Raw genomic sequence first — 71,614 nt, forward strand, 5'->3', positions numbered from 1 at the left:
TTTTGATTTAATTCTGTTTAGTTTCTTTTTATATTCATTGTCTGGACTCTTGACTGCTTCGTTGTCACTCATTTCTTACGAAATAAAAAAAATTAAATATTATTTAAATATAATGGAGTAATAAAATAAATCGGAATTTCTATTAATTTATTGTCAACTTCAACTAATGCATTGCCGTTAATTATCTAACAAATTCAGCTATTGTGTCAAATCTTCGTCTTCTTTTTGTCATTGATTTATCAGTTTTTCCATAATCGAGATGAATTAAAACTTTATTTCCTTGTTTAAAATTCATGAGCCCCGAATTAATTTGTTCACGTTTAAACATCATTTAACCTTTCATTTGCTTTCTAATATATTCCCATTCTTTTGAAATATCATTTTTCATTTCCACCGGTTTCATGTTTATAGTTCTATGCCATGTATTATTGTAATAATATACTAACTGTTGTATGATGGAGTCATGATTTCCATCCCAGTATATCTGACCGTTAACCCCTAACGCATCTCTAAGAGTTCTCATTACCGCATCAACTATTTTATTATGAAACGTATATGGAGAGGATGAAAAGTAAAATTAATTTGTGGGAAATAATGAGCCATAGCTGCCTGAAATCCTTTATCACCATCACCCCTGATATTATCTACTCTTTCATGATCTAGTAAGTATTGTATAGCTCTTCTTGTTTCCTGTTCTGTTTTCCTTTCACCGGAATGCAATATAAATATCTAGTGTTAATGTTAATGGCAAATAAATAAGTAACGTTTCCTTTTGAATATTCCAGATGATCGATTTCGTATGAATATGGATATAGTGCAAATGAAGGGCGACTAAATTTTTCCTTTAACGGTTGAATTTTTGGGTCAATTGGTTTATTTAATATCTTGAAATCCTTTTTAAAATCTTTTTGCTTCTTTAATGTTTGAAATGGATATAATAAAGTGAATGATGAAGGATTAACTGAAGGAGGAGGTACTACTGTCGTTGGAGGTTTTGGTGTTGCAAGTGGTTTAATTTTATCTGCTTTGATTTTGGATTTCATTCCTTCCTTCATTAATTCTGGATGTATTCTATTCATTTGTTTTAAATATGCTGTATATAAAGGTTTGATATACTTTCCCGCTTCGAGTTTATGTTGAAGGATGAATTCCAAAAGTTGATCTTCATTTAAAAGTCGGGCTGAATATGGTTTAACTAATGAATCATAAATTAAAGCTTGTGCATCATTTATGGTCTGAAGGACCTGGGCGTTTTGTACCATTTGTTTTTGTTCCTTTGGCTTTTGCGGCTCGGGATTATATAATTTATATAATTCATCAATATCTTCTTCTGTTAATACTTTATTTTTGAAATCTTTCAACTGTTTAAGCTGTGATTTAGTTTTTCCCTTTGTATATTCATTATTTTTAATTTTGTCTTTAATTTTAGAAATTATTTTATCATGATATTTCAAAATTTCATTTTTATAATATGGATAATAATAATAATCCATATCATCACCCGTTATATTTTTATTATATTTTTGGAGATATGCTTTTAAATCATAATAATCAAGAAAATTTTGATAAAATACTAAATCATCAATTAAAATTTTTAAATCTGTGTTATCCATTTATATAAAAATAAAATAAATGTTTTAAGGGTGCCCACCTCTTTGAATCATAGTATCAAAACCATTATTAACGGTTCCTTTTGTCTCTTCTGTGGCATTTCATTAAATAAATGGCATACAACATCCATTTTCACAACATACAGCCTTAGTGTGTGCTCCTGTTAATGCAGTCTTACCAATTGTTAAGCGAGTCATTGACCCGTTTTTAAGTTGTAAATTAATATTCTGACCATCGAAAATAACTTTATCATTTATTATATCCAAATATTTTTTAGGTGTTAATTGTTTATTTTGTCGTAAACTAACACCTTTCATTTTTTGTGCAATCTTTTTAAAATCACCTCCATCAATTGAACCGTTGAATGAAGTATAACACTTAGGGCATAAAGCAACCATGTTATCACCTTGTTTCTCAATTGCTAAACCCAATAATTTTTTCTCATGTGCTTTTTCTTCAGCTTTATTCTTTAATTTAGGTTTAAATTTCTCATCAAAACAGAAGAAATCAAAAGGTGCGAATTTGAAAATGTTTTTATCATAAAATTGTTTATCGGTTACAATCGCCTGAAATGCTTGAGTGTTAGGAAGACTTGGATCGCCAGCAATAGCCCAATAAGATGAATCAGTATCACCTTCAATGAAATGAAAACGATTAACATCATGCATTTATACATAAAATCATAAATGAAAACCAAATACCAGTATTTGCGTTATCTAAAGTGAAGAATGCCTCTTGTAAACATGTATCACATCTATAAAATCTATCTTTAAGCATCACTTGATATGTATCTTCACCTATTTCTCTTATGTTTTTAAACTTATTTGACATACATGCAACGCGTGCCTTCTGTGCATTCATTATTTTAGTCTTTGCGTAATTTTGTGTATTCATTGCATCGTAACCATATGATCCATTAAGTGAAATCTTGCAAAATAAACTTTTTCCTTTATTTCCTTCTAATTCAGCCTTTTGTCTTTCGTTCATAAATTCGTTCGCAAATTCATTAAAACAAGTATTTTTCGTAAATGTTAAAAATTGATTGAATGTCATCAATGATAAAATGAAATCTGTCTATTAGATACCAAAGATAATAAGAAGAAAATGGTTGATATTGGTTGTGTGTTGATGCTAACTGAGTTAATTTCCTCTGTTTCTGGTCAACTGGTAGATTGTTTGATTTCATGTAATTATACATAAAACTGCCAATTGTTTTTTCATCTGTGATAATATCTAAGTTTCTTATTATCGGTAAAAAGTTTATGTAATCATTAATGTATTTTTCATCAATGTGACCCTTTACTTCAGCCACGAATAAAGTTTTTTCTTCTTAATTATTCCCAGTGCTTTTGCTTTCTTTGTTGCTGTATCACAAATGATAACACCATTCAATCTTCCCGGCAATATACATTTTATGGTCAGTATATTGAATGAAATCATGAGGATTAGATGAAAATGATGAAGGATATAATGAATTAAAATCAACACCAACGAAATGAGTCATAATGTTGGTGTGTCCTCATTTGATACAGTTTTAGTTTCTGGACTATATGAAAGTTTATTAATGTGCGTGATTCCTTTAAGATTTACTCTATGTTGAACATTTGATAGACCACCAGTAATTCCATTACGGAGAATGTGATAAGCTTCAACTGAATCTAAAGTCATTGGTAAATTATTTTTTAATGCATAATTTCTTAAATTGATTCTTAAACGTTGAACATCTTCATCTTTATTTGATTTTACGACATTGCAATAACAACACATTAACTGACAATTTTCTTTGGTATGTGGTTTTTCATTATCGATTCTATCCAATGTTGGTTTATTTGCATATGTAAACGCTTTACCACACATTTTGCATTTAGATGAAAGGATTAAATCGTGATAGTATTGAAAATCATCCATTGAAACATTATTTTTAGTATCCCTTTCTGCTTTTTCATCTTGTTTCTTATATGATTCAATTTTATATTTCCAATACTTTTTCGTTAATTCAAAACTTGATTCCACATTTTCTTCTTCTGGATATGTTTCGTTAGGATTAAAGTCTTTATATGCTAAAGCGTAACGAATCATTGATGCATTCGATGATAAAGAAAGATTATGAAGCATGTCAATTTTATAAACAAATGTTTCTTCAATAATTTTATCAATTGGGTCAATCATAATTTCAACATCTTTATTGCAATAATGAATAAAATATTCTAATCTATTCTTAAAATTTTTAGCATCATTGAGATATATTTGATAATCACTATCTGATATAGTTTCTTGAGTTAATGCTGAATAAAATGAATCTTCGTGAATGGTTCCTCTTTATATAATTCTTCTTCGTAATTTTCCCATGTGATGAATTGATAAGGGAAAAAGGATTTAACACGTGATTTATTGTTTCCGAAATCTTGAGTGAATTGGTCTAATGTCCCACCCGCTATATAATTTCTGATGTCAATAAATCTCAATTCATATGGAACGTTTGTTTTCTTTACAATGATTTGCTTAAATTGAGAAGATGAACCCAGCATTGATTTTATTTTCCATTTTGCAGTGTTTAAATCACGAAGAATTAAATTTAAATCAAACTTTCCCGAATTAAAACCTATGATATTCACTTTATTAAATTCTTCATCTAAAAGCTCTTTCATTGCTTCCTTTTGTTTCTCATTTAATGTTTGCGACTTCATTAATTCTTCATATTGTTCAATATTTGATTTAGCAACTAATGAACAGGTTGAAAATAAAAATTCAATCCAATCAGAGATGAACGAATCACTTGATGTTAAGCAAAAATTCCTCGTAAATGTTTTATCACGGTCTACGACCTCGCCGCTTTGCGGCTTTATTTTGACAGTTGATGATACCATAAATGGTTTTAAGTAAGCGTTTAAAGTTGCACATTCAGAAAGTTGAAGTTCTTCTTTAGTCTCTAATGTTTCGAAGTCAAAAGTAATATAATATCTTGTTGGTTTATAATATTTCTGCAAATTATGTGCTAATAGCCATTGATATATCTTCTGTTTCGTGATATGTGGTGCATATGGTTGTTGTGTGTTTTGCAATTGAACGTCTTGAATTAATCTTCCATTATTTTCTTTACATTTCTCACAATGTTTTAAAAATCTTCTTTGGTTTTTCCTTTCTGGATCATCACGGATAGAATATACTTCTTCTTTGCAAAAGGGGCAAACTTTATATCCTGTGAGTGCTTCAACGTCTGTTATTCTATCAGCGTGAAGTTTTCCACATGGACTCTGTGTTAATAAAATATTTACTGTTTCAAATTCTGGATCTATCATTATTGATTCCACTAATGGAAAGTCTACCTTGTTAATGTCTACGTCTTCTGGTTGAGGGTCACAATAATAAAAATCAATATTAACGTTTAACATTCTTGCTAACCTCTCACTTTCTGATGAAATGTCAAACCCTTCATATGCATCTATTGCTTCATTTAAATAGCTTCTACGAGTTTTAGGATTAACACCATCAGGAATGTTATAGAAGCGTTTAAATAACCTTCTACCTTCTGCTCTTATTTGATTATCATTCATTTTAGCTGTTCCATTTTTTTCATTTATGTAAGAATAAAAATTAAAAAATAAATAAAAATAAAGTTTATTTTTTTAAAGTCCGAGACTCAGAGAGTCCAGGGCTAAAGTCCATAAAATGAATTAAGAACACATAAATTTTTATCATCTGCGACGTGACGAATACATTTTAATTTACTCAAGAATGCGTACCCTGATACATTAAATCTAATTCCTGTCTTATTTAATTTCACAACTTTGAAAAGGAATGTATGAATAGCTATAAAATGATGAGATGATGTTTTATGGGTTGCTTCCATTTTTTCTGAAATAAATGAATAAATATAATGTTTATAAGTTTTCATATCTTTTATGTTCTTAATAACGAATGGTATAGACCTTTCCACTTCGTCTTCCTTCGGTGCTGTTCTTTCATATGAAACATTATTGGTATCTTCAATAATGAAACCACAATCGCATAAAATTTTATAGGTTCCAATGGTTTCTTTTGATATTTTATCTAATAAATCAAAAACTTTATCAACACCTGTACATTTATTTAAATAATAATTTGTGTAAATATCATGGTCTTCTTTCTTAATCGTATTTGTTGCATATGTTACATTTTTCAATGCTTTTTTGAATTTTTCAGAATCAAGAGGAGGTGAAAGTAATATACATGGATAATCTCCATCGTCAATAAACTGAAGCTTATGTTTATGAATAAATTTTGTGCCTTCTTCTGAAAGTGTTTCGTCAATATCACCATCTAATAAATTTTTAGTAGATTCCAAAAAGTAATTTTTATATCTTTCCTCATGTGATTTTTGAACTTCTGATTCTGAAGCTGGGATATTCATTAAACCCTCTACTTCATTCTCATTATATTTTTCAACTTCTCTTAATTCCTTAATTTTTTCATCTATTTCATCTCTTATTTTTTCCAGTCTTTCAATTTCATCATATTCATCATCTTTAATCCGTTCTTCATAATATTCAGGGAAAACATCAGGTTCTTTAGGTTTTTCTTCTTTAGATGTGGGATATAAGAAATTTATAACATCATTTTTATTCATTTTTCCATCATAATCAAACTCATTTAAAAACTCCGCGAATTTTTTACAATTTCTTAAATAATATTTATCAACTTCATAACCCGCCTCCTCTAATATATCCTTTATTTCCTCATTTGTGAATCCCATTTTTTTAACGTTGTTAGTTTTGACGCTCATTTCATACGAATTAAAAAATAAATTATTCAAAAATGTAAGACATGAATTTTCAATTTTGATTTAGCATTTTCATATTCATTAACGTTTAATAATTCACAGTCTTCCTTTTTAAATAAATGTTTTATGTATTCAGGATTTAATACTCTACGTTTATATGCTCCTAACTTAGTTCTAAAGGTTTTTCTACAAAATTTAGGAATTCCATCCTCTTTAATGTCATCAATGATTTCCATTTCATTATTTTCAATTTCTTCTTCTCGTTTATGAGGTCTTTGATTATGACTCCATTGATTCCATGAAATTAAATATTCTTTATCATTATATTTATACCTCATTAGCTTATTTTGGCTTTCATATTCATTTAATAATTCACAATCTTCATTTTTAAATTGAAGTTTAACCCATTCAGGATTTAAACAATGTTTAATTAATCGCGGAATATCTGACATCATCTATATATAGCTTCTTTTATAAAATAAAAAAATAAATTATTTTAAAATTAATGTTAATTTTTTAATAATTTATTTTTTTAAAAAAATTATTTTTTATTTCATTATGGTAGTGAATCTTTTATTCATGAAAATAATTATTTCTAATTTCTTTTACTCTCTCGTATATACTAGATTTAAAGAATTCAGAACATTTCCCATAATCTCCTAAATGTTTCTTATCTTATTGGTTTTCCATTCATTATATGAAACTGAATAAACTTTATCTTTATCTTTACACCTTTCATCACTTCCAATATATTTATATTTCAATTTTGATTTATTGGTTTCATATTCATTAGCGTTTAATAATTCACAGTCTTCCTTTTTAAATAAATGTTTTATGTATTCAGGATTAACAATTCTATAATATTGCTTCCCTTTAAATCTTTGAATATAAACAGGAACACCATCCTCTAAAATTCGATAATCTATTTTATCTGGTTTTACTTGTTGGGTCATTTATGTCAGAATAAAAAAATAAATTATTTTAAAATAACTTTAATTTTTTAATGATTTATAAATATATTTTTAATGCATCGTCTATATATAGATGTAACAAAAAAAGTCACAAAACCCATCCTATCCTACTACTGACGATATCGTAAATTCCTTTAAAATCTGAATCTGAATCTGAAAAATATTTATAAAAGCATTCTTCATTATGATTTCATTAATTTATAGATTGTAGTTTTCAATTATAACGGCGCCTTCAGAATTTTGATATAATCACGTATTTTAAAATTTTTGATGCTTCACCTACTATTTCATCATTCGTCATCGATCGAAGAAAATTATACACGGATACTGCATTCAATAAATCCGTCTCGGGGTATGCATAAACAAAAAATTAAATCAACAAATAAAATGAATGAAGCAAGAGATATCAGACAAATTGATGCTGTATTGCCTCCATATGTATCTGATGATGAATTAACTCTTCAATTTACAAACGATGAAGTAAAAACAATTCAAATTAGGGCTTGGTCTTCATATATAACAATTGCTGTATTCAGAAATGCAAATATGTTTATGCTCGAAAATGGAGAACCTTTGAAGCCTGTTTATTCATTAATAAATGAAAATGAACATGAATATGAAAAATCAATTTTACTTAGAATAAAAGGTCGCCAGCCAAATTTAGTTCTTCAATATAATGGAATTTCAGAACGTTATTCATCTGATATGCATGTAAGTGTAGTTATCAATGTTAAAGATTTTACTTATGAATTGCCACAATTAACAAACTCACATTTAATAATTGCTTATGCAAATAAACCAACACATTATGTAAAAGAATTAGTCAATCAAGTTATGGTTACTATCAAGGAAATCTATATTTTACTGATATCCATGAAAATTATGGGACTTGTGTTCATATTGATATGGAAAAAAGTGTTGAATATGAAATATCAGGAATATTTGATGTTGATGGTTGTCTTCCTGCATTTAAAGATGCTAAAAAAGTTGAAGTCATTTTTTCAGATGAACTAAAAACACTTAAAATTGATTCAACACCGATAAAAGTCATTTGTATGACAAAATGCGAACAGATTGTTGTTATGTCAAATGTTGCAGGAATCAAACGCGAAGATAATTACACAGATGATTCATCGATTCTTTCATCAACAAATGGACCACAAAATATATTAGTTTTCTTCATAAAGAAATCATTTTGGTCTTCCAAATATAATTATTCAGTTAACACAATTTCCGAAATGCAATCAGCATATTATTTTGAGTCTTCTAATACAAATCAATATATCTACTCTTATTCACCGTTTTCAGTGAAAGTAAGATATTATATAGGACCACAAAGTAAGTCTAGGAGTCATATTTATTGTAAAAATAATAACAATGAATTATTACTATCAGAAGATTTAAAGGAATCAGAGATTTATTCATGTAGTCATACAAACTATATTAACATTTTATTAATTGACGGAAGGATCGAACTTTCTGATTTTAAATTTGATGATCCAAAGATATCAAATGAAGGCTATCCTCAGTATGATAATGGAAATTTGAAGCCATTATGGTTACCAAAAACACAAACATCGAATGAAACTTCAGGTACTGATAATCAGAAGAATAGTTCTAGTAATAAAGCTCCAGCTGGTGCAATTTCTGGAATCGTCATTGGTATTATTATTGAAATTGCAATATTTATTATTGCATTTATTGTTATCCGAAAATACAAATCATCAACAACAAATACTGATGTAGGTGAAGAAGTTTAAATTTTCTTATTGAATAAAAATTTACATTTGATTTTTCTATATGAACTTCTATAAAAAATATATTGTCTTACAGAAATCTCCAAATTTAAACCATTTCATATAGTTTGATTGTGCAAAACCTATATTCTTAATATAAATTCACTCCCATTTCACTTTATCAAGAATATTCTATTCAAAAGTTATTGCCCATATTGTAATTCAACTCCGCTGTTTTGCTGATAATATAGAATGATTCAAACATTCAAAATTAGTACTTGAAATTAATTTTAATTTTGAATTATAGGAAGGAAGTTCAATATGGTGTCACCCCCTTTCATTTTTAAAATTTAATTCGGGAGTCTTTTTGGCTCTAAACCAAGTTCAAATTAATTGCTTTTAGAAAACATGTTCATTGTGAAGAAGTTACAAATAGTATTTGGCGTCTTTATTATGAAGGAATTGATCCTCCTTCTTCAGTCATTACAGGTGAAGTTCAACAAGTTCCTACAACATCGAGCAAATGCTTTGCATACATCTGTAAATTTATCAACTTACAAGATAGAGCAGTTAAATTCAAAAATACAAATGATTACTCGATTTTACTTTGCGAAAACGTTTTTTCAAAAGGTCCAGGTACAGTATATATTAAAAATTCTAATAATACTGCCATTATTATTGATAAATTCTGTTCATCTGAAAGTAAATCTACTGTATTTGGCCAATTTCTTCATTTCGACGGCAAAATCAACAGTACAATCCTCCAAGGATCAATTTGTAATGGAGGAAATAGTTCAGTATATTGTATGATTTACCAGCAATATGGTTTTGGATCACTTTCAAAAACAAACATTTCTAACTGTATTTCATATCGATATCCAGGTTTTGCTTATGGTTATGTTAAATCAACAGTAAATGTTTCATTTTGTAATTTTGAGAATTTAAAAGCAACTGACGGATTGATTACTTATTTTTATTGTCCAGGAAGAATTGACCGATGTAATTATATAAATAATTCTCAAAATAATAAAAATTATGGAATTGTTTATGTTTCATCTTATAGACTTGATATTTTCGATTCATCTTTCCAAAACAATCCTCAAATTAACAAAGGAAAATTATTTAAAGCAAGTGGTGGGCAGATTTATATCCATCGATGTAGTATTGATTCTTATTCATCTATTGGATATGTTGATACATCAGAAAAAGGAGAAGTTTCATTTAAGAATATATTAAAATTCATTGATTTAAGTCCATGTGAAGGAAATCTTGAAATAATATTATTTGTACAAAGAAAGAAAATAAAATTTGTTCATTTTTTCATAATTTTCTTTTTGGTAAATATCATATTTCTATTTTGTTATTACTAAACGATAAAAATTAATAATTTTTCATATCTTCTGCATTTTTTAAACAAATAACGAGAAAAATATAGAAATAATAATGATATCAATTCGATCATAGTCAATGGTAACTTCATGTATAATGTTGTAAACCAAATAGAAATATTGTAAAAATTATTAAATTCTGTTTATAGTAGTCTTGGGAATTAATTCTAAATTAAAGGGATGATTTTGAAAGTCTGGCGTAGTTTGTATTTTAGAGATAAATCCAAAAATATCAATTCTTTCATAGGAGAAAAATATCTTCGGGTGTTAAGTTGTAAACTAAGGCAGTGATCTTTTAACACATTATAATAAACTTTAAAATATTAAAAAAAATATTATGTTTTTAATCATACTCATTTTCATATGCACAAAATGATGACATTGGATCAACAATACCTTCATAAACTGTTTGATCGTCAATCATATCAACTTCGAAGTCTTTGCAGAACTTGTTGATCATTTCTGTGCAATCATCCAGATCGGATTTGATTTTATCGATTTCGTCACCGGATTCAAATTCAATCAAAAGTTCGTTCACTGCTCTTCGATGTTGTTTAAGTGCTTTAACAAGACATTCTGAGAACTTAGAAACGTTTTCTTCAAGAAGTTCTGGATACTTTTGTTTGATAAAACTCAAACAGTCACGTGCACAGTTAGGATGTTGCAATGTTGTATAAAGCATTTCTTTGTATCGACAAAGATCTTTTCCGAAAATAACCATTGGTGAATCCTTGAATGCACCAATGGGCATAGAAAGATATGGATCGAAGTCTTTGACAAGTTGATCAAGAGATGTGAATGCTCGGTTCAATGTATTAACACATAATTCTTTAACACGAACTTCCTGGATCTCGATCTTCTTGATAGAAACACCTTGATGATAAAATGGTAATTTTTCTGATGTTTCGATGTAAAGAGTTTTAATAGGATTCTTCAGTTCTTCAGATGATTTCTGTGATTGTTTATTGATAGAAACAACTGATCGGAACTTATCCCATGAATGAGGAGCTTCATCACCTTCGATTTTATCATCCGATGGCTCTAATTGGATCAAACAAATACCATCACCTTTGCATTCCTCATGATGATCGCAATAATCTGTTGGACAAACAATTCCTTCGCGATTCTTCAGTTGTTGAACAAAATGGATTGTTTCCGTCTTCTTGCAGCAGTATATTCGTTGATCTTTCTTGCCGCCTTGTCTTCTTCACCATGAAGAATGACAATGGAACACTGACACCAACTGTGTTTCCTGTAGAAATACTAGACAAATAATTGGACAATTTAGAACAGATTTCTTTAGACCGGCCGTAATCGCGGTTCTGATAAAGAACACGTAATGCCATTGATGACAAACCGCGCAATGTATAATATAACTGTGCTTCTTCGCATAACCAAACAGATGAATTCAAATATTCAATCAAAAGATTTTCATTAAAATCAGACAACAAAATTTCGGCATCGGCATTCCTGCATCAACTTTAACTTTAGTTTCGACTTGAACTGAAGGAATGAAGAAGAATTCTTGATATGTTCTAGATCGGCCGTAATCATAGACATTGTTTGCCGTTCTGATTGGTTGTGTCGTTGATAAATGGAAACCGGGTGGTTTAGGCAATCGTTCGTTCTTCTTTTTATTTTCGAGTTTTTCATGTTTAGAACGATGTTCAACAACCGTAGCAATTAAACATGTACAATGTAATTGTGAAACAAACGCTGAGATATAATCACCGGATTCGATATTGATACGAACTAATTCACTCAACCACTTTAAGCGCATGTTTGGAAAGTCCATGTTTTCATCAGCCAATGACATTAATTGTTGACAACGAATGGACAATGCTTGTTTTGATGATTTCTGTTTTTCAACAATATCTGCAATGGATAAAGCAGAATCCATTCGATCACTAACTTTCTTTTTAAGTGATTTATTGTCTGGTGTAAGTTCTTTAATTATCAAAATATATTCTTTAAACATAGGAATCATTGAAACTTTGTTTTCTAAAAGAATTGTTGCGTATTCATCAATGAATGAAAGTGTGGAAACATTAACTTGTTCATATCGATTGTAATCTTGTTTGAAACTGTTAATAATCAATGCGGTACTCAATGCACGTGATTTTGCTTGTTTGTACATAATTAATTTAGTAGACATGATGATGAAATTACGTTCTAATGGATATGATTCGAATAATGAATCACAAAGTAAATACAAATACTTGTAGTTATCTGTTGGTTGGTATCGACACAACAAAACTTCAATTAACTGGATGACTTCGTTCATGCAAACACCTAATTCGGATTTGACGTCAAACAAAAATTTGATGTAAATATGTGTCAGCAAATCAAGAAGATTCAAGTTAATTTGTGGACATTCATATGTTGGTTTGATGACATCCAATGTGTCAGTGATGATTTTTCCGGTCAATTTAAGGAATGAAATGAAATGACACTTGAATGAGATAGATAATGAATGGAAGAATGATAATAACTGCTTCTGTTCACTGTTCTTGATTAAGAATAAAACAAATGGAATCAATGCAATTTGCATTCGTTTGTTAGACATAAATAATGGGGATTCAAAATGATTAGAACATAAATCAATAAGAGGGAATAAAGCAAATGCGATTCGTTGTCGAATACTATAACAAATCTCATCTAAGTTAGATAACAATCGAGCTAAAAAGCCTGCACAAAGTGCAAATGTGTCGGGATCACGACCGCCAAAACATTGTTGTGTCGACAACAAAAATTGTGATGTAAGTTTCGAATAAGGAGAATACATAGCGTTTGTTGATAATGGTTTCATGTTGTTAGTCATGTTGATCAAGAAGTGCTTAGAAAGAGATAATGGAGATAAGAAAATCCATTGAACTCGTGTAGCAGACATTGGATGTGCAATTATGGGTCTGACCTTAGATATAGTTCGAAGGAATGTGTAAACGAATCGTACGATTTCTTCATTTCCAAGATCTGAAAGATTATGGAAGAAGAAGAGTCCCAATGACTCTGTAATGGAATTGCAATCAATATCCTTAGTCAATAAGAAGCAAATCAAGTCAAGAAGTGAGTTGTTAATTGTAATTAAGTCTTGAGCTGTTGATTGAAGTTTGCCATCGGAGAAAACAATCTGCATAATGTCAAGAATAAGTGGTAAAGATGTTGAAAAGTCTGGAATGATTGTTGTTTCGATCTTTCCTTCAATGATTTCATGACAAAATGCTTTAATCGCTTCCGGATAGAATGTTGGGAAGTCATCACCAATTGTTTGTGGATCGAAATGATTGAACAACCACTTTCGAAGTGATGTTCTACCGCCATCGCCAAATGTGATCAATAATTGAACCAATGTTGGGAGAACTTTAGAATCGCGCTTCTTAATAAGTCGGCAGAAAAGAGGGATGATGTAAAGATCAGCATATGACTCGTCAATTCCAGACAAACTTGGAATATCGAAATTATCAGTCAATGCCGTAGCCATGTTTTGAGGAGGGAAGTAGAATGGAGGGATAGTGATCTGTAATGACAAACCTTCTGATTTCTTTGGTGTTTGCAGAGTTACTTGGCATCTTTAGAAACTTTGCCTGCTTCTGAGAAAAGCTCGACTTCTACAGATGTATTGTTATTACCTGAGATGCAACTTAATGGAATAACTGCTGTATCGATCGCTTTCTCTTTGATCTTAGAATTTTCTTCAACATGATAAAATTGAATCAGGAAATGACACTTTAAGATGTTTCTGTAGGGACGATCGGTATGAAATCAGGGAATGCGTGTTTTGGATTGCCATTGAACATCGGAGAAACATAAAAATCTGTAAGACCTGTGCAATTCTTGTTTATGATTATTTTGAGAGTCTATAATTTTTTGTAGTTTGGTTTCTCACATACGCAAGCTTTGAAGTAAACTTTTCCTGATTTAAGATTCAACGTAGTCCAAATATCGCGAATTGTGATGATTGGATAAAACATTTTGATACATACTTATAAGATTGACCTAGCTGATTTGATTTCATCTCCTATTAAATGTAAGCTCAATTTGATTCGTAAAGATTCACGCCTTATGAACATAAGTATCTTAACATTCTCTCTTTGCTTCGTTAATATAGAATATTTTCATCATCTGAATAATAAAATTATTCCTTATGATCTAAGATAAACTCAATTGTTTTTTTTCTTTGATCCGAATTCCACTTTTACGAGACGATATCGTAAATTCCTTTAAAATCTGAATCTGAATCTGAAAAATATTTATAAAAGCATTCTTCATTATGATTTCATTAATTTATAGATTGTAGTTTTCAATTATAACGGCGCCTTCAGAATTTTGATATAATCACGTATTTTAAAATTTTTGATGCTTCACCTACTATTTCATCATTCGTCATCGATCGAAGAAAATTATACACGGATACTGCATTCAATAAATCCGTCTCGGGGTATGCATAAACAAAAAATTAAATCAACAAATAAAATGAATGAAGCAAGAGATATCAGACAAATTGATGCTGTATTGCCTCCATATGTATCTGATGATGAATTAACTCTTCAATTTACAAACGATGAAGTAAAAACAATTCAAATTAGGGCTTGGTCTTCATATATAACAATTGCTGTATTCAGAAATGCAAATATGTTTATGCTGATGATGCTCGAAAATGGAGAACCTTTGAAGCCTGTTTATTCATTAATAAATGAAAATGAACATGAATATGAAAAATCAATTTTTCTTAGAATAAAAGGTCGCCAGCCAAATTTAGTTCTTCAATATAATGGTATTTCAGAACGTTATTCATCTGATATGCATGTAAGTGTAGTTATCAATGTTAAAGATTTTACTTATGAATTGCCACAATTAACAAACTCACATTTAATAATTGCTTATGCAAATAAACCAACACATTATGTAAAAAGAATTAGTCAATCAAGTTATGGTTACTATCAAGGAAATCTATATTTTACTGATATCCATGAAAATTATGGGACTTGTGTTCATATTGATATGGAAAAAAGTGTTGAATATGAAATATCAGGAATATTTGATGTTGATGGTTGTCTTCCTGCATTTAAAGATGCTAAAAAAGTTGAAGTCATTTTTTCAGATGAACTAAAAACACTTAAAATTGATTCAACACCGATAAAAGTCATTTGTATGACAAAATGCGAACAGATTGTTGTTATGTCAAATGTTGCAGGAATCAAACGCGAAGATAATTACACAGATGATTCATCGATTCTTTCATCAACAAATGGACCACAAAATATATTAGTTTTCTTCATAAAGAAATCATTTTGGTCTTCCAAATATAATTATTCAGTTAACACAATGTCTGGTCAACAATCAGCATATTATTTTGAGTCTTCTAATACAAATCAATATATCTATTCTTATTCACCGTTTTCAGTGAAAGTAAGATATTATATAGGACCACAAAGTAAGTCTAGGAGTCATATTTATTGTAAAAATAATAACAATGAAATATTACTATCAGAAGATTTAAAGGAATCAGAAATTTATTCATGTAGTCATACAAACTATATTAACATTTTATTAATTGACGGAAGGATCGAACTTTCTGATTTTAAATTTGATGATCCAAAGATATCAAATGAAGGCTATCCTCAGTATGATAATGGAAATTTGAAGCCATTATGGTTACCAAAAACACAAACATCGAATGAAACTTCAGGTACTGATAATCAGAAGAATGTTTCTAGTAATAAAGCTCCAGCAGGTGCAATTTCTGGAATCGTTATTGGTATTATTATTGAAATTGCAATATTTATTATTGCATTTATTGTTATCCGAAAATACAAATCATCAACAACAAATACTGATGTAGGTGAAGAAGTTTAAATTTTCTTATTGAATAAAAATTTACATTTGATTTTTCTATATGAACTTCTATAAAAAATATATTGTCTTACAGAAATCTCCAAATTTAAACCATTTCATATAGTTTGATTGTGCAAAACCTATATTCTTAATATAAAATCACTCCCATTTCACTTTATCAAGAGTAGTAGGATAGGATGGGTTTTGTGACTTTTTTGTAAACGTAAGAATTCATACAATATCGAGCGATTTTGTATCATTTTTTTTAACATATGAAGTAAAAAATGTATGATTCTTACGGTTTTTATTCTTACGTTTTTGAATAAATCAAGATTTAAAAAATTTTCAAAATTGTAAGACATTTACACTCAGCCCATACATAATGAAATAAAAAATAAAATTTTTTAAAAAATAAACTTTAAAAATTCATGTCTTACGAAAAATTAAAACTTAGTTATGTTTATTATTTTATTTTTTTATTTTGTATGAAATGGGCGTCAAAACTAACAACGTTAAAAAATTAGGATTCACAAACGGGGAAATAAAGGATATATTAGAGGAGGTGGGTTATGAAGTTGATAAATATTATTTAAGAAATTGTCAAAAATTTGCCGAGTTATTAAATGATTTAGATTATGATGGAAAAATGAATAAAGATGATGTTATAAATTTCTTATATCCCACATCTGAAGAAGAAAAACCTAAAGAACCTGATGTTTTCCCTGAATATTATGAAGAACGGATTAAAGATGATGAATACAATGAAATTGAAAGACTGAAAAAAATAAGAGATGAAATAGATGAAAAAATTAAGGAATTAAGAGAAGTTGAAAAATATAATGAAAATGAAGTAGATGGTTTAATGAATATCCCAGCTTCAGAATCAGAAGTTCAGAAATCTCATGAAGAAAGATATAAAAATTATGTCTCAGAATCAACACAAAATTTATTAGATGGTGAAATAGACGAAACACTTTCAGAAGAAGGTACTAAATTTATTCGTAAACATAAGTTACAATTTATTGATAATGAAGAATACCCCTGTATCCTACTTTCACCACCTTTAGATTCCAAAAAATTCAAAAAAGCACTAAAAAACGTGACATATGCAACTAATACGATTAAGAAAGAAGATCATGATATTTACACAAATTATTATTTAAATAAATGCACGGGTGTTGATAAAGTTTTTGATTTATTAGATAAAATATCAAAAGAAACCATTGGAACCTATAAAATTTTGTGTGATTGTGGTTTCATTATTGAAGATACTAATAATGTTTCATATGAAAGAACAGCACCGAAGGAAGACGAAGTTGAAAGGTCTATACCATTCGTTATTAAGAACATAAAAGATATGAAAACTTATAAGCATTATATTTATTCATTTATTTCAGAAAAAATGGAAGCAACCCATAAAACATCTTCTCATCATTTTATAGCTATTCATACATTCCTTTTCAAAGTTGTGAAATTAAATAAGACAGGAATTAGATTTAATGTATCAGGGTACACATTCTTGAGTAAATTAAAATGTATTCGTCACATCGCGGATGATAAAAATTTATGTGTTCTTAATTCATTTTATGGGCTTTAAAAAATAAAGTTTATTTTTATTTATTTTTTAATTTTTTATTCTTACATAAATGAACAAAAACGGAACAGCTAAAATGAATGATAATCAAATTAGAGCAGAAGGTAGAAGGTTATTTAAACGCTTCTATAACATTCCTGATGGTGTTAATCCTAAAACTCGTAGAAGCTATTTAAACGAAGCAATAGATGCATATGAAGGGTTTGACATTTCATCAGAAAGTGAGAGATTAGCGAGAATGTTAAATGTTAATATTGATTTCTATTATTGTGATCCTCAACCAGAAGACGTGGACATAAATAAGGTAGACTTTCCATTAGTGGATTCAATAATGATAGATCCAGAATTTGAAACAGTAAATATTTTATTAACACAGAGTCCATGTGGAAAACTTCACGCTGACAGAATAACAGACGTTGAAGCACTCACCGGCTATAAAGTTTGTCCATATTGTAAAGAAGAAGTTTATTCTATCCGCGATGATCCAGAAAGGAAAAACCAAAGAAGATTTTTAAAGCATTGTGAGAAATGTAAAGAAAATAATGGGAGATTAATTCAATACGTTCAGTTGCAAAAGACACAGCAACCATATGCACCACATATTACGAAACAGAAGATATATCAGTGGTTATTAGCTCACAATTTGCAGAAATATTATAAACCGACAAGATATTATATTACTTTTGACTTTGAAACATTAGAGACTAAAGAAGAATTACAACTTTCTGAGTGTGCAACTTTGAATGCTTACTTAAAACCATTCATGGTGTCATCAACGGTTAAATTAAATGATAAAACATATACGAGGAATTTTTGCTTAACTTCGAGTGATTCTTTTATTTCTGATTGGATTGAGTTTTATTTTCAACCTGTTCATTAGTTGCTAAATCAAATATTGAACAATATGAAGAATTATTGAAGCCGCAAACGGTGGGGACTTTGTCTCATACATTAAATGAAAAACAGAAGGAAGCATTTAAAGAACTTCTAGATGAGGAATTCAATAAAGTGAATATCATAGGTTTTAATTCGGGAAAGTTTGATTTAAATTTAATTCTTCATGATTTAAACACTGCAAAATGGAAAATAAAATCAATGCTGGGTTCATCTTCACAATTTAAGCAAATCATTGTAAAGAAAACAAACGTTCCATATGAATTGAGATTTATTGACATCAGAAATTATATAGCGGGTGGGACATTAGACCAATTCACTCAAGATTTCGGAAACAATAAATCACGTGTTAAATCCTTTTTCCCTTATCAATTTATCACGTGGGAAAATTACGAAGAAGAATTATATAAAGTGGAACCATTCACGAAAGATTCATTTTATTCAGCATTAACTCAAGAAACTATATCAGATAGTGATTATCAAATATATCTCAATGATGCTAAAAATTTTAAGAATAGATTAGAATATTTTATTCATTATTGCAATAAAGATGTTGAAATTATGATTGACCCAATTAATAAAATTATTGAAGAAACATTTGTTTATAAAATTGACACACTTCATAATCTTTCTTTATCATCGAATGCTTCAATGATTCGTTACGCTTTAGCATATAAAGACTTTAATCCTAATGAAAAATATCCTGAGGAAGAGATAGAATCAAGTTTTGAATTAACGAAAAAGTATTGGAAATATAAAATTGAATCATATAAGAAACAAGATGAAAAAGCAGAAAGAGATACTAAAAATAATGTTTCAATGGATGATTTTCAATACTATCACGATTTAATCCTTTCATCTAAATGCAAAATGTGTGGTAAAGCGTTTACATATGCAAATAAACCAACATTGGATAGAATCGATAATGAAAAACCACATACCAAAGAAAATTGTCAGTTAATGTGTTGTTATTGCAATGTCGTAAAATCAAATAAAGATGAAGATGTTCAACGTTTAAGAATCAATTTAAGAAATTATGCATTAAAAAATAATTTACCAATGACTTTAGATTCAGTTGAAGCTTATCACATTCTCCGTAATGGAATTACTGGTGGTCTATCAAATGTTCAACATAGAGTAAATCTTAAAGGAATCACGCACATTAATAAATTTTCATATAGTCCAGAAACTAAAACTGTATCAAATGAGGACACCACCAACATTATGACTCATTTCGTTGGAGTTGACTTTAATTCATTATATCCTTCATCATTTTCATCTAATCCTCATGATTTCATTCAATATACTGACCATAAAATGTATATGCCGGGAAGATTGAATGGTGTTATCATTTGTGATACAGCAACAAAGAAAGCAAAAGCACTGGGAATTATTAAGAAGAAAAATACTTTATTCGTGGCTGAAGTAAAGGGTCACATTGATGAAAAATACATTAATGATTACATAAACTTTTTACCGATAATAAGAAACTTAGATATTATCACAGATGAAAAAACAATTGGCAGTTTTATGTATAATTACATGAAATCAAACAATCTACCAGTTGACCAGAAACAGAGGAAATTAACTCAGTTAGCATCAACACACAACCAATATCAACCATTTTCTTCTTATTATCTTTGGTATCTAATAGACAGATTTCATTTTATCATTGATGACATTCAATCAATTTTAACATTTACTAAAAACACTTGTTTTAATGAATTTGCGAACGAATTTATGAACGAAAGACAAAAGGCTGAATTAGAAGGAAATAAAGGAAAAAGTTTATTTTGCAAGATTTCGCTTAATGGATCATATGGTTACGATGCAATGAATACACAAAATTACGCAAAGACTAAAATAATGAATGCACAGAAGGCACGCGTTGCATGTATGTCAAATAAGTTTAAAAACATAAGAGAAATAGGAGAGGATACGTATCAAGTGATGCTCAAATATAGATTTTATAGATGTGATACATGTTTACAAGAGGCATTCTTCACTTTAGATAACGCAAAATACTGGTATTTGGTTTTCATTTATGATTTTATGTATAAATGCATGAATCTTAATCGTTTTCATTTCATTGAAGGTGATACTGATTCATCTTATTGGGCAATCGCTGGCGATCCAAATCTTCCTAACACTCAAGCATTTCAAGCAATTGTTACCGATAAACAATTTTATGATAAAAACATTTTCAAATTCGCACCTTTTGATTTCTTCTGTTTTGATGAGAAATTTAAACCTAAATTAAAGAATAAAGCTGAAGAAAAAGCACATGAGAAGAAGTTATTGGGTTTAGCAATTGAGAAACAAGGTGATAACATGGTTGCTTTATGCCCCAAGTGTTATACATCATTCAATGGTTCAATTGATGGAAGTGATTTTAAAAAGATTGCACAAAAAATGAAAGGTGTTAGTTTACGACAAAATAAACAATTAACACCTAAAAATTATTTGGATATAATAAATGATAAAGTGATATTTGATGGTCAGAATATTAATTTACAACTTAAAAACGGGTCAATGACTCGCTTAACAATCGGTAAGACTGCATTAACAGGAGCACACACTAAGGCTGTATGTTGTGAAATGGATGTTGTATGCCATTTATTTAATACAATTTAAAAACGTAGGGGTTGAGTCATGAATTTAAAATTTTATTTTTAATAAAATACCACAGAAGAGACAAAAGGAACCGTTAATGATGTGATTCAATATGTAAATAATGGTTTTGATACTATGATTCAAAGAGGTGGGCACCCTTAAAACATTTATTTTATTTTTATATAAATGGATAACGTAGATTTAGAAATTTTAATTGATGATTTAGTATTTAATCAAAATTTTCTTAATTATTATGATTTAAAAGCATATCTCCAAAAACATAATAACAATATAACGGGTGATGATATGGGTTATTATTATCAGTATTATAAAAATGAAATTTTGAAATATCATGATAAAATAATTTCTAAAATTAAAGACAAAATTAAAAATAATGAATATACAAAGGGAAAAACTAAATCACAACTTAAACAATTGAAAGATTTCAAAAATAAAATATTAACAGAAGAAGATATTGATGAATTATATAAATTATATAATCCTGAGCCGCAAAAGCCAAAGGAACAAAAGCCAAAGAAGAAAAAGCCGAAAACAACACCAAAAGAGAAAGTAGCAAATGTTCAACAGCTAAAGGTGCAAAACGCCCAGGTCCTTCAGACCATAAATGATGCACAAGCTTTAATTTATGATTCATTAGTTAAACCATATTCAGCCCAACTTTTAAATGAAGATCAACTTTTGGAATTCATCCTTCAACATAAACTCGAAGTGGGAAAGTATATCAAACCTTTATATACAACATATTTAAAACAAATGAATAGAATACATCCAGAATTAATGAAAGGAGGAATGAAATCCAAAACTTCATCATCCAAAATCAAAGCAGATAAAATTAAACCACTTGCAACACCAAAACCTCCAACGGTAGTACCTCCTCCTTCAGTTAATCCTTCATCATTCACTTTATTATATCCATTTCAAACATTAAAGAAGCAAAAAGATTTTAAAAAGGATTTCAAAATATTAAATAAACCAACTGACCCAAAAATTCAACCGTTAAAGGAAAAATTTAGTCGCCCTTCATTTGCACCATATCCATATTCATACGAAATCGATCATTTAGAATATTCAAAAGGAAAAGTTACTTATTTATTTACCATTAACATTAACACCAGATATTTATATTGCATTCCGGTGAAAGGGAAAACAGAACAGGAAACAAGAAGAGCTATTCAATACTTACTAGATCATGAAAGAGTAGATAATATAAGGGGTGATGGTGATAAAGGATTTCAGGCAGCTATGGCTCATTATTTCCCACAAATTAATTTTTACTTTTCATCCTCTCCATATACGTTTCATAATAAAATAGTTGATGCGGTAATGAGAACTCTTAGAGATGCGTTAGGGGTTAACGGTCAGATATACTGGGATGGAAATCATGACTCCATCATACAACAGTTAGTATATTATTACAATAATACATGGCATAGAACTATAAACATGAAACCAGTGGAAATGAAAAATGATATTTCAAAAGAATGGGAATATATTAGAAAGCAAATGGAAAGGTTAAATGATGTTAAACGTGAACAAATTAATTCGGGGCTCATGAATTTTAAACAAGGGGATAAAGTTTTGATTCATCTCGATTATGGAAAAACTAATAAATCAATGACAAAAAGAAGACGAAGATTTGACACAATAGCTGAATTTGTTAGATATATTAACGGTAATGTATTAGTTGAAGTTGACAATAAATTAATAGAAATTCCGATTTATTTTATTACTCCATTATATTTAAATAATATTTAATTTTTTTATTTCGTAAGAAATGAGTGACAACAAAGCATCCAAGAGTCCTGATTCAATTAAGATTCAGAGTCCAGACGATGAATATAAAAAGAAACTAAACAGAATTAAATCAAAAATATGCTATTACAAAAAGAAGCCGCAATGTGGTGGGGCTGAAAACGATAAAGAGAGGAAAGAAATAATCGAAAAATTAGAAACTTACCGTTCAATCCTTAAACTGAGTGAAGCAAAAATAAAAGAATTTAATAGAATAAATAAATTGATTGGAAGAGATGAATTTAATAAAGATGAATTTTTAAACTCAATCCAAATTTAATTTTTTCAGTGCTACCATGTTACCATGTGCTACCATGTCAATTAACTTCTCTTAAAAATGATGACAACATGACATTTTGACAACAACACAGGAAATAAATGTTATCGTTTATGTTTTCATTAATGATTTTAGGTTATTCAATAATTAATTATTTTTGAATAACTGAAGGTGTCACTACGTCACCATGTGTCACCAGGTTAATTAACTTCTCTTAAAAATGATGACAACATGATATTTAGACAACACAGCAGGATTAATGCAAAAATAAATTCAAACTTCATCGTATATGCTTTGTGAATGTCTTACAAACACGTATGAATATCTTATGCGGTGGGAAGCCAGATGGAAATAAATTTACGTCAAATATGCAATTTATAAAATCTTATGTCGACAGGCTACGTAGCACAGTGGTCTAAGGTGGTGTTATGGAGGGGTCAGGGTCTGTGGTTCGAACCGCGACAGCGCCGTATTTTCTTATTTTCTTTGTTTGTCTTGTTTGTTGTGAATAAAAAGTGTCATAAAAGTGCTCTATCTTCCACGGGAATAAATAAAAAATTTACTTTATTTCTTCTTTATTTCTTTGTTCCCGTGGAAGAAGGGTTTTGCTGTTTTTTCTCAGCCGAAATCAATGATTTTTTCATTTTTGGAATCCTTAGCGAATGAGGAATCTTTTCTCTCGTGGAAGCTTTGACCAAAAATATAATTGAGGTGAAGAGGTGAGATCTCACCTGTTTTTTCACCTGTTTTTTCACAAGCTTTTTACATGAATTGTACGATGTATATTTGAAATCCTAAACAATTTCGTAGCTTCTATTTCTTCGCTGAGGATATCAAAAGTTTTAACAATGCCGAAAGTTTCTTTATACTTCTTCTTGACGTCAGATAAAAGGAAATCTTCTGCTGTTGGATAGTTTTTATTAAGAAATGTCAACATATCCATTTTATCTTCTGCTGGCTTTTCTGCTTCTTTCTTTAAGTCTGCATAGTCGTTTCGCATGCTTTCTATCTCTTTGACTGAGTAGTTATATTTTCTTATTGCTGCTTTACATTTTGAACATTGCGGCATCGTTTTTGCGTTATACATTGAAATAAAACCAGCTAGAACAACTAAGGCGTCAATGGTTTTCTTTAACTCAAAAGCTGCTGGTTTTATCTGTTCATTCCATACTTTACCTCTTCTATCTTTATCTCTTATCTGCCATACACATTTTGCAACTAATGAAACAAAGTTATCGTATGTCTTAAATTCTTCGGATTTGTAAAGGTCAGAAATATTTTTATAAACCATGTCGCAATCTTTGTCCATAACTTTATGGTTGCAATGAAAACCAAGGAATTCATAATTTACTTTACGTATGAATTTCTTAATTTCTACTGAGTCAGTTGCTTTGACTTCAATTTCGTCGAATTCAGGAATAGTTAGTTTTTGCTGCTGAATTTCAGGTAGTTTAGGCAAATGGTCGATGAGGTCCTCCATTTCATAAAGATACTGTTCATTTGTTTCATCTTTCGCACTACAGTCTAAATTACTTGTTAAAAGTTCTTGCTTTATCTTCTGGATTTCTGTTTCAAAAGTATATGAAGAAGGAATAAAGCTTTTCATCTCTACCAACATTGACGTAGGATTCATGACTAGCGAGTTTGGTGCTGTAGTTGTGGCTTGAATTGTTGTTGTGCCGATTGTTGAAATCATATCTTTTATACAAAATAAAAATAATTTTAAAACTAATTTTAAAACTAACTTTATTTTTTCTATCTTAAGGAAATTCATGAAAATTCACGAGAAAGCTAAAGCAATCTGAGCCGCTAAGCGGTGAGGGTGAAAAAACGGGTGAGATCTCACCTCTTCACCTCAATTATATTTTTGGAATTTTGTGAAAACTCAACGGTTTGACACATGCCATATGCTATTTTACTCAGAATTTTGTGCTGAATTCAATAAAAATAAATGGTTCATTTACTCACAATATTTTTGTACAAAACGACCCCAAACTTTTAACTTCTTTTCTGCAGTTTCTAATGCTATCTTAGCGAGTTCATATTCTCTAAATTCTCTCTTTAAATCTTCTTGTTCCCATTGGTCTAGTTCGTATGGAGAATCTCTATAACCATAACATATCTCACGTTCATGTTCTAATTGTTTTTCGCACATTTTTCTAACTTCTTCTTCAAACAAATGTTTAGCATTTTCTACTGTATCTTCGAGTTCTTCTTCATCTAACTTCTCATGAACTTTCTTGTCTATGGAGTCCATAATTTTTCCAACTGCTATGCAATATTTTGGAGAAGCCCACATTGCTATATAGTTTATAAGTCTTGGGTCTACATACGTTCCTCTAACCTGTTTGATTTCATCAGGAATTCCGCATGAATTTTGTATAAAAACCAACAGTCGAATTCCGGCGGTTGCTATATTCTTCAAAAAGCCTTATAATACTCTTCCCAGGACTTATTTTCCAACAACTTTCTAAAGTCTTTCCTAAACTGCTGACACATCTTTGTTGCATTAATGTAACCATCCTTGTCTCTACGTAAGACTTCAATACCGTTATAAGTGCCTTTTGTGAATGTTTCGCCATTAGATTTGTTCGTGAACGTCTGTACTTCGACTGACATTTCTGTTCTTACATACAAAATAAAAAAAAAATAAAAATAATTCATAAATGCCTTCCTCCTGAACTGTTGTCAAAATGTCATGTTGTCATCATTTTTAAGAGAAGTTAATTAACCTGGTAGCACATGGTAACATGGTAGCAGTGAAATAAAATTTTGTTATCAGTTATTTTATCATCATTTTATTAAGTTCATCTTTAGTTAATAATTTGAATGGATTCGCTAATGTTCCACCTTGAGTCACAACACTTGCCCCGGCTAATTGTGAAGAACCTGGGATAAGTACTCCATGAAATGATTTCATTGGTATCATTAATTTAGAAATAGTTGGCTTAATTAATTTTGTCATTTATGATAAAAATAAAATTGCATAATTTAAATTTTTTTCTTTCTCATTTTCTCATTTTCTCATTTTCTCATTTTCTCATTTTTCATCCTGTTTTGGTTTCAGCAACTTTTCAAGTTGTTGTCTTGTCAGTAACTTTAATTTTAACTTTGGATCAAATATTGGGTTTCCATCTTTATCTCTTTCAATAACACCATATGGTAGAATCTTCATTTATACTAAAATAAAAATTTAAATTATGCCGTTCGCTCTTTTGGAGCTCAGGACTTTCAGTCCGTTCTAAAGTTTGTTTCACAAACATTGAGCGTTCATTGAACTCTATACCATGTGAATACAGTCATAAATGGTGGCATATAATCTTCACCCGAGCCTGTTGGATGTGTTGTGAAAGTGTGTGAATGATTTCCTGTGGTTCCACAGAAAATACCTGCGCTTGAATCTACTGGGTCGCTTGAAATATCATATCTATCCATTCCCTGTCTATCCGAACCTGCTGCAAGATTTCTATAACCTCTTTTTGTTATTGAATGTGAATGATTACCTGTTGTGTTTGTAGTTCCTGTATGAGTGTGCGGTGGAAGGTTTGCTTCTTTAATTTTCTTCGAACCTCCCGTTTGCTTTGAATATCTAGCACAGTATAAGAATTTATCTACAATCTGTTCCCAAGTACCAAAACCTAAAACTGTTGCTGGATTTGTTGAATAATTCATTGACGTATAAATAGAACCAATGGGGTAAATCATCTCAAGAATTGTATTTAATCCATTATGAATATTGAATTTATTATATAATATTGAATTTGGGTGAGTATTTAAAACTGGTCTTGTTATCAATATTAACGTATTATTTTTGAAAATTGCTTTTCTAACATCTTGAAATTTTTGATTTCAGACCAGTTTCTTCCATCACTACTGATGTTTACTAAATCACCACATCCTAAAGCAATGAAATACCCATCAATATAAAATAAATTTGTAAATCTATAATTTCGAGTAAGTTTTGGAGTGAATGAATAAACCAATTCCTAATTTGATAAATCTTGTGATAAATAAATATGTCTGTTATAACTTACAGGATATGAATAGACCATTTCACCTGAAACGAGAACATAAACATTTGATCCATAACATAAAGCTTCAATGTCTCCATCAGCTTGAAAAATTTGTTCAAATTGACCTTGTGGTATTGAAGATGATCTATAAATTTTATCATTTTGTAGGATAAAATACATGTTGTTAATGTAATACCACTTACTTGTATAATCAATTTCCAAATCTGATGACATCATACTAAACATTTAATAATTTATCCCATCCTCACTAATGAAAATTTGATTGACTTCATAATTAGTACCATTTATTATTAACACATCTAATAGGATTATTTGGATATTTAAATTTAGCATCTTGATTTAAATTACATTTGAACCATTGGATACAATCGAATGAATAACAAGGGTAAAATCATCTCCAACCGTTATCATTCCCATAAATTTACCGTTATTATATTCAACATATAAAATTCTTGGATTAATGATTGACTTTCGTGTATCAGGATTCCAAACAGATGGAGTAAATGATTCATAGTTTTTAAAATCATTTGTTTTAAAATAATAAAGCACTCCAGCTGTATAAAATAAATACATGGTCACTCCATCGAAACATATCCATTCAAAAGAATCTATATCAAAGGTTTTATCTGATGATTTCATAAAATTTAAAAATGGTGGAGTAAAATAGACCTCTGATTGTTTTATTTCTTCATTAACAAATGATATATCAGCTTTCTTTGCTAACTCAGTATTAATGAATGAAATAACTTTTTCCTTATCCGCCTTCTTCTCTAACTCATCATTAACATAAGTTTTATCTGCTTTAAGGTCTAAACATCCCGAAACCCATGCTGTATCAGCTTTAACTTTAAAAGTCTCAAATGTCCATTCATGATACCATTCAACCTTTTCTTTAATTTCATTATCTTTTTCATCAACATAAACCAAATTTGCCTTCTTATTTAACTCACTATCCACATATTCCTTATCTGCCTTCTTATTTAACTCACTATCCACATATTCCTTATCTGCTTTCTTCATTATGTCGTTTAGGAAACCTTCTATGAATTCCTCATTTAAATTAAATCTTCCAATCTTCAAAACTTTAGGAAATGCATTTAATGCGTAATATCTCTGTTCTTCTGGTGGAATTGATGTTATATCATCCGTTATTCCTTTAATTTTTGAATTCATAAATAAAATTTCTTTTATATTTGATATCATTGCACCACCTTTGCAAACGAATTCGAAATGGTCATTTTTCAATACTATCTCCAAATCTCCATATTTCAACCTTTGCGTTTGTTCTGCCGTCTTTGAATTATATGCATATGTGGCGTATGTAATGGTCTGAAGGACCTGGGCGCTTTGCGCCTTAAGTTGCTGTGGTTGCTGTTGTTTAATCATTTATTATGATTTAAAAATAAATATTTAATCCGTTATCTCATCAGCTATTTTCTCTATTTGAAATTGCCATAATATTTCATTCATAAATTCTAAATCACAATCAAATAGGTCAGTTATTCTAAATTTAATATTTGATAAATCTTTTGAATGAAGAATAAATGAATTCCCGGATAATTGAAACGGATATGATAAAGAAAATGTGTTTAAGTTGATGGATAAAATGTTTTGTATTGATGGGTAAGAGTTAGGGTCTAATGTTTGATGTGAAAATCTCATTGGGGTATTAACTTTATCACATTTGATTAAAATGAAATTGGAACCAGTGTCAGAATACAAAACATCCCCAACATCTTTTTCAAAATTTAATATCCCCAACAATGAACGAAGATGAGGAGTACAAAATTTAATTTTCAGCGGAAATTTAATAAGGTTATTTATTTCATCAAGTTCAAAAAGTTTATCAGGTTTTGATTTAAAATTTTCTTCATACCATACGATAAATGATTCATTTAAATAACTTAAAATCATGTTAATATCCCATTTCGCTATCACATTATTTATATACATATCATACGTTTTTTCATGGTCATCTTTAATAAATGATATATAATCTGAAGGGTCTAAAAGAATGGGATTAAATTTACCACTCACAGAAACGAGAGTAACATTATAAATTCCGCTAACTGTTAAATTTAATTCACAGTTATTATTCGAAATAATATTGATAATTGACATTTTTATTACGATTAAAAATATGGTAAAGCGTTATTTTCCAGTGATAAATAAAACTAGAATAAGATTACCTCAAGAATTCATAAATTCAACGAATAAGAAATTCATTCATGTTATAAATTTTAGTGTTTTCAGAAAATATGAGTCAGTGTCATATTCATCAACAGGTTATATTTCACTTCATTCAAATTTAGTTCAATCAAACCCATATAATGACCATTTCATAAGATTTTCAGATGGTATTAAAAATGTAATTGATAGATTAAAATATGAACAGATTGACAATATCGAATTTTTGGAATTTTGGTTTAAATATCCCGATGGAAAAAAGATTGAAGTTAAAGATAAAGCGGATACTATAACAAAAACAATTACAATGACCGATCCGGATAGTGGGGAACAAAAAGAAATAAAACAAACGATAGAAACTGGTGAAAGGTCAATTATTATTGATTATGATTCAAAGGATTATTATTCGATAATGTTAATGCTTGAATATTAAATAGCCTTAACAAAGAATTTTTCAAGTGATATTTTATATTCATCAACTATTTTATTATAAATATCATTATATGTTAAATGAAGTTCAGTTGTTGTTCCGTTCTTTGTTATCTTAATTGTGCTAATATCCTTTATAGGATTTATTTTTGCAACTGTTCCGCAGCATGAAACCTCATCATCTATGAAAAATTGAATCTTAACGTCTGAATCTTGAACATCACAAAGAATGGCGATAATGTGAATTAATGATTCATAAGGTAAAATAATTAAACCTGATTGGTCAATTAAATTTATTATTGAATCATAATTATTAATTATTATATCACGGTAAATTTTCATTAATTCAGAATTAATGTCTATTTTATATGGGTTCTCGATGTTTGATGAAAGAGGTGGGGGGTATGTTGGATAAGTGGGAATTTCAACAGGTTCTTTACCGGGTTCAGATAAAATGATTGGGTCTCCATTCTCATGGTTTTCTTCATTCTCCTCATTCTTCGGTAAGTCACGAGTTAATAAATTTGGTTGAGTTGCTGACCTTGTTAATTCGGGGCTAACATTAACTTTAACATTTTGAATAATTCGTGATTTATCATCATTTACGTTATAACCAACCGTAATCTCTGCTTTTGCGTTAGTGTTCTTTTGACTAGTGAAACGTCTTCTCATTTATATTCGAATAAAAAAATATATTTAAACTTTTATTTTGCTGGAACTTTTGAATCTATTATTCCCTGTATTTGTTCATGAAGTTGATTTTTAGCTGTTTCATCGTAATTAATAGACCGAATATATTCATTAATTGCATTCTTATAATCATCTGATTTCTCAAATTTTCTTTTATCCGATTCCTTAACTAAATCATAAGTTAAACCTCGTTGCTGATATAATGGTTTCTTAATTAAATCTTTGAATGCTTGAGATAAAGCACCCGATGCAATTCTTGCTACTATAATTGGTTGGAATTGCTGTTTAAGTTCATCTTTAACATTTGCGAAAACTGGATCGAATAAAGCAACTTTAAAGAATTTCTTAGCTGAAATTTCAGGTCTAATATTTGCATATTGACCATCAAACTGGTTAGAATATTGTGGTAATCCATCCGGTCCCTCTTCAATAGCATTTAATTCTTCATTGAAATAAGAATATGGATTATGACGGTATGAATTAATTGGACCATTTTCACCTTCTCCAATGTATTGTTTAACAGCTTTTCCATTTTCATCAAATTGCATAGGATAACGTTCATTATATGCTTTACGTTTAGGATAATCAGATATAGTTAATTTATAACCATTTATGACTTTAATATTACCTTGACCATCAGTAACGAAAACTTCATTTATACCATCGGGTTTTCCATTTGGACCGTGACGTTTGGCATATGCTTGAGCTTCTGGTAATGTTAAAACGTTTCTCATTTGTTTAACATCTTTTTGAAGACCAGCAACAATATGAACTAATTCTTTCATTCCATCAGGAACTTTCATAGTTCTATTATATGCACCCTTTTTGTTTGTCCCTTGTTTTAATGGAACCTGTAGAAGATTTGCTATTTCTGTCATGTTTAATTATAAATAAAAAATAAAAATTAATTATAAAAAGTTAATCAAATTTAACACTTCCTTTATTTAAATCAACTATTATTTTTCCATGTTCTCCTAATTGCTGATATTGTGTGTAAAGTTCATTAATGCTCATTGGTAAATTCACTTGATAAAGCATAACGTTCAACTGTTGACGACTAAACCCACTGAAAATGAAAAGTGTTGATAGATTTGATTTAATGTTTGTGCTTAATGCTTTGAAGTATTGAACAGCCATGAAGAATGAATGTGTCGACATTGAGTTAATAACTGATTAAAATATGATTTCTCATTTGTTATTAGTTTTGATTTCACTGCATCATCTAGAAAAATGAGTGAATGCAAAAATTCTCTATCAAAATTTGAAATAGAAAGTGTTTCAAATAATTCATCCCGTTGTTTATCAATAATTTTATCCTCTAATCCTTGCTTCTTGATTGTATTATATAATTCTTTATACATTAAAAAGTTTTTTAAATAATCTTCTGCTTCTTCTTGTGATAAATAAATAATTGGAATTTTGATTAAATGCTTTAAAGATTCAAATGTATCATCTGAAGGTGAACCTGAACGGTTGATATAAATTAACACATGTGAATGGGGGGAAGTGTTAGCAATAATGATAATTTGTTTTAATATCGTTAATGTTTTACCTTTATTTTGTTTACCAATTGCTGCAGTGGTTGAATTTAAGTAACATTCAGAATATGGAATTTTCATTAATTTTTCCTTAGATAGAGCATTTCTATTATCACTCAATGCTTCATTAATCATATCATCTACGTATGTATTATATGCTCCTGCTAATTCTTCATAAGGGGTGGATGAATTTAAATCCATTTAATCAAAAATAAATTTATAATTTTAAACATTTCTATTCATCAATATTTCATCATATGAACTTCTATACTGCGGTGGTGTACCTGTTGGATGATATTTCAAACCTTCGTCCGGTGTCCATGTCCAATATGTAGTCCTAGTAAACCAAACCTGAGGAGGATTTGTCACCTTTGAACAGTAAGTGTCATTTTCACCCTGAATGATTGGATAAGCTTTCACTTGTACTGTAACTTGTGAGTTGAAAGTTTCTAATCCATCAAAGAATATACCCGCTCCATCACGTTGAACTGGAATAGTGCATAAGAATGAAGTTTGGTCTTTCCATGTTCTAGCTAATGGTGTGTCATCATCTGCATTCAGTGGTCTAGTTAATGAGTCCTCGTATTCTTCTGTGCATTCATTCACTCCATCTAAATCAGAAGCTTGAAGCATACGTGTAAAGAATATGTCGCCCACTGTGGTCATCGCTTGATCGGGGAAGTTTCTGGAATCTATAGTGACCTGAAGACCTCGAAGCATTGGATTTTCTAAAACTGTTCTTTGCATTGCATTCTTCGGAAATGTTAACACAACATCTGTAACATTATGAAGAGCGTATGAGAAATCTGAGCTAATACCTTCAGGAGTGATGCAACCTCCATTTAGTGAACGAACGTCAATATGTTGAGCTGGAATCATGAATGGATCTTCCTTACTGAATAAACGTGGTATTGCTTTAACTGATTCTTCAATTAAACCGTATCCTGGTGTAATGCATTTATCCTCTAAAACTTCCATCTTTGTGCATGAAATAATAACGTCATCAACTGTTGCGTCAGCAGATGTAGCGGCTAAGCTTGTAATTAATTTGGCAGGAAGTCCGATTTGTTGGAATTTGCGATCATATTTATAAACATGATTCATAATCTTTTCATAATTTTCATCAGTTATCTTTTCATAAACGTAATTTTGTAAATCAGCAACTCTTAACGGGTCAACCTGACAAAATACTAAAGTATCCCTGAAAACATAATATTTAAGAATGATATCACCAAATGATTTAGGATAATCATCGAACGCCTGAAATGCTAACAAATCATTTACCGGAATAATCATATCAAAAGTGACATCAACTTCTTCATTTGCTTTCTTGAAAACTTCTGAAGGGTCAATATATTTACCACATACTGAGTTATCATATTTTTGAACATTATTATATAACGAATGAACAAACTTTTTAACTTTCCTTTCTGATTTTGGTTTATATGTTGCAAATGCGAAAGATTCACGGGCGCAATCCATCTGAAGATAACCGGCATCACCTCTTTCGGTTTCTACTTCTAATTGTTTAAAGCTTTGATTTGATGATTTGTAACCAACGAATAAACGCATGCATTTAAAAGCGGCATCACATGTGAAAGCTTTATTTGAAACTAGAGTTGCTTTAACTTTGCGTTTAATATATGTGTCACCTAATTGGTTCACATCATGAGCTGGATTTGTAATTCTTAAATGAGTTTGTTTATCATCAAAATATGGAGCATCAGAGTCATAGCATGAACTTTCAAGTTCTCTATAATATCTTCTACCATCATTCTTTGCGAATATTTCATTTATCTTTTCGAATGAATGAAATACATTTCCATTAATCGGTTTGGTGTTTGGTACTAAATAGTTAGTCGTCATTTATTAATAAATAAAAAATCAAAATTAAAAGATGAAAATGAATTTTTAATTTTAATGAAATAATCAACTATGGCTGCGGGTATATTTAAGAAACTGTGGGATAGAGTAAAAAGAGGGGCGAGTAAAGTTTGGGAAACATTGAAGAAGGGAGCAAATTGGATATTTAAGAATAAAGAAGCAATTAGTGACGTTGCTGAATCAATAACACCAAAAGCTGCCCCAATAAGAGAAATTTTAAATAAAGGAGAAAAAGTTTATCAAAGACTACAACCGATACTAAGATAAAAATAATTTTAAAATAATTTATTTTTTTATCTCACTATCTACCTCCTATTTTATTAAGTATTCCTTCAGCAATTCCACCAACTGCGTTACCTGCTTGTGCTCCCATCGCCGGATTACCTGCTTTAGTACCTAATACCCCACCTATGATAGTTCCTGCCGTTTTCGCTACTGGTGCCAAAAAGTTTGCAACGGGTTTAATAATCTTTTTATAAACCCAACCCGCAGCTTTCTTAATTCCATCCCATAATTTTTTAAAGAATCCTGCCGCCATTTCTGATTTAATATTAATTAAAAAAATATATTTCATCACTTATATTCTAATTTTTATTTAATGATAAATGAAACCGATTTTAAAAATAAATGAAACAGAGGAGGAAGAAATAAATGAAAGTGAAAATGTTCAACAAAAAATAAACGTTGTTAAACCAATTACTGAAATAAAAATTTTTTCATCTGTTGAAGAATTTAATGACTATTATGCTAATAATAAAAAATTATTTGAAGAATTGACAACGTGTAAATTGAATAAAATGTTTAAAGTTGATGGATTCAAAACTTCAAAAATAAAAGGGGTGGTTAGTTTGAAATCTATTCCTCAATCAAGAATCACCTCATTAATGAAAATTGATGATTTAACAAAAAGAATAGAAGAGATTGAAGAAAGAATGAATCAAATAATTGATTTCATAAATTCAAATAATCATTAGTTTCTTAAAGTTCAATGTTGAACTCATCAAATTCATCTTCATCATTACCATTACCTTTAGCGAGTTTATTTACTCTTTCAACTTTATCTTTTGATAGTCTTTCGTTTAATTTTTTCTGAAGTTTTTCGTTACCAAGTTCTAAAATTTTACATGGATGATATTTAAACCTGTTAAATTCTTTTTCCTCAGTTTTAATCATTAATCTACAAAGAACTTTAGTGAGGTGGTTTTGTTGTTTAAACCATTTATCCTTAATATTTGTTATAAATTCAATATCCGGAATTAATTCCCAAATTTTTGAATTTTCGATTAATTTACCATCAAATGCAAAAGCAATAGGTTTAATATTAAACTTACCTTTATAAAATAAACTTTGTACGCAATCATCAAAATAAACGTCTACTTGTTTAACCTGGGTGAGAATTGGTGAAAGTTTATCCATTAATTGATTCACAGTCACGAATTTTGAGCTGTTCATTTCATACAAAATAAAAAAATAAATTATTCAAAAAATGTAAGACATGAATTTTTAAAGTTTATTTTTTAAAAAAATTTTATTTTTTATTTCATTATGTATGGGCTGAGTGTAAATGTCTTACAATTTTGAAAATTTTTTAAATCTTGATTTATTCAAAAACGTAAGAATAAAAACCGTAAGAATCATACATTTTTTACTTCATATGTTAAAAAAATGATACAAAATCGCTCGATATTGTATGAATTCTTACGTTTACAAAAAAAGTCACAAAACCCATCCTATCCTACTACTATCAAGAATATTCTATTCAAAAGTTATTGCCCATATTGTAATTCAACTCCGCTGTTTTGCTGATAATATAGAATGATTCAAACATTCAAAATTAGTACTTGAAATTAATTTTAATTTTGAATTATAGGAAGGAAGTTCAATATGGTGTTACCCCCTTTCATTTTTAAAATTTAATTCGGGAGTCTTTTTGGCTCTAAACCAAGTTCAAATTAATTGCTTTTAGAAAACATGTTCATTGTGAAGAAGTTACAAATAGTATTTGGCGTCTTTATTATGAAGGAATTGATCCTCCTTCTTCAGTCATTACAGGTGAAAACCAACAAGTTCCTACAACATCGAGCAAATGCTTTGCATACATCTGTAAATTTATCAACTTACAAGATAGAGCAGTTAAATTCGAAAATACAAAAGATTACTCGATTTTACTTTGCGAAAACGTTTTTTCAAAAGGTCCAGGTACAGTATATATTGAAAATTCTAATAATACTGCCATTATTATTGATAAATTCTGTTCATTTGAAAGTAAATCTACTGTATATGGCCAATTTCTTCATTTCAAAGGTAAAATCAACAGTACAATCCTCCAAGGATCAATTTGTAATGGAGGATATAGTTCAGTAGTATGTATGATTTACCAAAATCAAGGTTTTGGATCACTTTCAAAAACAAACATTTCTAATTGTATTTCATATCAAAAAACAGGTTTTGAATATGACGAAGTTGAATCAACAGTAAATGTTTCATTTTGTAATTTTGAGAATTTAAAAGCAACTGACGGATTGATTACTTGGTTTGATGAATGTCCAGGAAGAATTGACCGATGTAATTATATAAATAATTCTCAAAATCATAAAGATTGGGGAATTGTTTGTGTTTTTGGTTATAGACTTGATATTTTCGATTCATCTTTCCAAAACAATCCTCAGATTAACAGAGGAAAATTATTTGAAACAAATTGGGATGGGCATATTTATATACATCAATGTAGTATTGATGATTTATCAACTGATGGAACAGTTGATACATCAGAAAGAGGAGAAGTTTCATTTAAGAATAATTTGACATTCATTGGATTACGTCCATGTGAAGGAAATCTTGAAATAGTATTATTATTTGTTCCAAAGAAAGAAAATAAAATTTGTTCATTTTGTCCATCAATGAATTTTCTTTTTGGTAAATATCATATTTCTATTTTGTTTATTAGTACTTCATAAAAATTAATAATTTTCCATATCTTCTGCATTTTTTAAACAAATAACGAGAAAAATATAGAAATAATAATGATATCAATTCGATCATAGTCAATGGTAACTTCATGTATAATGTTGTAAACCAAATAGAAATATTGTAAAAATTATTAAATTCTGTTTATAGTAGTCTTGGGAATTAATTCTAAATTAAAGGGATGATTTTGAAAGTCTGGCGTAGTTTGTATTTTAGAGATAAATCCAAAAATATCAATTCTTTCATAGGAGAAAAATATCTTCGGGTGTTAAGTTGTAAACTAAGGCAGTGATCTTTTAACACATTATAATAAACTTTAAAATATTAAAAAAAATATTATGTTTTTAATCATACTCATTTTCATATGCACAAAATGATGACATTGGATCAACAATACCTTCATAAACTGTTTGATTGTCAATCATATCAACTTCGAAGTCTTTGCAGAACTTGTTGATCATTTCTGTGCAATCATCCAGATCGGATTTGATTTTATCGATTTCGTCACCGGATTCAAATTCAATCAAAAGTTCGTTCACTGCTCTTCGATGTTGTTTAAGTGCTTTAACAAGACATTCGGAGAACTTAGAAACGTTTTCTTCAAGAAGTTCTGGATACTTTTGTTTGATAAAACTCAAACAGTCACGTGCACAGTTAGGATGTTGCAATGTTGTATAAAGCATTTCTTTGTATCGACAAAGATCTTTTCCGAAAATAACCATTGGTGAATCCTTGAATGCACCAATGGGCATAGAAAGATATGGATCGAAGTCTTTCACAAGTTGATCAAGAGATGTGAATGCTCGGTTCAATGTATTAACACATAATTCTTTAACACGAACTTCCTGGATCTCGATCTTCTTGATAGAAACACCTTGATGATAAAATGGTAATTTTTCTGATGTTTCGATGTAAAGAGTTTTAATAGGATTCTTCAGTTCTTCAGATGATTTCTGTGATTGTTTATTGATAGAAACAACTGATCGGAACTTATCCCATGAATGAGGAGCTTCATCACCTTCGATTTTATCATCCGATGGCTCTAATTGGATCAAACAAATACCATCACCTTTGCATTCCTCATGATGATCGCAATAATCTGTTGGACAAACAATTCCTTCGCGATTCTTCAGTTGTTGAACAAAATGGATTGTTTCCGTCTTCTTGCAGCAGTATATTCGTTGATCTTTCTTGCCGCCTTGTCTTCGTTCACCATGAAGAATGACAATGGAACACTGACACCAACTGTGTTTCCTGTAGAAATACTAGACAAATAATTGGACAATTTAGAACAGATTTCTTTAGACCGGCCGTAATCGCGGTTCTGATAAAGAACACGTAATGCCATTGATGACAAACCGCGCAATGTATAATATAACTGTGCTTCTTCGCATAACCAAACAGATGAATTCAAATATTCAATCAAAAGATTTTCATTAAAATCAGACAACAAAATTTCGGCATCGGCATTCCTGCATCAACTTTAACTTTAGTTTCGACTTGAACTGAAGGAATGAAGAAGAATTCTTGATATGTTCTAGATCGGCCGTAATCATAGACATTGTTTGCCGTTCTGATTGGTTGTGTCGTTGATAAATGGAAACCGGGTGGTTTAGGCAATCGTTCGTTCTTCTTTTTATTTTCGAGTTTTTCATGTTTAGAACGATGTTCAACAACCGTAGCAATTAAACATGTACAATGTAATTGTGAAACAAACGCTGAGATATAATCACCGGATTCGATATTGATACGAACTAATTCACTCAACCACTTTAAGCGCATGTTTGGAAAGTCCATGTTTTCATCAGCCAATGACATTAATTGTTGACAACGAATGGACAATGCTTGTTTTGATGATTTCTGTTTTTCAACAATATCTGCAATGGATAAAGCAGAATCCATTCGATCACTAACTTTCTTTTTAAGTGATTTATTGTCTGGTGTAAGTTCTTTAATTATCAAAATATATTCTTTAAACATAGGAATCATTGAAACTTTGTTTTCTAAAAGAATTGTTGCGTATTCATCAATGAATGAAAGTGTGGAAACATTAACTTGTTCATATCGATTGTAATCTTGTTTGAAACTGTTAATAATCAATGCGGTACTCAATGCACGTGATTTTGCTTGTTTGTACATAATTAATTTAGTAGACATGATGATGAAATTACGTTCTAATGGATATGATTCGAATAATGAATCACAAAGTAAATACAAATACTTGTAGTTATCTGTTGGTTGGTATCGACACAACAAAACTTCAATTAACTGGATGACTTCGTTCATGCAAACACCTAATTCTGATTTGACGTCAAACAAAAATTTGATGTAAATATGTGTCAGCAAATCAAGAAGATTCAAGTTAATTTGTGGACATTCATATGTTGGTTTGATGACATCCAATGTGTCAATGATGATTTTTCCGGTCAATTTAAGGAATGAAATGAAATGACACTTGAATGAGATAGATAATGAATGGAAGAATGATAATAACTGCTTCTGTTCACTGTTTTGATTAAGAATAAAACAAATGGAATCAATGCAATTTGCATTCGTTTGTTAGACATAAATAATGGGGATTCAAAATGATTAGAACATAAATCAATAAAAGGGAATAATACAAATGCGATTCGTTGTCGAATACTATAACAAATCTCATCTAAGTTAGATAACAATCGAGCTAAAAAGCCTGCACAAAGTGCAAATGTGTCGGGATCACGACCGCCAAAACATTGTTGTGTCGACAACAAAAATTGTGATGTAAGTTTAGAATAAGGAGAATACATAGCGTTCGTTGATAATGGTTTCATGTTGTTAGTCATGTTGATCAAGAAGTGCTTAGAAAGAGATAATGGAGATAAGAAAATCCATTGAACTCGTGTAGCAGACATTGGATGTGCAATTATGGGTCTGACCTTAGATATAGTTCGAAGGAATGTGTAAACGAATCGTACGATTTCTTCATTTCCAAGATCTGAAAGATTATGGAAGAAGAAGAGTCCCAATGACTCTGTAATGGAATTGCAATCAATATCCTTAGTCAATAAGAAGCAAATCAAGTCAAGAAGTGAGTTGTTAATTGTAATTAAGTCTTGAGCTGTTGATTGAAGTTTGCCATCGGAGAAAACAATCTGCATAATGTCAAGAATAAGTGGTAAAGATGTTGAAAAGTCTGGAATGATTGTTGTTTCGATCTTTCCTTCAATGATTTCATGACAAAATGCTTTAATCGCTTCCGGATAGAATGTTGGGAAGTCATCACCAATTGTTTGTGGATCGAAATGATTGAACAACCACTTTCGAAGTGATGTTCTACCGCCATCGCCAAATGTGATCAATAATTGAACCAATGTTGGGAGAACTTTAGAATCGCGCTTCTTAATAATTCGGCAGAAAAGAGGGATGATGTAAAGATCAGCATATGACTCGTCAATTCCAGACAAACTTGGAATATCGAAATTATCAGTCAATGCGGTAGCCGTGTTTTGAGGAGGGAAGTAGAATGGAGGGATAGTGATCTGTAATGACAAACCTTCTGATTTCTTTGGAGTTTGCAGAGTTACGTTGGCATCTTTAGAAACTTTGCCTGCTTCTGAGAAAAGCTCGACTTCTACAGATGTATTGTTATTACCTGAGATGCAACTTAATGGAATAACTGCTGTATCGATCGCTTTCTCTTTGATCTTAGAATTTTCTTCAACATGATAAAATTGAATCAGGAAATGACACTTTAAGATGTTCTCTGTAGGGACGATCGGTATGAAATCTGGGAATGCGTGTTTTGGATTGCCATTGAACATCGGAGAAACATAAAAATCTGTAAGACCTGTGCAATTCTTGTTTATGATTATTTTGAGAGTCTATAATTTTTTGTAGTTTGGTTTCTCACATACGCAAGCTTTGAAGTAAACTTTTCCTGATTTAAGATTCAACGTAGTCCAAATATCGCGAATTGTGATGATTGGATAAAACATTTTGATACATACTTATAAGATTGAGTTAGCTGATTTGATATAATCTCCTATTAAATGTAAGCTCAATTTGATTCGTAAAGATTCACGCCTTATGAACATAAGTATCTTAACATTCTCTCTTTGCTTCGTTAATATAGATATTTTCATCATCTGAATAATAAAATTATTCCTTATGATCTAAGATAAACTCAATTTTTTTTTTTTCTTTGATCCGAATTCCACTTTTACGAGACGATATCGTAAATTCCTTTAAAATCTGAATCTGAATCTGAAAAATATTTATAAAAGCATTCTTCATTATGATTTCATTAATTTATAGATTGTAGTTTTCAATTATAACGGCGCCTTCAGAATTTTGATATAATCACGTATTTTAAATTTTTTGATGCTTCACCTACTATTTCATCATTCGTCATCGATCGAAGAAAATTATACACGGATACTGCATTCAATAAATCCGTCTCGGGGTATGCATAAACAAAAAATTAAATCAACAAATAAAATGAATGAAGCAAGAGATATCAGACAAATTGATGCTGTATTGCCTCCATATGTATCTGATGATGAATTAACTCTTCAATTTACAAACGATGAAGTAAAAACAATTCAAATTAGGGCTTGGTCTTCATATATAACAATTGCTGTATTCAGAAATGCAAATATGTTTATGCTCGAAAATGGAGAACCTTTGAAGCCTGTTTATTCATTAATAAATGAAAATGAACATGAATATGAAAAATCAATTTTTCTTAGAATAAAAGGTCGCCAGCCAAATTTAGTTCTTCAATATAATGGTATTTCAGAACGTTATTCATCTGATATGCATGTAAGTGTAGTTATCAATGTTAAAGATTTTACTTATGAATTGCCACAATTAACAAACTCACATTTAATAATTGCTTATGCAAATAAACCAACACATTATGTAAAAAGAATTAGTCAATCAAGTTATGGTTACTATCAAGGAAATCTATATTTTACTGATATCCATGAAAATTATGGGACTTGTGTTCATATTGATATGGAAAAAAGTGTTGAATATGAAATATCAGGAATATTTGATGTTGATGGTTGTCTTCCTGCATTTAAAGATGCTAAAAAAGTTGAAGTCATTTTTTCAGATGAACTAAAAACTTAAAATTGATTCAACACCGATAAAAGTCATTTGTATGACAAAATGCGAACAGATTGTTGTTATGTCAAATGTTGCAGGAATCAAACGCGAAGATAATTACACAGATGATTCATCGATTCTTTCATCAACAAATGGACCACAAAATATATTAGTTTTCTTCATAAAGAAATCATTTTGGTCTTCCAAATATAATTATTCAGTTAACACAATGTCTGGTCAACAATCAGCATATTATTTTGAGTCTTCTAATACAAATCAATATATTCTCTTCTTATTCACCGTTTTCAGTGAAAGTAAGATATTATATAGGACCACAAAGTAAGTCTAGGAGTCATATTTATTGTAAAAATAATAACAATGAATTATTACTATCAGAAGATTTAAAGGAATCAGAGATTTATTCATGTAGTCATACAAACTATATTAACATTTTATTAATTGACGGAAGGATCGAACTTTCTGATTTTAAATTTGATGATCCAAAGATATCAAATGAAGGCTATCCTCAGTATGATAATGGAAATTTGAAGCCATTATGGTTACCAAAAACACAAACATCGAATGAAACTTCAGGTACTGATAATCAGAAGAATGTTTCTAGTAATAAAGCTCCAGCAGGTGCAATTTCTGGAATCGTTATTGGTATTATTATTGAAATTGCAATATTTATTATTGCATTTATTGTTATCCGAAAATACAAATCATCAACAACAAATACTGATGTAGGTGAAGAAGTTTAAATTTTCTTATTGAATAAAAATTTACATTTGATTTTTCTATATGAACTTCTATAAAAAATATATTGTCTTACAGAAATCTCCAAATTTAAACCATTTACTATAGTTTGATCGTGCAAAACCTATATTCTTAATATAAATTCACTCCCATTTCACTTTATCAAGAATATTCTATTCAAAAGTTATTGCCATATTGTAATTCAACTCCGCTGTTTTGCTGATAATATAGAATGATTCAAACATTCAAAATTAGTACTTGAAATTAATTTTAATTTTGAATTATAGGAAGGAAGTTCAATATGGTGTTACCCCCTTTCATTTTTAAAATTTAATTCGGGAGTCTTTTTGCTCTAAACCAAGTTCAAATTAATTGCTTTTAGAAAACATGTTCATTGTGAAGAAGTTACAAATAGTATTTGGCGTCTTTATTATGAAGGAATTGATCCTCCTTCTTCAGTCATTACAGGTGAAGTTCAACAAGTCACTGCAACAGAAGACAAATGCTTTGCATACATCTGTAAATTTATCAACTTACAAGATAGAGCAGTTAAATTCGAAAATACAAATGATTACTCGATTTTACTTTGCGAAAACGTTTTTTCAAAAGGTCCAGGTACAGTATATATTGAAAATTCTAATAATACTGCCATTATTATTGATAAATTCTGTTCATTTGAAAGTAAATCTACTGTATATGGCCAATTTCTTCTTTTCAAAGGTAAAATCAACAGTACAATCCTCCAAGGATCAATTTGTAATGGAGGAAATAGTTTAGGAGCATGTATGATTTCCCAGCAATATGGTTTTGGATCACTTTCAAAAACAAACATTTCTAACTGTATTTCATATCAAAATGCAGGTTTTGAATATTGGCAAATTAAATCAACAGTAAATGTTTCATTTTGTAATTTTGAGAATTTAAACGCAACTGACGGATTGATTACTATGTTTTATAAATGTCCAGGAAGAATTGACCGATGTAATTATATAAATAATTCTCAAAATAATAAAAATTGTGGAATTGTTTATGTTTCATATAATAGACTTGATATTTTCGATTCATCTTTCCAAAACAATCCTCAGATTAACAAAGGAAAATTATTTGAAGCATTTGGTGGACAGATTTATATCTATCGATGTAGTATTGATTCTTATTCATCTTATGGATTTGTTGATACATCAGAAAAAGGAGAAGTTTCATTTAAGAATATATTAAAGTTCATTGATTTAAGTCCATGCGAAGGAAATCTTGAAATATTATTATTTGAACAAAAGAAAGAAAATAAAATTATTTCATTATGTCCATCAATGAATTTTCTTTTTGGTAAGTATCATATTTCTATTTTGTTCATTACTAAACGATAAAAATTAATAATTTTTCATATCTTCTGCATTTTTTAAACAAATAACGAGAAAAATATAGAAATAATAATGATATCAATTCGATCATAGTCAATGGTAACTTCATGTATAATGTTGTAAACCAAATAGAAATATTGTAAAAATTATTAAATTCTGTTTATAGTAGTCTTGGGAATTAATTCTAAATTAAAGGGATGATTTTGAAAGTCTGGCGTAGTTTGTATTTTAGAGATAAATCCAAAAATATCAATTCTTTCATAGGAGAAAAATATCTTCGGGTGTTAAGTTGTAAACTAAGGCAGTGATCTTTTAACACATTATAATAAACTTTAAAATATTAAAAAAAATATTATGTTTTTAATCATACTCATTTTCATATGCACAAAATGATGACATTGGATCAACAATACCTTCATAAACTGTTTGATCGTCAATCATATCAACTTCGAAGTCTTTGCAGAACTTGTTGATCATTTCTGTGCAATCATCCAGATCGGATTTGATTTTATCGATTTCGTCACCGGATTCAAATTCAATCAAAAGTTCGTTCACTGCTCTTCGATGTTGTTTAAGTGCTTTAACAAGACATTCGGAGAACTTAGAAACGTTTTCTTCAAGAAGTTCTGGATACTTTTGTTTGATAAAACTCAAACAGTCACGTGCACAGTTAGGATGTTGCAATGTTGTATAAAGCATTTCTTTGTATCGACAAAGATCTTTTCCGAAAATAACCATTGGTGAATCCTTGAATGCACCAATGGGCATAGAAAGATATGGATCGAAGTCTTTCACAAGTTGATCAAGAGATGTGAATGCTCGGTTCAATGTATTAACACATAATTCTTTAACACGAACTTCCTGGATCTCGATCTTCTTGATAGAAACACCTTGATGATAAAATGGTAATTTTTCTGATGTTTCGATGTAAAGAGTTTTAATAGGATTCTTCAGTTCTTCAGATGATTTCTGTGATTGTTTATTGATAGAAACAACTGATCGGAACTTATCCCATGAATGAGGAGCTTCATCACCTTCGATTTTATCATCCGATGGCTCTAATTGGATCAAACAAATACCATCACCTTTGCATTCCTCATGATGATCGCAATAATCTGTTGGACAAACAATTCCTTCGCGATTCTTCAGTTGTTGAACAAAATGGATTGTTTCCGTCTTCTTGCAGCAGTATATTCGTTGATCTTTCTTGCCGCCTTGTCTTCTTTCTACCATGAAGAATGACAATGGAATACTGACACCAACTGTGTTTCCTGTAGAAATACTAGACAAATAATTGGACAATTTAGAACAGATTTCTTTAGACCGGCCGTAATCGCGGTTCTGATAAAGAACACGTAATGCCATTGATGACAAACCACGTAATGTATAATATAACTGTGCTTCTTCGCATAACCAAACAGATGAATTCAAATATTCAATCAAAAGATTTTCATTAAAATCAGACAACAAAATTTCGGCATCGGCATTCCTGCATCAACTTTAACTTTAGTTTCGACTTGAACTGAAGGAATGAAGAAGAATTCTTGATATGTTCTAGATCGGCCGTAATCATAGACATTGTTTGCCGTTCCGATTGGTTGTGTCGTTGATAAATGGAAACCGGGTGGTTTAGGCAATCGTTCGTTCTTCTTTTTATTTTCGAGTTTTTCATGTTTAGAACGATGTTCAACAACCGTAGCAATTAAACATGTACAATGTAATTGTGAAACAAACGCTGAGATATAATCACCGGATTCGATATTGATACGAACTAATTCACTCAACCACTTTAAGCGCATGTTTGGAAAGTCCATGTTTTCATCAGCCAATGACATTAATTGTTGACAACGAACGGACAATGCTTGTTTTGATGATTTCTGTTTTTCAACAATATCTGCAATGGATAAAGCAGAATCCATTCGATCACTAACTTTCTTTTTAAGTGATTTATTGTCTGGTGTAAGTTCTTTAATTATCAAAATATATTCTTTAAACATAGGAATCATTGAAACTTTGTTTTCTAAAAGAATTGTTGCGTATTCATCAATGAATGAAAGTGTGGAAACATTAACTTGTTCATATCGATTGTAATCTTGTTTGAAACTGTTAATAATCAATGCGGTACTCAATGCACGTGATTTTGCTTGTTTGTACATAATTAATTTAGTAGACATGATGATGAAATTACGTTCTAATGGATATGATTCGAATAATGAATCACAAAGTAAATACAAATACTTGTAGTTATCTGTTGGTTGGTATCGACACAACAAAACTTCAATTAACTGGATGACTTCGTTCATGCAAACACCTAATTCTGATTTGACGTCAAACAAAAATTTGATGTAAATATGTGTCAGCAAATCAAGAAGATTCAAGTTAATTTGTGGACATTCATATGTTGGTTTGATGACATCCAATGTGTCAATGATGATTTTTCCGGTCAATTTAAGGAATGAAATGAAATGACACTTGAATGAGATAGATAATGAATGGAAGAATGATAATAACTGCTTCTGTTCACTGTTCTTGATTAAGAATAAAACAAATGGAATCAATGCAATTTGCATTCGTTTGTTAGACATAAATAATGGAGATTCAAAATGATTAGAACATAAATCAATAAAAGGGAATAATACAAATGCGATTCGTTGTCGAATACTATAACAAATCTCATCTAAGTTAGATAACAATCGAGCTAAAAAGCCTGCACAAAGTGCAAATGTGTCGGGATCACGACCGCCAAAACATTGTTGTGTCGACAACAAAAATTGTGATGTAAGTTTCGAATAAGGAGAATACATAGCGTTCGTTGATAATGGTTTCATGTTGTTAGTCATGTTGATCAAGAAGTGCTTAGAAAGAGATAATGGAGATAAGAAAATCCATTGAACTCGTGTAGCTGACATTGGATGTGCAATTATGGGTCTGACCTTAGATATAGTTCGAAGGAATGTGTAAACGAATCGTACGATTTCTTCATTTCCAAGATCTGAAAGATTATGGAAGAAGAAGAGTCCCAATGACTCTGTAATGGAATTGCAATCAATATCCTAGTCAATAAGAAGCAAATCAAGTCAAGAAGTGAGTTGTTAATTGTAATTAAGTCTTGAGCTGTTGATTGAAGTTTGCCATCGGAGAAAACAATCTGCATAATGTCAAGAATAAGTGGTAAAGATGTTGAAAAGTCTGGAATGATTGTTGTTTCGATCTTTCCTTCAATGATTTCATGACAAAATGCTTTAATCGCTTCCGGATAGAATGTTGGGAAGTCATCACCAATTGTTTGTGGATCGAAATGATTGAACAACCACTTTCGAAGTGATGTTCTACCGCCATCGCCAAATGTGATCAATAATTGAACCAATGTTGGGAGAACTTTAGAATCGCGCTTCTTAATAATCGGCAGAAAAGAGGGATGATGTAAAGATCAGCATATGACTCGTCAATTCCAGACAAACTTGGAATATCGAAATTATCAGTCAATGCGTAGCCATGTTTTGAGGAGGGAAGTAGAATGGAGGGATAGTGATCTGTAATGACAAACCTTCTGATTTCTTTGGAGTTTGCAGAGTTACGTTGGCATCTTTAGAAACTTTGCCTGCTTCTGAGAAAAGCTCGACTTCTACAGATGTATTGTTATTACCTGAGATGCAACTTAATGGAATAACTGCTGTATCGATCGCTTTCTCTTTGATCTTAGAATTTTCTTCAACATGATAAAATTGAATCAGGAAATGACACTTTAAGATGTTCTCTGTAGGGACGATCGGTATGAAATCTGGGAATGCGTGTTTTGGATTGCCATTGAACATCGGAGAAACATAAAAATCTGTAAGACCTGTGCAATTCTTGTTTATGATTATTTTGAGAGTCTATAATTTTTTGTAGTTTGGTTTCTCACATACGCAAGCTTTGAAGTAAACTTTTCCTGATTTAAGATTCAACGTAGTCCAAATATCGCGAATTGTGATGATTGGATAAAACATTTTGATACATACTTATAAGATTGAGTTAGCTGATTTGATATAATCTCCTATTAAATGTAAGCTCAATTTGATTCGTAAAGATTCACGCCTTATGAACATAAGTATCTTAACATTCTCTCTTTGCTTCGTTAATATAGATATTTTCATCATCTGAATAATAAAATTATTCCTTATGATCTAAGATAAACTCAATTGTTTTTTTTTTTTCTTTGATCCGAATTCCACTTTTACGAGACGATATCGTAAATTCCTTTAAAATCTGAATCTGAAAAATATTTATAAAAGCATTCTTCATTATAATTTCATTAATTTATAGATTGTAGTTTTCAATTATAACGGCGCCTTCAGAATTTTGATATAATCACGTATTTTAAATTTTTTGATGCTTCACCTACTATTTCATCATTCGTCATCGATCGAAGAAAATTATACACGGATACTGCATTCAATAAATCCGTCTCGGGGTATGCATAAACAAAAAATTAAATCAACAAATAAAATGAATGAAGCAAGAGATATCAGACAAATTGATGCTGTATTGCCTCCATGTGTATCTGATGATGAATTAACTCTTCAATTTACAAATGATGAAGTAAAAACAATTCAAATTAGGGCTTGATGTTCATATATAACAATTGCTGTATTCAGAAATGCAAATATGTTTATGCTCGAAAATGGAGAACCTTTGAAGCCTGTTTATTCATTAATAAATGAAAATGAACATGAATATGAAAAATCAATTTTACTTAGAATAAAAGGTCGCCAGCCAAATTTAGTTCTTCAATATAATGGAATTTCAGAACGTTATTCATCTGATATGCATGTAAGTGTAGTTATCAATGTTAAAGATTTTACTTATGAATTGCCACAATTAACAAACTCACATTTAATAATTGCTTATGCAAATAAACCAACACATTATGTAAAAAGAATTAGTCAATCAAGTTATGGTTACTATCAAGGAAATCTATATTTTACTGATATCCATGAAAATTATGGGACTTGTGTTCATATTGATATGGAAAAAAGTGTTGAATATGAAATATCAGGAATATTTGATGTTGATGGTTGTCTTCCTGCATTTAAAGATGCTAAAAAAGTTGAAGTCATTTTTTCAGATGAACTAAAAACACTTAAAATTGATTCAACACCGATAAAAGTCATTTGTATGACAAAATGCGAACAGATTGTTGTTATGTCAAATGTTGCAGGAATCAAACGCGAAGATAATTATACAGATGATTCATCGATTCTTTCATCAACAAATGGACCACAAAATATATTAGTTTTCTTCATAAAGAAATCATTTTGGTCTTCCAAATATAATTATTCAGTTAACACAATGTCTGGTCAACAATCAGCATATTATTTTGAGTCTTCTAATACAAATCAATATATCTACTCTTATTCACCGTTTTCAGTGAATGTGAGATACCCTACGTTTCCAACTTCTGGAAAACGGTTTTTCACCCTTATGATCAGTTTCAGACACTTTGGGAGTCTCCCAAACTTTGATATTTTGCATTATGATAGAGAAACGTGTCTAGTTTAACGCACAGTTGTTTTAAAGGCAAATGATGATATCACATGAAATTATCAAATTATCAAATTTTGAAGTACCAGTCCAAAGGGTTAATTAGATCCTACACAGATGTGCGATAGTGAAACATATGTGTTCTTGATTTGAGAAGTCCTACTGATAGAGGTATGAATCTCACAGCTTTGTGTGAGTGTGTCTGACACTTGTATAGAGTGGAATATGCGCCGACATATATTATATAATAAGATGTAGTTGATAATTATGAAAAAATAGAATTCGATGCGAATGATATTGAAAGTTGTTTTTTAATTTGATATTTTTCTTATATGTGTTAATTAGTAAATGGCTTGTTTGTTGTGATAGTACTGTGAAAAATGAAAGGTATTTTAAATTAAAAAATTGAGATTTTGAGATATCTCTAGAATTAAGAATTTATTATGTATTTGACTTTTATATAACTATGTGTAAAGGATCTCGTTGTCTATATGCTTTAAATAAAATTAAATAAAATGAGATAAAAAATTAAAATGGACAAGAAGATATATGGAAATGTAATTTGTATTGTGTTGGTGGTTGGCAAAATGATTTTAATACAGATTTAAGGATTTGGAATGGATTTGAAATTAAATGATTTTAATTCAAGGAGTAATAAGATTTTGAACTGGTTTTTATTTTGTGAATGTAAACTCCTTCCATAGGATATGTATTAGAAAGATCAATGTCAAACTTTTTGAAAGAATTGTTTTTTTGTTGAGCGATTTTCTCATATTTAATAATATATTTAAGTTGGCATATCTTACGCCCTTCCAAAAATATGTATTAGAAAGATGACTTATAATTTCATAAATTATTTTGTCCCGACGGTTTGAGCGGTTATCAGAATGGTTGCTTACACAATGCGTCAGCAAAATGTCGGTTGGGGTGCCATTCTTGGCCTCCTGAGTACTCACCAAGATACCCCCAGCTCCCGCAAAACACCACCCTTAGGTGCGCATTACCTGACGGCATTATTTTGCAATTATTTCAAATTTTTTAGATGTCTTTTGTTAAAGTTTGTTAACTAAAGACTTGAAAACAGCTTACCGCTTCAAGCTGCTCTCTTCCCGGTTCCTCTGCCGCAATCTTATGTCTGATTGTGCGCAAAGCTCTCCTCCTTGTGAACCATGGCTGATAGAAAGAACTGAAAGACAGGATAGGAGGAACATGCCGGTTCAAGTTAACTTGCAATATGCTTCTGATTAGTGATTTTAGATGAAAGATTAGCGAAATCGCATTTAATTTGGATAGAAGGATTCAATTTTATGAAGCAGGCTCGTAGACAATATGCAGGAATAGCACAATCTTTTGCAATCACAACGCGATTGCAAAACTTCGACCGACAAGAGTGTATTGTGCACTCTTGTCGGTCTGCATGTCTCATTCTGGGAGACATTGTCACTGCATGTCTCCCAAAATGAGACACTCTTCCGCATTCATAACTTGAATGCGGAAGTTTGACCGACAAGAGTGTATTATGCACTCTTGTCGATCTAAATGTATCTTACAATCAAAGACACTTTCATACAATCTTTTCGAAGTTAAAAAAAAATTTAATTATTTCTTTCTTTTGTTTATTAAATCCCCTTACTCACGTACTAATCTCTTTTAGAGACTCTATCGAGCTATCCCCAGATATAAACCTGTGACAATAATACGTATTTACTCTCTTCATATTCTGATCTCATGACACATTATCGCAAAAACTATAATTATACAACACATCTCATAAAGTCTCATTTTAGCCCTATCTAAGCGTTCAAAACATATTTTCCACACGTAATCTGATTCTTCTGGCTCCGCTGATTCGATTTCTGCTGTCAGATCGTGAAAATATGCATCACATAAAGAGATAAACACAACTCAAAATTATTGCTTTTTTTTCAAATTGTCTATTCATCCATCTTTACATATTTATTATCTCCTCCGTTTCCCCTCGCAAATTCTTTTAATTTTCTGAATAATACGTATAATAAAATGAATATCTCAAAAACTAAAACACAAAATTAATGTTGGAAAATGACTAGATATAATCTGAACTTTTGAATTCATACATTTTTGGAAAAAAATTGAATTTTCAAAAAAAGAGCTTATTTAGGTATGAACCTGAAGAGAAATTTTAAGGAAAATATTAAGTTGTGCAATTTGCATTTATCTCTTTATGTGATGCATATTTTCACGATCTGACAGCAGAAATCGAATCAGCGGAGCCAGAAGAATCAGATTACGTGTGGAAAATATGTTTTGAACGCTTAGATAGGGCTAAAATGAGACTTTATGAGATGTGTTGTATAATTATAGTTTTTGCGATAATGTGTCATGAGATCAGAATATGAAGAGAGTAAATACGTATTATTGTCACAGGTTTATATCTGGGGATAGCTCGATAGAGTCTCTAAAAGAGATTAGTACGTGAGTAAGGGGATTTAATAAACAAAAGAAAGAAATAATTAAATTTTTTTTTAACTTCGAAAAGATTGTATGAAAGTGTCTTTGATTGTAAGATACATTTAGATCGACAAGAGTGCATAATACACTCTTGTCGGTCAAACTTCCGCATTCAAGTTATGAATGCGGAAGAGTGTCTCATTTTGGGAGACATGCAGTGACAATGTCTCCCAGAATGAGACATGCAGACCGACAAGAGTGCACAATACACTCTTGTCGGTCAAAGTTTTGCAACCACATTCTGATTGCAGAATATTGTCTCATTCTGGGAGACATGCAGTGACAATGTCTCCCGGAATGAGACATGCAGACCGACAAGAGTGCACAATACACTCTTGTCGGTCAAAGTTTTGCAACCACATTCTGATTGCAGAATATTGTCTCATTCTGGGAGACATGCAGTGACAATGTCTCCCGGAATGAGACATGCAGACCGACAAGAGTGCACAATACACTCTTGTCGGTCAAAGTTTTGCAACCACATTCTGATTGCAGAATATTGTCTCATTCTGGGAGACATGCAGTGACAATGTCTCCCGGAATGAGACATGCAGACCGACAAGAGTGCACCATACACGTTTGTCGGTCAAACTTCCGCATTCAAGTTATGAATGCGGAAGAATGTCTCATTCTGGGAGACATGCAGTGACAATGTCTCCCGGAATGAGACATGCAGACCGACAAGAGTGCACCATACACGTTTGTCGGTCAAACTTCCGCATTCAAGTTATGAATGCGGAAGAGTGTCTCATTTTGGGAGACATGCAGTGACAATGTCTCCCAGAATGAGACATGCAGACCGACAAGAGTGCACAATACACTCTTGTCGGTCAAACTTCCTAATACAAAATTTGATTCCCTTATTATCTTCTTAACAAAACTTAAGATTTCAATAATACATCATGAAAACATTCATTTACTACATTCACACTGTTATTCCTTTCTATAAATTAACTCATTTAATAGAATCTTGTTTTTATATCTTATTATTTTCTCATAATACTTCTAATTCCTCTATTTCCTCTTCCACATAAAATTTAATTTTGTAATGCTATCATATACACTTAATGTTTTCAAATTTTCAGATTTAAATTTAATCTTTATTTTCATCATCATTTATAATCTTGTTCCTATATAAAGTTATAATAAATTATCGTCAGATTCTAATATTTATGATTCTTACTACTCAATTCAATATAATTATGTTAGTCACTATATTCAGGAGAATAATTTAAAAATCTATAGCTCATATTTTGATAGTTATATATTTAGATGATATATATTGCAATTCCGGTTTCAACACGATCAAATGCCAAACCAAGACAAAATATATATGAATTTTCAAAATATCGATTTACATTAGAATCTATATCTAATTTTATCAATACACAAGTAGGGAATGTTCAATACATCTTTGAGCAACGTGAATAGCACAATTTTAAGGATTATTTGTTGATTATATAAAATATAAGCCAAATCGAATCTGCTGTATAGTACTTTAGTTTATCATTGAATGTTAAATGTGTTCAGATAAATATTTGAGTCAGATATCGCATTTTCTAATTTCAAAATTTATCTCATGAAGTTAGAATTTATTTGATCATACAACATCATGTTAGTCAAACTAGAGTTCAATGGCGATTCTAAAATGGAACAAATGCTTGTTTTATCAAAATGTTAAAATATTAATCTAAAAAACTTAATATCTAACCAAACCATTCTAGAATTATTATATACAGGTATAGGCAATCTAAATGCACACGGAATTCGGAAAATTAAAAAGAATATTTATGAGATTATTCAATCTTATGTAATTCAATGAAAAGTAGATAATATGAATATCTATAGGCTATATATCAACATATGAGTTTTTGGTTTGACCAATACTATACTAATGTGATCAAATTAATCTGATTTCTTAGATTTTCATTTGAAGCATTTGCAGTAGTAGGGGTACCTTTATATATTAACATATTAAAAAATTGCGCTCCGATTTGCAGTTTCTTCATGATTTTGAGATTGCATTAGATTTCGCGATGCAGAAAAAAATCACTTTAGATTCCCGTCAAACTCTAAGTATAAGCATATCTCTATATGTAGAAACTGTCTGCGCTATTTATTTCCCGGCTCAAAAAACCACGGTGTCTGTGTGAGGAAAATACCCATTTTAGGACCCTGGGTAGGGGGTCATGAAAATTTTCCAAGAGTTGGAAATATATGGTATTATATAGGACCACAAAGTAAGTCTAGGAGTCATATTTATTGTAAAAATAATAACAATGAATTATTACTATCAGAAGATTTAAAGGAATCAGAGATTTATTCATGTAGTCATACAAACTATATTAACATTTTATTAATTGACGGAAGGATCGAACTTTCTGATTTTAAATTTGATGATCCAAAGATATCAAATGAAGGCTATCCTCAGTATGATAATGGAAATTTGAAGCCATTATGGTTACCAAAAACACAAACATCGAATGAAACTTCAGGTACTGATAATCAGAAGAATAGTTCTAGTAATAAAGCTCCAGCTGGTGCAATTTCTGGAATCGTCATTGGTATTATTATTGAAATTGCAATATTTATTATTGCATTTATTGTTATCCGAAAATACAAATCATCAACAACAAATACTGATGTAGGTGAAGAAGTTTAAATTTTCTTATTGAATAAAAATTTACATTTGATTTTTCTATATGAACTTCTATTAAAAAATATATTGTCTTACAGAAATCTCCAAATTTAAACCATTTCATATAGTTTGATTGTGCAAAACCTATATTCTTAATATAAATTCACTCCCATTTCACTTTATCAAGAATATTCTATTCAAAAGTTATTGCCCATATTGTAATTCAACTCCGCTGTTTTGCTGATAATATAGAATGATTCAAACATTCAAAATTAGTACTTGAAATTAATTTTAATTTTGAATTATAGGAAGGAAGTTCAATATGGTGTTACCCCCTTTCATTTTTAAAATTTAATTCGGGAGTCTTTTTGGCTCTAAACCAAGTTCAAATTAATTGCTTTTAGAAAACATGTTCATTGTGAAGAAGTTACAAATAGTATTTGGCGTCTTTATTATGAAGGAATTGATCCTCCTTCTTCAGTCATTACAGGTGAAGTTCAACAAGTCACAACAGCAGATAAAAAATGCTTTGCATACATCTGTAAATTTATCAACTTACAAGATAGAGCAGTTAAATTCAAAAATACAAATGATTACTCGATTTTACTTTGCGAAAACGTTTTTTCAAAAGGTCCAGGTACAGTATATATTAAAAATTCTAGTAATACTGCCATTATTATTGATAAATTCTGTTCATTTGAAAGCCAAACTTCTTCAAGTGGTCAATTTCTTCATTTCAAAGGAAAAATCAACAGTACAATCCTCCAAGGATCAATTTGTAATGGAGGAAATAGTTCAGTAGCATGTATGATTTACCAAAAACAATGTTTTGGATCACTTTCAAAAACAAACATTTCTAACTGTATTTCAAAACAAAAAACAGGTTTTGATTATACTCATGTTGAATCAACAGTAAATGTTTCATTTTGTAATTTTGACAATTTAAACGCAACTGGCGGAATGATTACTATGTTTTTTGAATGTCCAGGAAGAATTGACCGATGTAATTATATAAATAATTCTCAAAATTATGAAGATTGGGGAATTGTTTATGTTTCATCTTATAGACTTGATATTTTCGATTCATCTTTCCAAAACAATTCTCAGATTAACAAAGGAAAATTATTTGAAGCATTTGGTGGACAGATTTATATCTATCGATGTAGTATTGATTCTTATTCATCTTATGGATTTGTTGATACATCAGAAAAAGGAGAAGTTTCATTTAAGAATATATTAAAATTCATTGATTTAAGTCCATGTGAAGGAAATCTTGAAATAATATTATTTGAACAAAAGAAAGAAAATAAAATTTGTTCATTTTGTCCATCAATGAATTTTCTTTTTGGTAAGTATCATATTTCTATTTTGTTCATTACTAAACGATAAAAATTAATAATTTTTCATATCTTCTGCATTTTTCAAACAAATAACGAGAAAAATATAGAAATAATAATGATATCAATTCGATCATAGTCAATGGTAACTTCATGTATAATGTTGTAAACCAAATAGAAATATTGTAAAAATTATTAAATTCTGTTTATAGTAGTCTTGGGAATTAATTCTAAATTAAAGGGATGATTTTGAAAGTCTGGCGTAGTTTGTATTTTAGAGATAAATCCAAAAATATCAATTCTTTCATAGGAGAAAAATATCTTCGGGTGTTAAGTTGTAAACTAAGCAGTGATCTTTTAACACATTATAATAAACTTTAAAATATTAAAAAAAATATTATGTTTTTAATCATACTCATTTTCATATGCACAAAATGATGACATTGGATCAACAATACCTTCATAAACTGTTTGATCGTCAATCATATCAACATCGAAGTCTTTGCAGAACTTGTTGATCATTTCTGTGCAATCATCCAGATCGGATTTGATTTTATCGATTTCGTCACCGGATTCAAATTCAATCAAAAGTTCGTTCACTGCTCTTCGATGTTGTTTAAGTGCTTTAACAAGACATTCGGAGAACTTAGAAACGTTTTCTTCAAGAAGTTCTGGATACTTTTGTTTGATAAAACTCAAACAGTCACGTGCACAGTTAGGATGTTGCAATGTTGTATAAAGCATTTCTTTGTATCGACAAAGATCTTTTCCGAAAATAACCATTGGTGAATCCTTGAATGCACCAATGGGCATAGAAAGATATGGATCGAAGTCTTTGACAAGTTGATCAAGAGATGTGAATGCTCGGTTCAATGTATTAACACATAATTCTTTAACACGAACTTCCTGGATCTCGATCTTCTTGATAGAAACACCTTGATGATAAAATGGTAATTTTTCTGATGTTTCGATGTAAAGAGTTTTAATAGGATTCTTCAGTTCTTCAGATGATTTCTGTGATTGTTTATTGATAGAAACAACTGATCGGAACTTATCCCATGAATGAGGAGCTTCATCACCTTCGATTTTATCATCCGATGGCTCTAATTGGATCAAACAAATACCATCACCTTTGCATTCCTCATGATGATCGCAATAATCTGTTGGACAAACAATTCCTTCCCGATTCTTCAGTTGTTGAACAAAATGGATTGTTTCCGTCTTCTTGCAGCAGTATATTCGTTGATCTTTCTTGCCACCTTGTCTTCGTTCAACCATGAAGAATGACAATGGAACACTGACACCAACTGTGTTTCCTGTAGAAATACTAGACAAATAATTGGACAATTTAGAACAGATTTCTTTAGACCGGCCGTAATCGCGGTTCTGATAAAGAACACGTAATGCCATTGATGACAAACCGCGCAATGTATAATATAACTGTGCTTCTTCGCATAACCAAACAGATGAATTCAAATATTCAATCAAAAGATTTTCATTAAAATCAGACAACAAAATTTCGGCATCGGCATTCCCTGCATCAACTTTAACTTTAGTTTCGACTTGAACTGAAGGAATGAAGAAGAATTCTTGATATGTTCTAGATCGGCCGTAATCATAGACATTGTTTGCCGTTCTGATTGGTTGTGTCGTTGATAAATGGAAACCGGGTGGTTTAGGCAATCGTTCGTTCTTCTTTTTATTTTCGAGTTTTTCATGTTTAGAACGATGTTCAACAACCGTAGCAATTAAACATGTACAATGTAATTGTGAAACAAACGCTGAGATATAATCACCGGATTCGATATTGATACGAACTAATTCACTCAACCACTTTAAGCGCATGTTTGGAAAGTCCATGTTTTCATCAGCCAATGACATTAATTGTTGACAACGAATGGACAATGCTTGTTTTGATGATTTCTGTTTTTCAACAATATCTGCAATGGATAAAGCAGAATCCATTCGATCACTAACTTTCTTTTTAAGTGATTTATTGTCTGGTGTAAGTTCTTTAATTATCAAAATATATTCTTTAAACATAGGAATCATTGAAACTTTGTTTTCTAAAAGAATTGTTGCGTATTCATCAATGAATGAAAGTGTGGAAACATTAACTTGTTCATATCGATTGTAATCTTGTTTGAAACTGTTAATAATCAATGCGGTACTCAATGCACGTGATTTTGCTTGTTTGTACATAATTAATTTAGTAGACATGATGATGAAATTACGTTCTAATGGATATGATTCGAATAATGAATCACAAAGTAAATACAAATACTTGTAGTTATCTGTTGGTTGGTATCGACACAACAAAACTTCAATTAACTGGATGACTTCGTTCATGCAAAACCTAATTCTGATTTGACGTCAAACAAAAATTTGATGTAAATATGTGTCAGCAAATCAAGAAGATTCAAGTTAATTTGTGGACATTCATATGTTGGTTTGATGACATCCAATGTGTCAATGATGATTTTTCCGGTCAATTTAAGGAATGAAATGAAATGACACTTGAATGAGATAGATAATGAATGGAAGAATGATAATAACTGCTTCTGTTCACTGTTCTTGATTAAGAATAAAACAAATGGAATCAATGCAATTTGCATTCGTTTGTTAGACATAAATAATGGGGATTCAAAATGATTAGAACATAAATCAATAAGAGGGAATAAAGCAAATGCGATTCGTTGTCGAATACTATAACAAATCTCATCTAAGTTAGATAACAATCGAGCTAAAAAGCCTGCACAAAGTGCAAATGTGTCGGGATCACGACCGCCAAAACATTGTTGTGTCGACAACAAAAATTGTGATGTAAGTTTAGAATAAGGTGAATACATAGCGTTCGTTGATAATGGTTTCATGTTGTTAGTCATGTTGATCAAGAAGTGCTTAGAAAGAGATAATGGAGATAAGAAAATCCATTGAACTCGTGTAGCAGACATTGGATGTGCAATTATGGGTCTGACCTTAGATATAGTTCGAAGGAATATGTAAACGAATCGTACGATTTCTTCATTTCCAAGATCTGAAAGATTATGGAAGAAGAAGAGTCCCAATGACTCTGTAATGGAATTGCAATCAATATCCTCAGTCAATAAGAAACAAATCAAGTCAAGAAGTGAGTTGTTAATTGTAATTAAGTCTTGAGCTGTTGATTGAAGTTTGCCATCGGAGAAAACAATCTGCATAATGTCAAGAATAAGTGGTAAAGATGTTGAAAAGTCTGGAATGATTGTTGTTTCGATTTTTCTTTCAATGATTTCATGACAAAATGCTTTAATCGCTTCTGGATAGAATGTTGGGAAGTCATCACCAATTGTTTGTGGATCAAAATGATTGAACAACCACTTTCGAAGTGATGTTCTACCGCCATCGCCAAATGTGATCAATAATTGAACCAATGTTGGGAGAACTTTAGAATCGCGCTTCTTAATAAGTCGGCAGAAAAGAGGGATGATGTAAAGATCAGCATATGACTCGTCAATTCCAGACAAACTTGGAATATCGAAATTATCAGTCAATGCCGTAGCCATGTTTTGAGGAGGGAAGTAGAATGGAGGGATAGTGATCTGTAATGACAAACCTTCTGATTTCTTTGGTGTTTGCAGAGTTACATTGGCATCTTTAGAAACTTTGCCTGCTTCTGAGAAAAGCTCGACTTCTACAGATGTGTTGTTATTACCTGAGATGCAACTTAATGGAATAACTGCTGTATCGATCGCTTTCTCTTTGATCTTAGAATTTTCTTCAAAATGATAAAATTGAATCAGCAAATGACACTTTAAGATGTTTTCTGTAGGGACGATCGGTATGAAATCAGGGAATGCGTGTTTTGAATTGCCATTGAACATCGGAGAAACATAAAAATCTGTAAGACCAGATCCGCTTTTGTTTATGATTATTTTGAGGGGCTCTGGTTTCTTGTAGTTTGGTTTCTCGCATACACAAGCTTTGAAGTAAACTTTTCCTGATTTAAGATTCAACGTAGTCCAAATATCGCGAATTGTGATGATTGGATAAGGAGAATAGCTTGGTATTGGGAATAATGGTACGCAGAGTGGTTTTGTGTTGTTCTCTTCCCATTGGTAAGAGAAAGATTGTTTTGATTTCGAATGATAATGAATTGAAGTAGTGCAATCGATAGATTCTGTAGCTTGGTCCGAGTCGTGAATGGCTAATTCGAGTGCATCTGTAATATAAGGCTTCGTTATTGTAAACATCGCTGCAGGAAGATATCTGTGCTCTGGAATTGGTTTTCCTTGGTCGTCGAATAACTTAATTAACGATAAGGAGTGTGGCTCTTCCTTGCCGTCTTCCAAAATATTGACAACATAAAGTAAACGAATATTTGTGTTTTTAGGTGGTAACTCGAAGAAACAGACCTTGTTGCTGCCTTGTGAGAAGAGCATTGTTTGACCATCTATATGGAAATAGGCCGGCTGCGAAGCGTAATCGGCTTTTGTAACATCATAAAGTTGGAAATAACCGTTAACTTTGCGGTTTTTGAGTTTAAGTGTTGATGGTATAAAGTTCTTCGCTTCAATTGATATATAACTTGTAGTTGGTTTGTATAAGGGCTCTGGTTTTGTGTATTGATAGTTATATACGACAACAGGACGCGCGACGTCAGTAACTTTTTGCGCCTTGAGATTCGAGAGGTCCTCCTTGAGATCGAGGAACTCTTGGACTTTCTCTCTCGGTATTGTTCCGTCGATTTTTTCTCCGATTTCTGTTGGTTCTGGAGATATATCTGTATATTTTGGAACAGGGTTAGGTCTTGATATTTCTTTTGGTGGAATGATAATAATCTCTCTTTCATTTTGTTGGAAGGCTGATGCGACCCAACCATTATTATATTGTTGGAACTTTTCAGTAAATTTTGTATTATTATCTATGTTCTTACGCTTGTCGCTGATGACACGTTTCTCTTTCGCCAAATCAGCGAGGAACTGTGCCTCTTCGGACATTGTAATAATTAGTTTTTCTGTATGCTATCGTTTTCAATCCAACTTTCATGTATTTTTGCTTGTGTTATGGAATCAATAATATAACATTCATACGTTAAGCAGTTCTCAAAATCCTCAAGTCAATTCAAACAGATTCAAAATGCTGTCAAAAATTTGGCTATTCGAAACTCCTATTGATAGCTAGTTAACTGAAATTATTCATTAAAATAAATTTATTGTAAACTTCTCAAAAATTAAAATATTTTCCATTTAGATTCTTATTAAGGGTTTCGTTTTGCGAAAAAAACGTACAATACGCAATTTCGCTAAAAAAAATTTAGCTAGCAATTTCGACCTTTGACTCCACTCAAGACATCACTTTTTTAATTTTGCGGTATCATATTTTTGGAAAATCTTTATGAATATTATATAAAAAGTCTCTTTAATATCTATATTTCATATTTTTATCGATTTTTAAAGTTTTTGCGAAAAGTATTCAATTATTTTTGCTATTTGGCCGGGTAAATGTCAGATTTGCGACATTTTCTGATATGATATTCAGATTCTACGTTGATAATAATGCTTATAGTGTTGCATGCTAAGTTCGGTCAAAATGTAAACCTCTCAATTTTATCGTCGGGGGAAGTAACTCAATTCCTTCAAAATTATTCTTTAAATATTGAATTTAAAGTTATTTAATTTGGATTATAAATAAATAGGCTAATACAATATTTAAAAATGAGAAAAAATAACTTTTCAAAGAACTTTTCATAATCTCAAAGAAAATTTTTTATTCAATAATTATATAAATTAATTAACATTCATAATGAAATTGGATTTTTTTTATAAAAAATTGGTCCTACTTAACTTTTTGAGAGAATTTGGCTTTCTCGTAAACGAAAAAGGGGATTTGACGGAGTCAAATCCCCGCTCACAAAAAGTGGACTTACATGTCAAATTTTATATGCATGTAATGTCCACTTTTATGAGTTTTAGGAAGGAATTGGAAGCCATGAGTTACTGACATTGCATCAGTATCTCATAGCCTCCAATTCCTTCAAAAAATGGGAGAAACTTTGTCCGAATAGTTTAACATTCGGACAAAGTTTCTCCCATTTTAAGAAGGAATTGGAGGGTAAGAGATATACCATATGAACGTATATCTCTTACCCTCCAATTCCTTCTAGAAAGTGTCCAAACTTTGGGTTAATTGCAAAGTATTAACCCAAAGTTTGGACACTTTCAAGTGGAGATGGAAGGCTTTGGGTATATATTAATACAATATACCTCAAAGCCTTCCATCTCCACTACAAATGTGAGAAACTTTGTCCGAATAGTTTAACATTCGGACAAAGTTTCTCCCATCTTTCAATGTAATTGCTACCTGTGAGGTACTGACTTGAAGTCAGTGCTTCACAGGTAGCAATATCCAAAAATTTAAAAACATTTTATCAGTTCGTTAGAGAACTAGAGCCTCCTAGGTACTGAACCAGAATCAGTGCCTAGGGGACTCTAGTGATCTATATAAATCTGAGAAACTTTGAGGAAATTGTTCGACATTTCCTCAAAGTTTCTCAGCAATTTAGCGAGGAATGTTCGTTATCGTGTAGATATTTATAATATATACATGATAACAAACATTCCCCGCTAAAAGATGTAAAATCTTATAAGAAATAATTGCAAAAGAATAACAAATTGCAACAAATTTTATATGAAACTGAACCTTATGAGGTAGTGATTCAAGATCACCGCCTCATAAGATTCAGTTTCAATCTCAAGTATCTCAAAAGTAAGGCTCTATTTTTTGCCATGTAAAGTGTCACTTTTTCTGTCCAAATGATAAGTTATTCAGAGAAAGTTTCCCAGCTATCAAGAGGGAATTGTTCCTTATGAGTTATATATTCATACTGTATACCTCATAAGGAACAATTCCCTCCTTAAAACGAGAAAACTTGTTCGAAATTGTTTATCATTTCGAACAAGTTTTCTCGTTTTTAATAAGAAACTAAAGGCTATGAGGCACTGATTATATATTAGTGCCTCACAGCCTTTAGTTTCTAATAGATAGCTGGGAAACTTTCTCCAAATGATAAGTTATTCAGAGAAAGTTTCCCAGCTATCAAGAGGGAATTGTTCCTTATGAGGTATATAGTTATAATGTATACCTCATAAGGAACAATTCCCTCATTAAAATCGTAGATATTTTTTACTTATTACTCATGCTTTCAAAATCACAATCCTCTGAAAAGTTATTTTTTATTAAGAATTTAGAATTTTGATAAATACCTTTTTTCAATTTGATATAATACTTATATATTTTCAAAAAGACATTTTGAAAAGATATCTCAAAAGTTCTCTGAAAACCTATTTTTGATTAATTTTGAGAAATATCCGTATTAAATTAATCAATAAATTCATTCAACACTACTTTAATTTTTAAATTCAAAAAATTATATGTGCTTCTTAAAATGTCTCACAAAAATTTTATTATAAAATTATATACAATATTAAAAATCCCACAACATTTTTTACTTTACATAATCGTACTTCCTCGACGATTAATTTCCCCTCAATTCCTATCGTTGACCGAACTTAGCATGCAACAATAGAACCTTCTTGCTATTGTGTCAAAATTGCGAAACCGATAGCAAAAATATCTCGCAATATCAAAATTGAGATATTGAGTGAATTATGCATTATAGAGATTAAAAATCTGATTTGTGAAAACATCTCATCAGTTTCTAGCTAATTCAAAAATCTTTACTATCTTATTCGATTAAAATGAAAAGGGAATAGTTTCATTATGCTTTAAATGACAGCCTTATAATATAATCATAGTTTTCGCTCAATATGCAGCATTTTTTTTCGAAATCTATGGTCAATATCCTAAATACTGATTGCTTTGCATTCATATCTCTTACATTTTCTATACCCACATCACTATTCATTGCTATTCCTATCTTTTTCATTTTTGTTTGTTTCTCATAATTTCTCAAAAAACATGATAACTTGATATTTGTAAATATCATACTTTATAACGTAAATAAGAACTTGACCTATTAAGAAAAGCAGTAATGAAAAGAAAATCTGAAATTCATAAAAATTACAAGTTTCTGATGACAATTAGCTTAATTAAACCAGGTACAAGATTATATAATTGTATTTTCTATCCAATTATCCATATAATATCTTATCCAGAAAAAATAACTTGATCAATACCAAATGATTTTTTAACTAGTAAATAAAGTATTTTCTTTACACACACATTGTATATCATAGTTTTTTTTTTGGTTTCGCAAAACATCCAAAAACAAATATGCTATAAAAGTGACAATTTTAGCAAAACGAAACCCTTATTCTTATTTAACTATATGTTAGAAAAATATCAAAATTGCCAAAATAATTTGATATGTTTCAAAATGGCGTAATACTTTTTTATTTCATTTCATGGTCTTAGAAGATGTTGTGTATGAGGTCTTTTAGTTATATTTTCAACCTTTCGATCAAAAAATACTTCCAAAATAAGCGATTGAAATTTCGTATCAAATCTAGCGATCACTGTAAGTAGTGCATATGTTTTATCTTGTTTGTGAAATATTTACATGCTTAATTTTTGATTTTAAGCATGAACAAGCATGATTTCGTTTAACCTTTTGATACCACAGTTGAATTTTCATTGAGAGAAAGAAAAGAGTATCAAGTTATGACAAAACAAATTTAATTATAAATATAACAGAACAAAAAATATAATAAAAATAACAAAATATTACAAATAATTACCATATTCTTGGGCTTTCTATTTGTAGGATACCTGTAAACTCTGGAACTTCATGTAAATCCTTTTGAAGAACATAAAATTCTTCTTTAGTATCCCATTCATCATCAATAACGAAAGCAATGTCGATTAATTCGCCATCTCCTTGTATAAGGCGAATTATCTCGTGGATGTAACCTATATATGGGGCCATTGGGTTCTTTGAAAGTGCTTCAATGGCAAATTTCTTGAAATCAAACGAAACAATGATTACAGCGAACAAATCTGTAGAAGCAACGATTTCTGATAATAAGTCGAACACAGCGGAATGCAAGAAAGTGCAGTTCGGATTACTAAAGAAAGCTCTTAATAATGCTCTTGCAGCTTCTACAGTTGGATCTGTGTCTGAGAGGCGTCTGAACTTCTCGGATGATGTTACTGATGGAAGAAGATTTGATTCGAGTGGGGATCCAATGATTTCTTGGTCTTCTTCAATAGTATATAATCCGGAAAAAACAGGACATGATTTTGAGAACAAAACTGAGTTAAAGTCTGGATTTGCTTCTTCTTTAGGTAAAGTATTGAAGTTTATCTTGCTTGTTTTAGCCGTTTTCGTCTTAGATGTGTAAAAACTCGTATTTGTCTGGGAAATATTGGGATTAAGTGGTCCAGAATGAGTTCCTTTTCTATCTGGCGATAAAGGACAATTTTGCATAATCTGTACTGATTTTCTTGGTAAAGGTGGAATGTTTGGCCTTGGTCTAGAAATAGGACTAGGTTCTATAATGAATTCCTTGTCTTCCTCGTATATTTCCTCTTCTTCTTCGATAAAGATTTCTTGCTCAATGCTGTTCTTTGTATGAATTATCGAAATTAATAAATCTATTGCACAACGTAAAGAGCAATCGAACTTTTGAGTCGATTTGGATGTAATAAATCTGCATATTGCAACGAGTTGACCTCGAACTGAGTCTCTAGCTTCTTTCGGATACTTATTTTCGATTAATTTCATGGCAACGAATTCGAAAGCAAGAGCTGAAACATTAGCGCTCTTTGATGTACGGCCTATCGATATTAATGTCATAGCGAACTGTCGTGAATATAAAGGAATAAAAAATCTTGAGCTTACGTGCGGATTATCTGCTAATTTATATAATAGATTTAGGTACACTTCGCAATTATTTGGGTTTACTTGGATTTCATGTGTTAAAATCGATCCAACTCTAGCGTGTTCGAAAAATTTCAGAAAAATTAAATTATCTGAACAAAGAAATTCAGAAAGAAACTCTTCGATCGCAAAATATTTGGACATAGTAAATAATGACGACATGAATTGGTAAGGATTCGGTATTTTTCCTAAAAAATCGTATTCAGATTTTAGAATTAATTGGTATAATATCTTCGCAAATCGTGTAACTCGTTTTGAATTCAATTTATCTAGTGTTTGCTTGACAAAGTTTAGCATTAAAACTAATAAACAGTCACTTCTAGTCATAACGTATCTAATGTCGCTTAAATTTGAAGTTATAATATACATAATCTTGTTAATTACTTTTTGTGTTGCATCTGGATCGTTCAATACTATGTCTACGAGCGAACAAATATTTAACGTTAGAAATCTTACGAAAATTTGCGTGGGAACTTTAATCTCTGCAACAACATCTAAGTTCTCCATGAGATTCATTAGTTCATGCTTACTGAGTTCTTGGCAATGCTTTTGCCGGACGGAATTTTCCAAGATACTCATTGCATGAATTTGTAAACTTTTCAAAAAAAGGCGCGAAATTATGAAAACTCTTATTTTTGATATATAGGATGTGGATTCTGTAACATCACAATAAATATCATATTTTACAAATAAATTTTGATTCGATGATCAAAAATAATCATTTTTATGGTTTAAGTCTTGATAACTTAATCTTCACAAGAATATTTAGAGAATCTCAATGAATAAATTCAATTAGAGACAAGAATAATGAAAATTAATTCAAAATCAATCAAGATAAGTGGTTTACTTGATGTTTGAATTATCCAAGTTATAATCTCTTTTTAAATTTAAAATATTTTTTCATGGATAATCAGTTCCAAACAGGAACAACTCAAATGCAAATTTTTCACACAAATTTAAATTGGACATTAGGTACTTAAATAATAGGATATTGTTAACTATAGTGTGTTCGAAATATTCAACAATTTGATTGACCATGCAACAAGAGAAATGTCAAGGGTTTTGAGAATATAAATGATGGCCTGGTATGTTTTTGATAAAATTAGAGAAAATGTTATGAATCAAATAAAAAATTCAATTTAACATTTTAACTATATATACTAAATTGATCATATCCATTCGATTCATGACGCCAAAAAAAAAAAAAAAAAAAAAAAAAAAGGGAGTGGGGCTTCCAGGCACTTCGTGCCTTCTAGCCCTGAGGATGTTTAGAATATGAGAGAGGTCCTATAAACCGGAGAAAGTGTCATATAAACATCTGTCATTTTACTCAGAATTTTCATGAAATTTACACCAAAAATATATTTTAGGGTAGAAGGGTATATCTAACCTCTTTTCTAACCTCTTTTCTACCCTCTTGAATTTTCATGAAATTTACACCAAAAATATATTTTAGGGTAGAAGGGTATATCTAACCTCTTTTCTAACCTCTTTTCTACCCTCTTGAATTTTCATGAAATTTACACCAAAAATATATTTTAGGGTAGAAGGGTATATCTAACCTCTTTTCTAACCTCTTTTCTACCCTCTTGAATTTTCATGAAATTTACACCAAAAATATACTACTAGGGTCATTTACGAAGAAATCTCAACAAAGTCTTTACGATGAAGTCTTGACAAAGTCTTTACGAAGAAGTCTCAACAAAGTCTTTACGAAGAAGTCTCAACAAAGTCTTTACGAAGAAGTCTTAACAAAGTCTTTACGAAGAAATTCATGAAAATTCAAGAGGTAGAAAAGAGGTTAGAAAAGAGGTTAGATATACCCTTCTACCCTAAAATATATTTTTGGGTCATTTACGAAGAAGTCTCAACAAAGTCTTTACGAAGAAGTCTCAACAAAGTCTTTACGAAGAAATCTCAACAAAGTCTTTACGAAGAAGTCACAATAAAACATCTGTCAAAAACCGCTTTTTAACTTCACTTAAAATGCCACGTAAGCTACGTAAGAATATACGTAAGAGGAAGGGAGCATTGAAACATCCAATAGTAAAACTGACACCACAACAACAGTTGCAACAACAAATAATGAATGACCCCACTATGTTGCAACAAATGTCAAGCAACCCTATGCTTTTAAACCGAGTTGTTGGTGCACAGAGTGGAGGTTTAAGAGCGGCACTTTTAGCGAAAATGGCAGGCTATGGTGGAGCTGCAGACGGAACAGCCTATAACCCTCAAAGTCAAATGAATTTGAGTTCACTCAAAAATCAAATAACAGATGTCAAAAAGTCAAACATAGACATACAGAAGCAAATAAGTGAAAACGAAAAGAAACTAGAATATGACAGACACACAAAGAAACTCAATGAGTTAAACGTAGAGAAAAGAAGAAAGAAGAACAACTGAAAGAACTAAGTACAGAGGAATATGCGAAAAAAGTGTCAGAAAAAGCAGCAGAAGTAGCAAAAATGGAACAAGATGTTGTAAATTTGAAAAACCATACTACTCGATATAAAGTACTGAAAGATGAAGAAATAAAACAAAAAGCCCTGAAGACATATATGGATAGCGATGAGTATAAAAAGGAAGTTGAAGCAAATGTAAAGGCAGAAAAACTTTTACAGTTGCAAAACCAAACCGTACAGTATGAAAACTTAGCACAAGAAAGTAAAAATAACGACGCAGCCATGCAAAAGGCAATGAAAAGCGCGGAATATATAAAAGCTAACAATGACTGGTTAGATGCCCAAGCCAACGCTAAAGCAGCCCAACTCATAGGGTCAATAAGGACAAAAATACAAGCGGATGAAGACAGTTCAAATGAAGCTTTAACGAATGCTGACTTTAAGAACGCCTTCGAAGCTCTTCATAGTAAGGTGAAACAAGTGAACGACTTCTCATCTGGAAAGAAACTGAAGTCTGAAGGTTTCGACAAAGAGTTAAGAGAAGTAGCACAAAATATGACGAAAATAACAGATGCAGCAACGAGACAGGCAGTTCAAAGTGCCTATGACGCCGTTAGAGCAACTGTTGTGAAAAGTCAAGAAAAAGAGTTACAACAGACCAAAACAGACCTAGTAAATGCTTTCTTAAGAACGAAAAGTCAGGTAGGACATTATGCTGCAGATGGAACATATGTGCCAGCTGGTGGAACTTATATACCACCAAACCCTCCAAGAGAAGCACCTGCACCAGGACTACCTAGAACATTTACATCGTCACATGGACACAGACACAGGCATGCACCAAAACCAACACAACAACCAACACAACAACCAACACAACAACCAACACAACAACCAACACAACAACCAACACAACAACCAGCACAACAACCACCTCCACAACCAGCACAACAACCAACACAGCAACCAACAGTTCAAAACCCTGCACAACAACAACCACAAACAGAGCAAGGACATAAAAGAAGTAGAGAACAAGGAAACCAAGAATTCTTAAAAATGCTTAAAGAAGAGTGTGGTTTCCCAGATAGTATTGACTTTAGTGACAGATATAAAGAAGCTATTGGAAAGTTCAAGGATGGAAATACTGACCCGAACCTATTTAGCTTTATGGCTCAGCACCAAAACGGATATAATCTCAAACCTGGAAAATACAAGCTCGCTAAGGGATATGATTTAATAGCATATCATCCAAATGACATGGATGAATTTACTCCGAGATATTTGATGTCAGAGCTAAATGACAATTCAACTTTCGTCATGAAACGCGTAAAAAATAGAGACGGAACGAAAGAACAAAAGCTTATGAATGCGGATGACGTAGATAGGGAAATTGTTGAAAACGGTCTCGGAATATATGAAATGCCAGCAGATGAGGTACAAGAAACTCCACAGGAAGAAGTTCAGATACAACCAGACATGGAAGAAATAGTTCAGCAACAACAGCTAGAAGAGCCTGAAGGAAACGAACAAGTCCCTCCTTTGGAAACTAACTTCACAGAACCAGATGAAGATTTGGAACAGCCGAAAAATCTTGACCCTCAACAAGAGTATGCGGAGAATATGGAATATTTCCAAGAGTCTAAAAAAAATTCGGCTGACATAGTAGAAGAATATCGAAAAATGTTTGCCGACATACAAAAGACTCCAACACCAGATGAAAATATTCAGCATAGAATGAAAGTACTGAAAGAAAATGTACACAAATACAACAACCCTTTTACTTACGAGCATTTAACGTTCAATCTTCGGATGAACTCGGTGAAGATAAAAGGTTAAATTTCAAGAAAACATATAGAAATGAAACATTGTTTAAAGTTCATTCAGAACCTAACCAAGATGGAAACAAACCTACTTTTGTTTCTGCAGACGATGGAACTACAATGAGATGGGGTCATAAAGCTAATCCAGATAGGTGGTTCATAAACTTACAACCACAATTCCAAGAAGTTGTAGACGCAATGGAAGTGAATGGTGAACCAGATATAGCTGGTATTTTCAGCGCGGCTTTAATGCCATTGAAAGATATGAAAGATGCAGATATTTTGGACCAGTAGAAATGAACATGGCTGAAGGAAATATAACACCTGACGTTCTAGAACATTTATCTCAAAGAACTACACAGAACCATAGAGATGGTATATTTGGTGAAGAGTTTAGAAAGAAAAGTTAGGGGAGGGAGAAGGAAGAGAACCTATTGTACATGACCTTGCAAACGAAAGTTTACAAAATGTCATAAAAACTTACTTTGCAGACAATGAACCGAGAAGGGATGAATATTTAAGAAAACTCAAATGGACAGTACCAAATGAAATGTTAGTATTGAAAAACATGTTCCTTGACAAAATAAAACCAACTACAGAAATAAACGACGCAAGACTGAAAGATTGGGTAAAAGCTTTCCCATTCACAAAAGATATTGTTTGGTAACATGGAAAGAAAACCAGAATGGCTACAAAAACATATATTTGGAAACGAGCTTATTCCATATGGACAAGCTCTGTTTGAAGAGCTTGAACCAGAAACTCAGGAAAGAGTCATGCAAACAATACGCGAAGACTCAAATACAAACTATGACAAACTCTTTCTAGGATATAGGGTACCTGAGATGGGCGACCAGAGCCAAAAGGCAAAAAGGACATGGAAAATTTGCAACATACTAGATGAACATAATGCAAAGATGCAACAACTTCAAGCAGAGGGCAATGAAGGAAAAAGAAGAGTTAAAAACTCAGTCAGGAAGAAAGTAAAGCTTGGTCGGAGTGGGTTCTATTATGACATATAAATCCAACTATTCTATATTTTTACTCATATGAAATGTACGCCGCTCAGAATATAACGCCAACAGTTTTGGATGCTA

At 30.7% G+C, this 71,614-nt stretch overlaps 24 protein-coding genes and 3 pseudogenes across 27 annotated transcripts, besides 4 other annotated features; 12 read left to right on the plus strand and 15 right to left on the minus strand.

Moving 5' to 3' along the window:
- Positions 1-6,410: part of a mobile genetic element that runs on past the window's edge.
- Positions 660-1,262, minus strand: TVAGG3_0727560 (uncharacterized protein; the record flags this gene model as incomplete). Its single annotated transcript, XM_051244368.1, has 1 exon — positions 660-1,262. One exon carries the CDS (start codon positions 1,260-1,262, stop codon positions 660-662), a length of 603 nt encoding a protein of 200 aa, XP_051090955.1.
- Positions 1,716-2,287, minus strand: TVAGG3_0727570 (annotated as a pseudogene). Its single transcript has one exon. A coding segment is annotated over exon 1 (572 nt).
- Positions 6,411-8,396: 1,986 nt separating the features above from the next.
- Positions 8,397-9,101, plus strand: TVAGG3_0727590 (synaptogyrin family; the record flags this gene model as incomplete). Its single annotated transcript, XM_001280048.2, has 1 exon — positions 8,397-9,101. One exon carries the CDS (start codon positions 8,397-8,399, stop codon positions 9,099-9,101), a length of 705 nt encoding a protein of 234 aa, XP_001280049.2.
- Positions 9,102-10,491: 1,390 nt separating this feature from the next.
- TVAGG3_0727600 (dedicator of cytokinesis DOCK family) lies at positions 10,492-14,639 on the minus strand (the record flags this gene model as incomplete). Its single annotated transcript, XM_051244369.1, has 1 exon — positions 12,490-13,946. A coding segment is annotated over one exon (1,457 nt), but the record flags the coding sequence as incomplete, so codon positions are not given.
- An 827-nt stretch (positions 14,640-15,466) lies between these two features.
- TVAGG3_0727610 (synaptogyrin family) lies at positions 15,467-16,321 on the plus strand (the record flags this gene model as incomplete). The annotated part of the gene is made up of 1 exon (XM_001293223.2): positions 15,467-16,321. One exon carries the CDS (start codon positions 15,467-15,469, stop codon positions 16,319-16,321), a length of 855 nt encoding a protein of 284 aa, XP_001293224.1.
- A 386-nt stretch (positions 16,322-16,707) lies between these two features.
- Positions 16,708-32,443: a mobile genetic element.
- On the plus strand, positions 16,791-17,131 carry TVAGG3_0727630 (uncharacterized protein; the record flags this gene model as incomplete). Its single annotated transcript, XM_051244370.1, has 1 exon — positions 16,791-17,131. A coding segment is annotated over one exon (341 nt), but the record flags the coding sequence as incomplete, so codon positions are not given.
- On the plus strand, positions 18,226-18,774 carry TVAGG3_0727640 (uncharacterized protein; the record flags this gene model as incomplete). The annotated part of the gene is made up of 1 exon (XM_051244371.1): positions 18,226-18,774. The coding sequence occupies one exon, from the start codon at positions 18,226-18,228 to the stop codon at positions 18,772-18,774; it is 549 nt and encodes a 182-aa protein (XP_051090958.1).
- On the plus strand, positions 19,350-20,502 carry TVAGG3_0727650 (DNA/RNA polymerase superfamily; the record flags this gene model as incomplete). Its single annotated transcript, XM_051244372.1, has 1 exon — positions 19,350-20,502. A coding segment is annotated over one exon (1,153 nt), but the record flags the coding sequence as incomplete, so codon positions are not given.
- TVAGG3_0727660 (integrase core domain containing protein family) lies at positions 21,588-23,078 on the plus strand (the record flags this gene model as incomplete). The annotated part of the gene is made up of 1 exon (XM_051244373.1): positions 21,588-23,078. A coding segment is annotated over one exon (1,491 nt), but the record flags the coding sequence as incomplete, so codon positions are not given.
- Positions 23,197-23,493, plus strand: TVAGG3_0727670 (uncharacterized protein; the record flags this gene model as incomplete). The annotated part of the gene is made up of 1 exon (XM_051244374.1): positions 23,197-23,493. One exon carries the CDS (start codon positions 23,197-23,199, stop codon positions 23,491-23,493), a length of 297 nt encoding a protein of 98 aa, XP_051090961.1.
- TVAGG3_0727680 (organellar and viral DNA polymerase type B) lies at positions 24,242-24,799 on the minus strand (the record flags this gene model as incomplete). The annotated part of the gene is made up of 1 exon (XM_051244375.1): positions 24,242-24,799. One exon carries the CDS (start codon positions 24,797-24,799, stop codon positions 24,242-24,244), a length of 558 nt encoding a protein of 185 aa, XP_051090962.1.
- Positions 25,451-25,747, minus strand: TVAGG3_0727690 (uncharacterized protein; the record flags this gene model as incomplete). Its single annotated transcript, XM_051244376.1, has 1 exon — positions 25,451-25,747. One exon carries the CDS (start codon positions 25,745-25,747, stop codon positions 25,451-25,453), a length of 297 nt encoding a protein of 98 aa, XP_051090963.1.
- Positions 26,761-27,162, minus strand: TVAGG3_0727700 (phage tail repeat-like family; the record flags this gene model as incomplete). Its single annotated transcript, XM_001289022.2, has 1 exon — positions 26,761-27,162. One exon carries the CDS (start codon positions 27,160-27,162, stop codon positions 26,761-26,763), a length of 402 nt encoding a protein of 133 aa, XP_001289023.2.
- Positions 27,878-28,910, minus strand: TVAGG3_0727710 (uncharacterized protein; the record flags this gene model as incomplete). Its single annotated transcript, XM_051244377.1, has 1 exon — positions 27,878-28,910. A coding segment is annotated over one exon (1,033 nt), but the record flags the coding sequence as incomplete, so codon positions are not given.
- TVAGG3_0727720 (uncharacterized protein) lies at positions 30,141-30,812 on the minus strand (the record flags this gene model as incomplete). The annotated part of the gene is made up of 1 exon (XM_051244378.1): positions 30,141-30,812. The coding sequence occupies one exon, from the start codon at positions 30,810-30,812 to the stop codon at positions 30,141-30,143; it is 672 nt and encodes a 223-aa protein (XP_051090965.1).
- Positions 30,845-31,708, minus strand: TVAGG3_0727730 (uncharacterized protein; the record flags this gene model as incomplete). Its single annotated transcript, XM_051244379.1, has 1 exon — positions 30,845-31,708. One exon carries the CDS (start codon positions 31,706-31,708, stop codon positions 30,845-30,847), a length of 864 nt encoding a protein of 287 aa, XP_051090966.1.
- TVAGG3_0727740 (uncharacterized protein) lies at positions 31,749-31,967 on the minus strand (the record flags this gene model as incomplete). Its single annotated transcript, XM_051244380.1, has 1 exon — positions 31,749-31,967. The coding sequence occupies one exon, from the start codon at positions 31,965-31,967 to the stop codon at positions 31,749-31,751; it is 219 nt and encodes a 72-aa protein (XP_051090967.1).
- A 150-nt stretch (positions 32,444-32,593) lies between the features above and the next one.
- On the minus strand, positions 32,594-33,247 carry TVAGG3_0727750 (uncharacterized protein; the record flags this gene model as incomplete). The annotated part of the gene is made up of 1 exon (XM_051244381.1): positions 32,594-33,247. One exon carries the CDS (start codon positions 33,245-33,247, stop codon positions 32,594-32,596), a length of 654 nt encoding a protein of 217 aa, XP_051090968.1.
- A 264-nt stretch (positions 33,248-33,511) lies between these two features.
- On the minus strand, positions 33,512-34,234 carry TVAGG3_0727760 (uncharacterized protein; the record flags this gene model as incomplete). The annotated part of the gene is made up of 1 exon (XM_051244382.1): positions 33,512-34,234. A coding segment is annotated over one exon (723 nt), but the record flags the coding sequence as incomplete, so codon positions are not given.
- Positions 34,235-34,303: 69 nt separating this feature from the next.
- TVAGG3_0727770 (uncharacterized protein) lies at positions 34,304-34,519 on the plus strand (the record flags this gene model as incomplete). Its single annotated transcript, XM_051244383.1, has 1 exon — positions 34,304-34,519. One exon carries the CDS (start codon positions 34,304-34,306, stop codon positions 34,517-34,519), a length of 216 nt encoding a protein of 71 aa, XP_051090970.1.
- Positions 34,520-37,563: 3,044 nt separating this feature from the next.
- TVAGG3_0727780 (uncharacterized protein) lies at positions 37,564-37,836 on the minus strand (the record flags this gene model as incomplete). Its single annotated transcript, XM_001293211.1, has 1 exon — positions 37,564-37,836. A coding segment is annotated over one exon (273 nt), but the record flags the coding sequence as incomplete, so codon positions are not given.
- Positions 37,837-41,860: 4,024 nt separating this feature from the next.
- On the plus strand, positions 41,861-42,765 carry TVAGG3_0727790 (annotated as a pseudogene). Its single transcript has one exon. A coding segment is annotated over exon 1 (905 nt).
- Positions 42,766-49,077: 6,312 nt separating this feature from the next.
- On the plus strand, positions 49,078-49,952 carry TVAGG3_0727800 (synaptogyrin family; the record flags this gene model as incomplete). Its single annotated transcript, XM_001277138.1, has 1 exon — positions 49,078-49,952. A coding segment is annotated over one exon (875 nt), but the record flags the coding sequence as incomplete, so codon positions are not given.
- Positions 49,953-56,813: 6,861 nt separating this feature from the next.
- On the minus strand, positions 56,814-61,391 carry TVAGG3_0727810 (annotated as a pseudogene). The gene has a single exon: positions 60,323-61,391. A coding segment is annotated over exon 1 (1,069 nt).
- An 867-nt stretch (positions 61,392-62,258) lies between these two features.
- Positions 62,259-63,196: a mobile genetic element.
- A 20-nt stretch (positions 63,197-63,216) lies between these two features.
- Positions 63,217-63,557: a mobile genetic element.
- Positions 63,558-65,075: 1,518 nt separating this feature from the next.
- TVAGG3_0727840 (uncharacterized protein) lies at positions 65,076-66,861 on the minus strand (the record flags this gene model as incomplete). The annotated part of the gene is made up of 1 exon (XM_001297668.1): positions 65,147-66,454. The coding sequence occupies one exon, from the start codon at positions 66,452-66,454 to the stop codon at positions 65,147-65,149; it is 1,308 nt and encodes a 435-aa protein (XP_001297669.1).
- A 2,391-nt stretch (positions 66,862-69,252) lies between these two features.
- Positions 69,253-70,452, plus strand: TVAGG3_0727850 (protein of unknown function, DUF4106 family; the record flags this gene model as incomplete). Its single annotated transcript, XM_051244384.1, has 1 exon — positions 69,253-70,452. A coding segment is annotated over one exon (1,200 nt), but the record flags the coding sequence as incomplete, so codon positions are not given.
- A 733-nt stretch (positions 70,453-71,185) lies between these two features.
- Positions 71,186-71,539, plus strand: TVAGG3_0727860 (protein of unknown function, DUF4106 family; the record flags this gene model as incomplete). The annotated part of the gene is made up of 1 exon (XM_051244385.1): positions 71,186-71,539. One exon carries the CDS (start codon positions 71,186-71,188, stop codon positions 71,537-71,539), a length of 354 nt encoding a protein of 117 aa, XP_051090972.1.
- Positions 71,540-71,614: the final 75 nt, after the last annotated feature.

The sequence above is a fragment of the Trichomonas vaginalis genome, chromosome III (genome assembly GCF_026262505.1).
Source record: "Trichomonas vaginalis G3 chromosome III, whole genome shotgun sequence".
Classification (NCBI taxonomy): domain Eukaryota; phylum Parabasalia; order Trichomonadida; family Trichomonadidae; genus Trichomonas; species Trichomonas vaginalis.